Below are 70,918 nucleotides of genomic sequence, written 5' to 3'. Positions count from 1 at the left end.
CTTTGGCAGTTGCCTTGAACCGCGTATGGAATTCGGCAAGAGTATCTCCTCATTTCCTGGAGGCAGCAGTGAAATCCAGAGCTGGTTCATCTCCAAGAGGGATTCTCTCTACTGCTAACACCGTAAGACCCTTTGCTTTTTATTATTGGTGTTTCCTTGATCCCCGTGTAATTCCGGACTGCCTGGTGTATTTCGGTTTCACGCGGCTGAACGCACCGTCAGCGGAAAAGAGGTGAGCCATTTATAGGGCTTTCCCAGAATGAGATTTTAGGGCATAACCAGCGACCCGAAAGGAATTATGCAGATTACAGTGGGACAGTGCCAATTCTGGAGCTCTCAAATTCCTAGGTTTACTTGGATAACCATAAACTTCTTTTTCTCATCCAGGATGTTTAGATAAGCGGTTCCCGGTCTTAACATGGCTCATTGGGAGACACGAGGGATATTCATTCTTGGGGGTTTGAAAATATGGGAGAGGTTGCCATTGGAGGACTGATGAAAGAGCTTGGTGGGGCAAAGAGAATACAGGTTCCCTTCCTCTTGTCTTCTCGCCTTTCTGATCATGGTAGCTTGAGGCTCTGTGTTTCATAGGCTAAGGACAACCGGCTCTTTGATCCTTAGAAGCCACTGTTCTCCAAATGGAAGCCCAAGGGCCAACCCTATATGCCGTCATCCATACTGTCCCCTCCCAAGTGGCCATGCTTCATAATAAAATTGACATTTACTATCTCATAAGTAAGAACAGCACTATTGTGGAACACATGCACTAACGCGGCCATTCTTAATGGGGGGCATATGGCCACCAGGGGGGCCTTGGAACATTTGAAGGGGGGCACAGACCGAAAAATGTGAGGAGGAGGAGAAGAAGGAGAATGAGAAGAAGAAAACGACTATGATGCCTTTGTTCTTATATGCCACTTTTCTTTACCCGAAAGAGTCTCCAAGCGGCTTACATTCGCTTTCCCTTTCCTCTCCCCACAACAGACACTTTGACTTGATGAACATGGTTGCTAGCTTGGTCTAGTGGGAAGATGTATGTAAGATATTACTGAAGAAGAAGAAGAGTTGGTTCTTATATGCTGCTTTTCTCTACCCGAAGGAGTCTCAAAGTGGCTTACATTCACCTTTCCTTTCCTCTCCCCACAACAGAGACCCTGTGAGGGAGGGGAGGTTGAGAGTGCCCTGATATTACTGAAGCAGAAGAGTTGGTTCTTATATGCCGCTTTTCTCTACCCGAAGGAGTCTCAAAGTGGCTTATACTCACCTTCCCTTTCCTCTCCCCACAACAGACACCCTGTGAGGGAGGTGAGGCTGAGAGAGCCCTGATATCACTGCTCGGTCAGAACAGCTTTATCAGTGCTGAGGCGAGCCCAAGGTCACACAGCTGGTTGCATGTGGGGGAGCAGGGAATCAAACCTGGTTCGCCAGCTTAGAAGTCCACACTCCTAACCACTACACCATACTGGGGGAGCCCAAAGATTTATGGGGGGGGAGGGGCTTGTCACCGAACTGATGAAGCACCCTTTTTGTCATGAACGACGTCATTAATTGCTAGAAAGTCTGGCCTTCACCAAGGGGAAGAAAAAAGAAATTATGTAATCCATTCCTTTGTGTGTACTGAAAGAATGCATTTGAGGGGGAAAATTGCTTCGCTCTGTTTAATGTTCAAGGAATCTTTCTCATATATTTGGGAGGGAAAAGGCTTCCCTTTGGTGAATGTTCTGGAAATCTTTCTCACGCATATAACGTTCATTGAGTGACATTAGTTCTCCATTAGCTTAGGCCTTTATAAGACTAGCTCACTGTGCAAGCAGCCAGCCTACCACAGGACGATCTGGGACCTGAGAAGACCTCCCAGAAGGACCTGGGCCAAAAATACAGGTTGCAAACGGCTGTGCTAAAGCATCACAGTGTGGGATATTTCTACTCCTTACAGTTGTTGCAAAGAATTTTACTGTTCACATAAGGAAAACTGTGTGCAAACCTACAAGAGTTGATTAAAGGAGAGACACCAGGGAACAGATTTTTTAAAAAAGTAAAATCAGCCTCCAGATTGAGTTTGAGGTCTAGCAGTTGGTCACCTAGACCTTGCCTAAGGGCTGGTTCCATCATAATCCTTTCCCTGAAACAGAATTCCTGTGTCTGGATATAGGTATGGAAGACTCTCATGGGGCCAATTAATGAAAAGCAACTTGCTTGGCCAGCAAGCCCGAGAGCTGCAGTGGAAGATGTTGGAACACTGACGTCAAGAAGATCACCAAGAGATCAACTGCAGACGGTGGACTGATTGGCACGGTTGGCTGCATGTCTCCACTCACTAGCATTATTCCACCAGTCATCTACCATTACCACTGGCTTGGTGTAGTGGTTAGGAGTGCGGACTTCTAATCTGGCGAGCCGGGTTTGATTCTGCACTCCTCCACATGCAGCCGACTGAGTGACCTTGGGCTCATCATGGCACTAATAAAGCTATTCTGACCGAGCAGGAATATCAGGGCTCTCTCAGCCTCTCCCACCTCACAGAGTGTCTGTTGTGGGCAGAGGAAAGGGACGGCGACTAAGCTGCTTTGAGACTCTTTTGGGTACGGAAAAGCGGCATATAAGAACCAACTCTTCTTCTTCTGTTACCAATTTGCTTACATTCACACAGGGCCCAATAGCAACCCCTGAAACATTCTTCATGCTTTGAGAAACCTCAGAAGTGCTGCTATTGCATAGAATATGGTTGGGATACATAGCTTTGTACATGACTACCAAGGGCCTCTTCCTTTCCCACTCCCTTGAGGCCCATCACTGGCTATTTTTTTTTGGGGGGGGGTCAACATGACCACCTCTATTGACATCCAAAGGAGAAGAGTTGGATTTTATACCTTGCTTTTCACTTCCCAAAGTTATCTCAAAGCAGCTTACGATCTCCTTCCCTCCCACTCTCTACAACAGGCAGCCTGTGAGGTGGGTGAGGCTGAGAGAGCCCTGAGATTCCTGCTCATTCAGAACAGCTTTTTCAGGGCTGTGGCGAGCCCAGGGTCACCCAGCTGGCTGCACATGGAGGAGGAGCGGGGAATCAAACCCGGCTTGCCAGAAGCCGCCGCTCTTAACCACTACGCCACCAGATAAAGGTTTAACAAATTTTCAAATACATTAAAAATAATTAACTCCCACCCATTTGGGAAACCCTTCCAGGGCCATCAAGAAACCCCAGGATTCCACAAAACTCTGGTTGGGAAAGCCTGGTTTAAAACACGGTTGGAAGGCGTCGGATGGTGGCCCTGCTGAAGACGATCTGGTCGCACGTAAGACCTCCTGGAGAACGGATGAAAAGAAAGGATCATATAGCAAAGAGAAAAATCAAAATGAAGCGGTGCAAAAGTGAAGACGGCAAACTCTTGTTCATGCTCATATCCTCATTGGAAATTAATTGGAGAGGCTGGGGATTGAACCACTGTGCCACGCCCCATGCCCGAGTACTGTCTCCTTAGCCTGGCAGCAGCTCTCCAGGGGCTTCAGGCTGGATTCTTTCACATCACCTACTATCTGACCCTTTCCACTGGAGTTGGCGGGGATTAATCATAGAATCCTAGAATCATAGAGTTGGAAGGAGCCATACAGGCCATCTAGTCCAACCCCCTGCTCAACGCAGGATCAGCCCAAAGCATCCTAAAGCATCCAAGAAAAGTGTGTATCCAACCTTTGCTTGAAGACTGCCAGTGAGGGGGAGCTCACCACCTCCTTAGGCAGCCTATTCCACTGCTGAACTACTCTGATTGTGAACATTTTTTTCCTGATATCTAGCCTATATCGTTGTACTTGAAGTTTAAACCCATTACTGCGTGTCCTCTCATCTGCAGCCAGCAGAAACAGCATCCTGCCCTCCTCCAAGTGACAACCTTTCAAATACTTAAAGAGGGCTATCATGTCCCCTCTTAACCTCCTTTTCTCCAGGCTGAACATTCCCAAGTCCCTCAACCTATCTTCATAGGGCTTGGTCCCTTGGCCCCAGATCATCTTCGTCGCTCTCCTCTGTACCCTTTCAATTTTATCTACGTCCTTCTTGAAGTGAGGCCTCCAGAACTGCACACAGTACTCCAGGTTCAGTACTCCCAGATTGAACCTGGGACCTTCTGCATGCCAAACAGAGGCTCTCCCAGTCAGCCACAGCCTCTCCCTTGAGTATTGTGGCCCTCCAGGGCCTCAGGCTCAGGTCCTTCACATCAACTCCTGCCTGGTCCTTTTACCTGGAGGTGGTGGGGATTGAACTTGGGGCCTTCCACATCCCAAGCAGATGCTCTACCACTGAGCCATGGCCTCTTCCTGTTGTGGCGGTAGCAGTTGTTGAGCTGGTTCTCACTCTCCCTTCCCTGCCAGGACCGCTCCTTGACACGCCCAGGCCTCCCCCTCTGGCCGCTTCCGGGTCTCAAAACATTCGGGACCAAGCACTGGCAACCGTCACTGTTATCTTGCACCAACGGCCCCAACCTGACCCCTCCAAGTCCATCCGAGCCCCTCTCGCTTGCAGCTGCAGTGCACCTGGGAATTGGCCGGATTCCGGGGAGGTAAATCATGTCACCACAACATGCCCCCCTCGTTCATTAGAAAAGTGAGTCTCTGATTTGCTGCCAAGGTTTCAATTTTGGTCCTTCTCTCCCTTCCCGCCGCTCAGCTCTGCAGTGTGTCTCCAACTGAGTGATTCCCTGGAGCGGTTTCAAGGCACTCAATGCGGATGGACAAAAAAACCAAGCACCCGTATGGGCCTGCACAATTGCGTGCCTGCGTGTTTGCATGTTGCAAGGGGGCTGATTGCGGCTTCGTTCTCCGGAGGTCCTGGCCAGGAGGGGACCCCTTGCTCTTTTGTAGATCGCGAAGGAGAAGAGGCAGAAAGGTGCCACGCTCCGGGGCCGGCTCCCGGCGAGGAGAGGTCGGTTTATTGGAGAGCACCTGGAATGTATTAGACTCGGGATATGGAGTCAGCTCTTTGCCGCCTGCAGGCAGCTGAAGTATAAATAGCGGCAAAAAGGGGTTTGTTTTGACTGCTTTAAATTGTGCAGGTTTCGTGCCCTGAGAATTGGGAGTTCGAGGCTGCTGTTAACGTAACAACCCCCACCCCCAACCCCTTCCCTTTCGCTGTCAGGAATCTGTGCCTCGTTCTCTTACGTATCCCCGGTCTTTTCTTTGTTTGACTCTTTCCCATCTGTTTATCGCGAGCCTTCTCCTAATGGGAACGGTGAGGCAAGGAGGCCGAGATGTTATTTCAGCTTTGAAAAGGCAGGAGGGGTTGAGACACAGAGCTTGATAAAAGCTGGGAGGAAAGAGCCAGGCTCCCAACGGTTCGGCAGGACCCGGATTTTACTTCCCAGAAGTAATGTAGGCCGGTTCACACATGGACAGCACAAGCTGCTTCTAGCTTGCCTTACTCTTGACTTAGGTAAGCCCATCGTTGAATAATCACCAGACTGGGTGGAAATACACCTTTGGTGGCTAGATGTCCTCTTTTTAGTGGGCATCAACTCTTTTGTTGATGTCCATACTCTTTGGGGCTCTTTTTTGAAAGTAAAGAACTGATGAAAGGGTATTCTGTTACTGCAATACGACATACATGAGTATTTTTGCCTTCAGTTCTGCAAATACCTGCTTGAACAACCATCTCTATTATTGGAAATAAAATCACCCAACCAGTATTCATGTTTATTTATCTATTTATTACATTGATTCCTACACCGCCCCTCTTGGTCACCCATCTCGGGACGGTGAACAACACTCATTCATTCCGTGTGCACAATAAGACCATTTGGCAATACACTCTATGAACTTAAAAATCCCAATTAGCAATCTTAAAATTTTTAAGAACGATCGGAATTATCAGCATGTGCCCCTTCATCATAAGCATACAGGTAGGAGTGCTGCCTGCACAGGAATGCTTAGCAACAGGTAAATTATTTATTGGGGGGTGCGTTCTGCTTGTTGCTTGCTTACTGTGTTGCTTCTTTCCCACTGTGTTGTTTCTTTCAGTGCAAACTTGCCATTTTTGCAGCTATGCAGATACATTTATAAGAACTAGTTTTCCATTTTTGTCTGCTGGTGTAAGCCTACCCCATCCACAACGGCTGGATGGTTTCTGGAGCCCAGTTTCATTTGACAGCAAGAAATTCCTACTTGTCCGGGCAGTCAAGAAAAGAAGTTTGGGAACTGGCCACTAACATTCCGCAGGGCCTGCAAAATGGAGCTCTTCCGCCAGGTGTTTGTCTGAGGCCGGGTGGTGGCCTGGGGGCTAAGATCGGGCCCCCCTCCCCAGTGGAGGGGAGGGCAGTATTAGACTGGCCTGGTTCCCCAGGTTGTTCCATCCTATGCCCGGGTATCCATCTGCTCCCTTCTGCCAATCCAGTTTTATTCAATCGCCGTCATTGTGAATGAGTCACTATGGGGTTTTGAATGGGGAGTTTTAATAGTTTTTAATGTATTGATTTGTATTGAAATGTTGTGAACCGCTGCAATCCGGTTTCTGAGAGCGGCGGTCATACAAATCGAATAAATAATAAATAATAATAATAATCACTCCCATGACATAGCACTTCTGGAGGGGGTGGCCAGCTGACACCACTTTCGAGGCTCCTCCAAGCCTGGAAAATGATTTCAGGTGCTCCTCCATGGTCCAAAGTTTGAAAAGGGCTGCTCCACAATGAGTTTCCAGGGATGAAGCTCTCAGAACATAGAATCATAGAATCCTAGAGTTGGAAGGGGCCATACAAGCCATCTAGTCCAGCCCCCTGCTCAACGCAGGATCAGCCCTAAGCATCCTAAAGCATCCAAGAAAAGTGTGTATCCAACCTTTGCTTGAAGACTGCCAGTGAGGGGGAGCTCACCACCTCCTTAGGCAGCCTATTCCACTGCTGAATTACTCTGACTGTGAACATTTTTTCCTAATATCTAACCTATATCGTTGTAGTTTAAACCTATTACTGCGTGTCCTCTCCTCTGCAGCCAACGGGAACAGCATCCTGCCCTCCTCCAAGTGACAACCTTTCAAATACTTAAAGAGGGCTATCATGTCCCCTCTCAGCCTCCTTTTCTCCAGGCTGAACATTCCCAAGTCCCTCAACCTATCTTCATAGGGCTTGGTCCCATGGTTGATCAGCAGCATTCAGATAGACACGGGAGGGACATAAGGGTGTCGTAAAGCAGGGGTAGTCAACCTGTGGTCCTCCAGATGTTCATGGACTACAATTCCCATGAGCCCCTGCCAGCGTTTGCTGGCAGGGGCTCATGGGAATTGTAGTCCATGAACATCTGGAGGACCACAGGTTGACTACCCCTGTCGTAAAGTGTGGGCATTCAGCCTCGGTTTCCCATCCGCCAAACGCCAGCAACGATCTATCTTAGTGCCGTGGAGAGGGTGAGAACATCGTCATGCCCTCGGTCCGATGCTCTCTCTTAGAAATGCAGAATATATTTCTCCTTAAGACGGAATCAAGTGGGGAACGTGGGAGAGCGTACCTGCCCCCTGCCCCCACATCTCAAACCACAGAAACAAAAGCCACCCTTATTTGTCGATGGCTATCTCCCCTCCCCCTGCCCCTTTCGAAAGAACGGACCGGTTTCCACGACCCACGCAGGGCAACGAGAGCCCCGGGAATAAATCTCGTTTTACGGGGTTTTTTTTTTTTAAAGCCATTTTAATCTGCAGAGTTAGGCGTGCCACGTCGCGGTCGTTTGTCAAGCGGTTTCACGTCAAATGCTGCTTGCGCCGTGGCCTGGCAAACATACAGGTTAAGCAGTTCGACGAGACACGGCAGCTGGAGAACACAGTAAAATAAATAGCCAAAGGCTGTAGAAAATGCAAGTAAATTTTGCGGTGAGTCATAGCTGCGTTGATGGAGGAAAGGCTCAGGTGTGTGTGTGTGTGTGGGGGGGGGGGAACGGGACAGAGCGCATGAGAGAGACAGAGAGACGACCGAACCGGCCAAAGCTGTGGCTGAAAGACACGGCTTTGGTTTTGCTCAGCTGAGCAATGACAATTATTTGCATTGGCCAGAAGAAGAAGAAGAAGAAGAAGAAGAAGAAGAAGAAGAAGAAGAAGAAGAAGAAGAAGAAGAAGAAGAAGAAGAAGAAGAAGAAGAAGAGTGGTTGTGGTTGTGGTTGTGGTTGTGATTGTTGTGGTTGTGTGGTATATCCGGTTGAGCAAAGACCAGAGCGGGGATCTCAGCCCTAGCATCAGGGACGTATAAAGGCCATTGGCTGTCACGCAGGATCCAACCTGCTATTGGCTGTTGTCTTTGTCCAATCAAGGGGCTCCGCTTAGGGCCAATCACAGACTTTGGCAGGAACCCCTAAGCTGCATATAAGTTTGGGTGGTTGGTTGTTTAGCAGTTCAGTTATTGTTGTTGTTGTTGTTATTATTAATCGGATTTTTATACAGCCCTCCCAGATGGCTGAGGGCACTGTACGTCATAGTTAAATAGACAATACCAAAATATAATGTGTACAAAAAATTAATCACATTGGCATTCCAACTTGATGATGATGATGATGATGTCATCCATTCAGTCGTGTCTGACCCTCAGAGATTCTATAGGAAAGTCTTCACCATACGTCCCTGTCTCAGACTGCTTCTTTCAGTTGGTTCATGGTCATCCCTGTATCGGCTTTGATTGTGTCAAGCCAACGGATACTTTGGCGGCCACGTTTCCTTTTGCCGCTGACCATGCCGAGCAGTAATGGTTTTCCTAGCGAGTCTGATCGCATGATGAGTCCAAAGTAAGTGAGCTTTAGCCGCAATATCTTCCCTTCTAATGACATAGTTGGTTTGCTTCTCTTGTTGGTAACTTTGGCTGTCCATGGGATTCGCAGCATTCGTCTCCAACACCATAATTCGAAAGCATCTGTTCTCCTCCTGTCTTCCTTCTTCGGGGTCCAGCTTTCGCATCCGTAGCTTGTTATGGGGAAGCTAGTCATTAAAACATTTAAACCATAATTAGCAGTTGTCTGGACTTTAACACCAGCGCATTCCAGATATTCCCATTGGGCATTTCTGACAGGGGTTCTAGAGGGCCCAATAGATCAGTGAAGAGCGGTTGTTTTGGCGAATGAGCGACTCCATGCCTTTTTGAACCTACTATTTAATCTCAAAGTGGCTTATGATCGCCTTCCCTTCCTCTCCCCACAACAGACACCCTGTATTGTAAGTGGGGCTGAGAGAGCTCTGAGAAAACTAAGACTGGCCCAAGATCACCCAGTAGGCCCCATGTGTCTCAAAGTGACTTTCATGGCCAACCACCTCTGCTTCTCACCTGACTTGAAAGCCCTTGCTGGGGGAAGCTAAGCAGGGTCTGTACTTGAATGGAGACCACCAAGGAGGGCTCTGCAGAGGAAGGCCATGGCCAACCCCCTCTGCTTCTCCATTGCCTTGAAAGCCCCTTGCTGGGGTTGTCAAGAAGTCAGTAGCCATTTGACAGCACATACCTACGTCCATATTTTTCTGGATTAGGTTAGCTTATCTGTCAGAAGGGAAATGGGGAAAGCTGATGGGGCTTTTCCAAGATTGGCATTCCCTTTTCTTGGCTGCCTTCCACCCTCATTGGATAATGCACTTTTAATGTGCTTTTGCAGCTGGATTTTCCTGTGCGGAACTGGAGAATCTACTTCTGAAGTGCATGGGAAGTGCATTATCTAACGTAGACAGAATGGTGGTCTCCCCAGTTTCCCTGAGTGAACACTTTTTAGCCCCTCGTTTGATTGATTTTCTTTAGGATCCTCCCCAGGTCTGCAGAGGAGGTCCGCGGATTTCTCTGTGAGAAGCTGGCCCAAAATCGCATGGATCGTTCTTAATGCTGGAAAGCTTTTCCGGCTAATTGAATGGTTTAATCTGCATTCTTTTTGTTACATCGGATTTCTTTGGCAGCGGCCCCAGGAGCCTGCGGTTGAGAGACAAGGTAGAAATCTTTTAAGTAAATAAATATCGCTGCTAGGAACACGCATTAGTTTTACACCATCTTGTGGCTTTTCCGGCAAAGAATTCCAGGAATTGTAGCTTGGTGAGATGATGTTAGACTTGCTGAGCTCTCAGAGTCAGTCTGGTGCGGGGATTAGCATGTCAAATTAGGATGTGACAGAACCAGGGCTGATTCTGCACTTACTTTGGTTATTCCATTGTGGATCCTGCTGAATTCAGATCGACTTGAATTCGCGTCTTCCTCTATTCCCTCCCCCCCTTTCCATTGAAACAGAAAAATGTCCTGCACTTGATTGGGGAAGCTCAGAGCGGGGAGGGGAACCAAGCGCAGCAGGAATCTCTTTCTTTTTTTGAAGGGGGGGGAGAGGATTGGAGACAGCAGAGGAGGGGGAATAAATCCAAGAGGCAAATCTCTGCTGAGAGAAGTTAGCACTGGAGCTCTACGTCACTGGAGGTCCCTTCCCCTGTCGCTCTACAGGCCTAGTCTCTCTCTCCTCAGTGGAAATATTAAATAATTGATCCATCAATTGGCTGCCTGGCTCCCACACCTGACTTTTTCACCCACTTATCTGAAAGGATATTTCACCACTTCTGGGGTTCCTCCACTGTCAACAAGTCGGAAAAAGGCTGAAATAAATAATTTTCAAAAAAATGGAAAATAAGTAAATGGATAGCCCTAGCCCTAACCCCGCCCCCGCCGTATCCGCAATGCAAGTCATGTTTCCCAGAAAGTAAAGTGTTTTGCAAAAGGAGGCATCCCACACGCTCCCATCACAGAGGTGACACTTCCCTTCCCCCGACCGATCGAAGCTTTCCTTACACACCTTCCTATCGCTACTTCTGGGCTCCGCCAGCCCGCCAAAAGGAAGAGATGCTGTGCAGACCGTCCAGCGTCAAGGCTGTGGGAGGACATAACGATGTGTCACAAACAAGGAGAGAGTTCATACTTGCCAGACTTCTGCGTCCGGGGCAGCATCTCCTTTGAAAGTACATAACCGGCACCCTATGCTTGACGTGAGCAATGTTAATCCCACACCGAAGGAGACGGGCCAGAGTGTGTGAACTGTCAGCTGAGAACACAACTAGAAGCCTGGTGTGTATCTCTTGCGAGGCACGGCTGTGACGTGATCAGGGAAGTTAGTCTTCACAAAGCTGAGAACAGGGAGAGCCAGCGAGATCATGTCAGAGTCGGCAGGGCCATATTTATACAGTTGGCGTTGTTTCAAAAACTACGGGGATCTTTTTTTTCCTACAAAGCATCTAGCCTAAAGGTACATTTACCCACTGTGGCTGTGGCTTTTTGCCCCCTACAGCACGGTGTATGTCACTTTACTACGTCACTTCTAGTAAAAAGCCAGAAGGGTAGCTCTAGGAATAGCTGGGAACTCTATGGTTTACCACAGAGTTTTTGGTGATTCCTAGAGCTACCTATTTCACTTAACAGTTTTTTTACTGGAAGTAATGTGACGCCACAGCTGCCATCACAGCCCTTCCATATTCTCGCCAACAACCCTTTTGCCAGTTGCCAGGCACTGGCATATCTATGCCGCAGTTGTAGGTTAGCAGCTAATCCTTTTGAACCTGTATATCAGAAAGTCAGCCACAAAGACAGTGATGCAAAATGGCTGCTGCAGGAGGCAGAGCCAGACATAAAATGGCTGCTACAGCTTACCTTCAGCCATACAGTACATATCCCTGTGTTGTGGTTGCAGTTGTTGACAATGCCACATTATTAAAAATTCTGCACAGCCAATTACATTTCCAATGGCCAACCAGAAAGCTTGCGGAACAAATGTTCCATCTCTCCCTGCATCGTTTCTAAAAATACTTGGTGGGTACCATGTTGGGAAACCCTGATCTAGCCTTTCTCCAGTCTTTGTGCAATTTTCCATAGAGATTTTGGGGCTTCCTAGAGTGTCACCACTGCATTGTTTCCCTCTGTCCAACTCCACCCTTGCTACTGGGCCTTCCCCCCCACTGCCAACCATCTGGCCAGCAGGTAAACTTACCAGAAGAAAGAGTTAGGCCCCGGTGATGTTGCACAGGAAGTGACATCATCACTCAGGCAACTGCCAGGCAATGGTCTGGTATTTGCTCAAAACCTCTATGGTAAAAGTCATTTTACCATAGAGTTCCTGCACACAGAGTGTTGTGCAGCGATTAAAAGTGGCGGCCTCTAAACTGGAGAACCAGGTTCGAGTTCTCACTCTTCTACATACAGCCCACTCGGTGCTCTCTCAGAGCTATTTTCACAGAGCAGTTCTCTTAGAGCTCTGTCAGCTCAACCTATCGCACAGGGTATCTGCTGTGGGGAGAGGAAAGGAAGGGCGTTTGCTGGTCACTTTGGGACTCCTTCAGATAGTCAAAAGCAGGGTACAAAACACAGCTCTTCTTCTTCGTCTCAGTGTGATGATGTCACTTCCTGTGTAACTTCCCCTGGGCCTTCCACTTCCCCTTGGTAAGTCTCCTCATCCCCTGCCCCTTACCTGGAGGGCCAGGCCACCCTACTCATGGATACTTTTCTTTTGAAACTCCATTCTCCATCGAGGGGGGGTGTGTGTATTTTTGAGCCAAAATGCAACAGGAAGTCTTCTGAAGCACCGCCCACTGAAGCCACCACCCCACTCCCACAGAAAGACGTGAAACAGAGAGCGAGCATGTCACCCGCCCACTGTCGATGAGCAGCCAGACGTAGCGTCGGGAGAAAGCAGCCTGCAGCAAGCTTCAATGCAATGGATGCTATTCATGGCAGCTGCAAATTAAATGGCTGAGAGAGGGAGAGGGAGAGAAAGAGAGAGAGAGAGACTCTCTAGATGACCTGGCATCCGCTCACACCACCAGATGGATCTCGACAGGTCCAATTAAGACACCACATTCACACCGGCTAGGCTTCCTCCTTGGTTTTCAGCCCCGTCCATGTGGATGCCGTCGACCAGCTGCTTCCAAGGGCAAAAGGGGACGGAATACTCCCTGCATGGAGTTTGTCCAGGTGAGGCATCCAAAAGTGCAGAGAGAACTCACGGAGCTGCCTGTTCTGCCGGTTGTTATTACTGGAGCTATCAATAAAAGCCAAGTCTCAGGAAGGAAAGGGAGTCGGGAAGGGCTGTAAATCAGAGGGGGACGGGGCGCGCACGATCCATCTGGAGCAAGGTGGGAAGTTCATCTGCTAACAGCTGGTATGTGTGCGCGGGCGCATGTGTGCATGGAGGAGTCTTGTCAAACCTCCAGGCGCATTCCTGTCTCTCTCTCCTCATCCACACCGCGGCACTTTCCGAAATCCTTCTGTTTTGTCCCGTTTTGCTTCCAGGGCCTGCAGGAAGACCACTTTTCAGAGAGCGGAAAGAAGCTCGCGGCCTGGGGCGCCTCGCTGCAGCTTGGCTCCAGCTTCAACAGGTCAGGCAAGTTGTTTCCAAAACCTGCAGAACCTATTTGGCCAGAAGGAGCAAAAGGGCACATAGGTGTTGTCTGTGGTGCACAACTCTGCCTTCAAAAGAGTCCAGCTTCCTTTGAAATGGAGATCAACCAAGGCTTTCTTTTCAAAAGGGGTGAAATGGAGTTTTGGGACAGCTGGGCAGGACCATCAAGAGAGAGCCAGGAGATGAAAGATGGGGTTGCCAGCCCCCAGGTGGGGGAAATGTGTTTTTTTCTGATGTTTCTCCGGCCACCGAAGAGCCTTCTGTGCATGGCCACCAGACCTTGACTCTCAGCCGCCCTGGCCGCCAACTGGTGAGGGAGAGGAGCCAAGCCAGGCAGTGGGGAGATAAATCTTGTGCTCTTGTTGGCTGCCCTGGACTTTGCTCTTGATTAATGGAGCGCTGAGATTCCTTTTGCATTGCGCTCCCTTTCCTGAACTTGGGTTGAAAAGTGTGTTCTGGTGTTTCCCTTTACGGTGAGTTCATCGTTCGGGAAATTGCATGCAGGTGAGTTTTGACGTAGGCTCTCCAGGGCTGCCTGTGAGGGTCCGTTTGGATTTGAATCGGAGGTCCAAACTGGGTTTGAAGAGGAGTTGGTTTTTATACCCCACTTTTCACTACCTGACAGAGTCTCAAAGTGGCTTACAATTGCCTTTCCCTTCCTCTCCCCGCAACAGACACCCTGTGACTTAGTTGGGCTGAGAGAGCTCTGAGAGAACTGTGATTGACCCAAGGTCACCCAACAGGCCGAATGTGTCTCAAAGCAGCTGAAAATCACCTTCTCTTCCTCTCCCCACAAAAGACACCCTGTGAGGTAGGTGGGGTTGAGAGAGCTCTGAGAGAACTGTGATTGACCCAAGGTCACCCAGCAGGCCATATGTGTCTCAAAACAGCTGAAAAATCACCTTTTCCCTCTCCTCACAATAGACACCCTATGCGGTAGGTGGGGCTGAGAGAGCTCTGAAAGAACTGTGACTGACCCAGAGTTACCCAGCTGGTCACATGTGTCTCAAAGCAGCTGAAAATCACCTTCTCTTCCTCTCCTCACAACAGACACCCTATGAGGTAGGTGGGACTGAGAGAGCTCTGAGAGAACTGACTGGCGCAAAGTCACCCAGCAGGCCCCCTGTGGAGGAGGAGTGGGGAATCCAACCCGGTTCCCCAGATTAGAGTCTTCTGCTCTTAACCATGACACCACACCATTGGTCCCTCAGGGTCAGGATTATCTACTCAGACTCGCAGCGGTTCTCCACAGATCGCAGGCAGAAATCTTTCACATCTCCTACTGTCTGGTGCTTTTAACTGGAGATGTTGGGGTTTGAACCGGGGACCCTCTGCATGCAAAGCAGAGGCTCTACCTCTGTGCTACAGCCTCTCCCTTCATGTCAAACTGAAAATACCTGCATTACTAGCAGAAGACTGCAGAAATGATACTGCCAAGGGCTATGTGTGAAACATCTCCTAAATTTGAAATGGAAACTAGCCAATGGATCACCTCTGCTCCAATCTCCAGGAATTTCTCAACATGGAGTCAACGAACCTGCCCAATGTTTTTATTCCTCTTTGCCATGTTTCAATCCATATTTTCACTTTCATTGTTTTTATGAGTTGTTTCTATGCTTTTGTATAACGTTTTATTGTGACGCTCAGCTGCCTTGGTGGCCCCGCTTGGGCAAACAAGGGGCATACAAATCTTTAAAATAAATAATATGACTTGACAGTTTTGATCTTTATGGCTTTAAATCAGCTTAGGGACGTGGTGATTAATGCACTTGGGAGCATGTTTATGCAGTGATGTTTCTGTGTGTGTGTTCTTTAAAAATAAATTAATACTTCGTAAGCCATTCTGGGAAACTTTATAGAATGGGAGACGAGGATAGAAACATTTTTATACAACAAATAATTGAAAATTGGCAGGCTGGTGCTCAGGAAATGCTGCGGTCTGTTGAAATCTGCTGAATGTTTCCAAATTTCAGAAAATGTGTTCCTAGAAATTTGGGGAGCAGATGGATTTATAGCATTCTAGGGGTTGGTTTGATCCTTTAACTTACTTGGCAGTGCCATGGATTTTAGCAGCTTGCTAAATCTGGAGATTTGGGGGATGTTCAATGAATTATTTTAATAAATAAATGAGAAGAAGAAGAAGAAGAAGAAGAAGAAGAAGAAGAAGAAGAAGAAGAAGAAGAAGAAGAAGAAGAAGAAGAAGAAGAAGAAGAAGAAGAAGAAGAAGAAGAAGAAGAAGAAGAAGAAGAAGAAGAAGAAGAAGAAGAAGAGTTGGTACTTATATGCTGTTTTTCTCTACCCGAAGGAGTCTCAAAGCGGTTTACATTCACCTTCCCTTTCCTCTCCCCACAACAGACATCCTGTGAGGTGGGTGAGGCTGAGAGAGCCCTGAGATTACTGAAGAAGAGTAGGTTCTTATATGCCACTTTTCTCTACTTAAAGGAGTCTCAAAGTGGCTTACATTCATCTTCCCTTTCCTCTCCCCACAACAGACACCCTGTGAGGGAGGTGAGGCTGAGAGAGCCCTGAGATTCCTGCTCGGTCAGAACAGCTTTATCAGTGCTGTGGCGAGCCCAAGGTCACCCAGTTGACTGCATGTGGGGGAGTGCAGAATCAAACCCAGCTCACCAGATTAGAAGTCCGCACTCCTAACCACTACACCAAGCTGGCTTGATATAGTCTGGGGACCAGTTGTAATTCTTCAGACCCTCTCCCCCACCACCTGGAGGTTGGGGACCTGACCACAGTGGACATTCTGCAGCCACCCCAAGAGTAAAGGTCACTTGGTATAGTGATTAAGAGTGGCAGACTCTATTCTGGAGAACTGGGCTTGATTCCCCATTTCTCCATGTGCAGCCAGTTGGGTGACCTTGGGCCAATCACACTTCTCTTAGGACTGTTCTCGCAGAGCAGTTCTCTCAGAGCTCTCTCAGCCCCACCTACTTCACAGGGTGTCTATTGTAGGGAGAGGAAGGTTAAGGTGTTTGGCAGCCATTTTGAGACAGTGAAAAGCGCTGTACAAAACCCCCAGCTCTTCTCCGCTTCTTCACATGTTTCATTGTGTTGTTGTTGTACAACTAAGATATTTGATAATTCTGCTGGGCGGTGAGTCTGCAGTCTTGCCGAGGACCCAGCTTGAGGGCCGAGGCAGGATCGGAATCCTGCACTGTAATAGACCAATGGGCATCTAGATCCCCTCTGCTGGATCCAGTCAGTTCAATGTGAAACTGTCCAATAGCACGCAATGGTGGGAAGATCTATTTAAGGGGGTTGTATTTAAGTTGGGGTTGGTTGTGGGATTCTCTGGTCCGCTTTTGGGTTTTGTACAATCATGCCGGGACCACAATAAAGAGCTGAAATGAACTCCAAGGATCCTCGCCTCTCCGAACCCACAGATTAAACACGAGGGGTGTGAAATGCACCTCTTGGCTGAATGTACCCTCTTGAGTTGTCCTCTGCCTAATGCGGCCTTTAAGCTACGACTTCTCTCCCTCTCTCTCTCCCTTGATATTCTTTAAGAAGCATCTCCAGTGGGGTTTTTTGTGTGTCTCTCACAGTAAACCTTCCCTGACTCTGAGCCCCAGCTGTTCGAATCAGCTCCACAGATCTTAGAAATTAAGCAGGAGGCCTCTTCCACTATTAAAATTATGGAAACTCAAAGTTAATTATTTTATCTTGTTTTTTTGGGGGGGGGATTTTAAAAGGTGATTGGTTTTCTGTGGGATCCATATTGGAAAGACAGACTGTCCTGGCAAGGTAAAAATACCCAACAAGTGGTAGAATCATAGAATCATAGAGTTGGAAGGGACCTCCTGGGTCATCTAGTCCAACCCCCTGCTCTATGCAGGCCACTCACAACCCTCTCACTCATCCACTGTCACCTGCCTCCCCCTTGAGCCTTCACAGAATCAGCCTCTCTGGTAAGGATAACCCTAAGGAAAGGATAACTATAAATATTTATCTCTCATTCATCAAATATTCCGGCCAAAATCAAGAGCAGCAAAACTGGATATGTTCATTAAAGAATGCATTAAGTGCCTACATAGAACGCACTAGGGTAGGATTAAACAAATCAATAGAATGTCATCCCATAAACAGAACATAATCAGTGGAGTTCCCTGTTTCTAATTCCAACAGACAGCCTCAATTCTGACCCTGTAACATGGAGGACATCTGTCTTGGATTGTGACACTGGTGGGCCGAGAGGGTGTGATATCCCAGAATGTTCACAAGTACTCCAGATGGTGTGTTTTGAGTCAGTGTGATGGTGCAAAAATGTTCAGAAACATTCCAGCAGCTCGCAGGACAAGTCTATGAAATGTTTATTTTGTAGGAGGCATGGAAATTGTCACAGAGGCATGAGGGACAGGGTTGGTTGGCTAAGGGATGGGAAGAGGGTCTATGAAGTAGGACAAACCAGAGGCAGGAATCCTAGAAGTAAACCAGAGGAGAGGAACTTTGGGGGGAAATTTTCTTTTTGGCTTTGCCTGCACGCTTGTATGCTTATTCATTGCTCCAGGCAGTTCACTTAAAAAAAAAAAACCCAGGAGAAGGGAGAGGGAGGCGGGTGTGAGGGTGGGAGAGGGAGGCGGGGAGAGGGAAGGGAGAGGGAGGCGGGTGTGAGGGTGGGACATTGGAGGTGGAGATAGCGCTTCTTCACCTCCATACCTTCATTTGGCAGGTGGGCTGCTGGTTGCTCTCCAATAGATAGCACTATATATGTTTGTGAATCCACTTTTGGGGATTCCCCAACTAGCACATTAAAATGAAGGATGTAGCCAGCCAGTTACTCCGCAGACGCTGCATGTTGGCAACGTTATGTGGAAGGGTCAGAATATGATGATTACTTTCGGTAAGCCATTCACTGTTCTTAAAGGGTGAGAAAATCCCCTTGGTTTTTATATCCCACTTTTCACAACCCAAAGGGGTCATAAAATCCCCTTCCCTTCCTCTCCCCACAACAGACACCCTGTGAGGTAGGCAGGGCTGAGGGAGCTCTGACAGGACTGCTCAGTCGGAACAGCACTATCAGGACTGTGACTAGCCCAAGGTCACCCAGCTGGCTGCATGGGGAGGAGCAGGGAATCAAACATGGCTCCCCAGCCACTGCTGTTAACCCCGCACCAAGCTAGCTCTCTGATTCTGCATTGAGCAGAGGGTTGGACTAGGTGGCCTGTACGGCCCCTTTCTGAATCTACAGTTCTATGATTCTATCACTGTATGATTCTACTCAATATTTGGATGGAAAACAGTTAATGAAGTTCAAGGTCTCTCTGCAGAGAAAGGCAGTGGCAAGCCGCTTCTGTTGGTCTCGCCCCTCCAAACTCCGACAGGGTCGCCTGAAGTCGGGTGCGACTGGATGACCTTCCCCACCACTTCCATTAGCGTTCAGCCCTCCACGCCACCGTGGGTGCCAAAGACGGAGAGTTTATTGATTTTTGAAAGCCACAGGGAATTGGACTCAAGGACTCAGCCATTACGCTAGACGAGCTTCCTGGCCTTTGGAGTGAAGGTCGGCTCTAAAAGGCTTCGAGTACTTAGTTCGACGCATAAAACGTAAGTATGAATACAGCGATTATTACCAGCGTCGGAGCAAACGATAAAATGCACCCTTCAAGCGGCACTGAGCATGGATTCTTCAAACGGCGGGGTGCTCATAGGCTGAGCTTGCAAAGCAAACGAGGAATCCCTCTTTCTGTCAAACCACCTGTTGACACCTGTAGCTACCAAGTGCTCCTCTGCCCACCCCGTATCACGTATTAGACAGGCATGCAAGTTCCTAAATCAGTGGTTCTCCACCTTCCTAATGCCGCGACCCAGTTCCTCATGTTGTGGGGACCCCCAGCCATAAAATGATGCAAGGGCTCTTTCACAGAAATTAAACCAAAACTGACCAATGGCATGAAGATCCATTTTTCATAATTGTATATAAATTGGTTTTTTCCCGGGGTTTCTCAGTTCAGTTCTGCCTCTTGTCCCACCATGCCGATCTCGTTCTTTTCCGCTGCTCCAGACAGACAAATGCTCTATGTCAACCTACCCCGCAAGGCTGTTGTGTGGATGGCGCCACCCCCCCCATCAAGCTGCTTGCCCTGCCGCGACCCCTGTGAAAGGGTCGTTTGACCCCCAAAGAGGTCCCCATCCCCAAGTTGAGAATCACGGTCCTAAATCATCGAATTTGCAGCATTTCGAATAAAGAACTGGATGCTTCACGCTATGGTGCTGACCAGATTATTTAGCAGGGCTTCAAATATACCCGGAAAGGTGAAAGGGAGCAGAGTGAGATCGCCGTGGCGACGTCTCGTGTTCAGAGATCTCAGCCGAGGAGGAAATCGGGATCTCTCACACGCATTATCTCAGCTCCTTGTTTTCCGTTCTTAAATCACAAGGGGGGGGGGAGCGGGGGCTGGATTTTCTTCTTCTGGAAAATGTCTCGTATTTATTTTTATTAACGGTTCTGTTTCTTCCTCTGAGCATGCTTAACCTTGAGTTAATTAAGTTTTTGGCCAGGAATTTCCTTCATATTTTAATAAGACACATAAATTACATTAAGAGTATAAATGAGGTTCCTGAAGGTCTCCAGGCCCACAGGGACATTGTGAATGTTGGGCTGCAATACACAGAAGAAGGGGGAGAGAGAGAGAGAAGTCTTTTACCACGAATCAGGGCTTTGCCTTGACGTCCGATTTCCTAATTGTCTTCCAAGAGACAATTATAGCGGCGGGGGGCGGGGGGGCTTCTTATCTGTACTGTGTCTTTTGTTAGGTGGAGTTTGCAAAGGTGCAAGAGTGACAAACAGATGTGGACGGTACGGGATTAGTGATTCCACGGCATGACTCATGACATGGTTTCCCCTCTTTCACCGTCCTGCCAAATTAATTCCCGAGACCTCCCGTGGCTCAGGGACAAAACCGCAGTATCCCCGTGGCATTACTGGATCCTGAAGAGAGCTGCCCTAGAATCAGGGCCCTCTGGCCTCCTAGGCAGGTGGCAAGATGGACTTTTAAGTACACGCTACAGAGGATGGCTCTAGGTTGACTCAGCCTCCCGTCCTTCCGAGGTCGGTAAAATGAGTACCCAGCTTGCTGGGGGGTAAACGGTCATGACTGGGGAAGGCACTGGCAAACCACCCCGTATTGAGTCTGCCATGAAAACGCTAGAAGGGGGTCACCCCCAAAGGTCAGACATGACCCGGTGCTTGCACAGGGGATACCTTTACCTTTACAGAGGATGGAGTGGCACAAACAATGTAAAAGGAACACCCAACCCTAAGCGTGAAGGAGGAGGAGGAAGAGAAGGAGATGGGCTAAAACAGCCTTTCTTTACTTTTTTTATCATTGAGAAAGCTCTGAAACATTCCTCAGGCTTTGAGAAACCCCAGAAAGTGGTGCAATCGTGCAGAATATGGTTGGGAAGGCCAATGGAGAGGGTGAAGAGGTACCTACCTCACCCTCCCATCTCTATGGCACTCTTGACAGGTCCCTATCTCTATGATCAGTACAACAGAGATTGGGAAGGGAGCTTCATAGAGTGTCTCCCCCCATGGCAGCCATTTTTATCTCCCACTGCCTGATCCCTCCAAGTTGGGAAATTGGGGCTATTAGCAGGTAAAATTACCCACCTGGGCACATAAATGGGAGCTTTGACTATCCCCATGGTTAGATTGGTCTGCATTTAAATCAATTTTTATTCCACATTCTTCCCTGCCTTGTGTTCCAATTCGTATGGACAGAAAGGGGAGTTATTGGTATTCTCATTTTTAAAAAACCTCTCATAATTGAACATAGCTACAGAAACAGGAGGGACCAACTCTTCTTCTTCTTCAGTGATATCAGGGCTCTCGCCTCCCCTCCCTCACAGGGTGTCTGTTGTGGGGAGAGGAAAGGGAAGGCGACTGGAAGCCGCTTTGAGCCTCCTTCGGGTAGGGAAAAGTGGCATGTAAGAACCAGCTCATCTTCTTCTGTAATATCAGGGCTCTCTCAGCCCCACCCACCTCACAGGGTGTCTGTTGTGGGGAGAGGAAAGGGAAGGAGATTGTAAGCCGCTTTGAGACTCCTCTGGGTAGAGAAAAGCAGCATATAAGAGCCAACTCTTCTTCTTCTTCTTCAGTAATATCAGGGCTCTCTCGGCCTCACCTCCCTCACAGGGCGTCTTACATTCCTCTTCCTACTACACCAAGCTAGCAACCATGTTCACCAAGTCAAAGTAGCGAGGAACTACCTGCTCCTAGCAAGTCAGTCTCAATCTCCCAGCTGTTCGTCTCTCTTCCTAAATCAAACTGTGCTGTTTCATGGCTCTCTGGAAACCGCCAGGCCAAGAGGGTAAGAGGACGGAGTATCGTATTCCAGGTAGATCCCTCCATGTAGATACGGCAAAAACAGCTTGTGCTTCAGATCGGCTCCCTCTTCCCAGAACACAGAGGTGGTCACGGTAGCTTTTGACAGGACCTGATTCCTTTGGGGGTGGAAAGATCAAGAACCTTAGAGACAAATGTCATGAAAGAAAGCCCTGACATCCCTTTATTTTCTGACGCAAAAGAGCCAAAGTTTTGCACCCGACTCAGTAGACGGAAAAGGATGCCTTCCAAATATTTCCCCCAGCCTGCCTTGACCCTGGCCCTGTTCCAGTCATTCCGAAATGGGTCTGGAATGGATCTGGAACTGTCGACAGGTGGGTAAAACCACAGAATAGGGGGGGTACTTGGGAAATGGTGCCAGTTTGGTGTCGTGGTGAAGAGGGGTGATCTTTAGTCTGGAGAGCCGGGTTGGATCCCCCACTCGTCCGCGTGCAGCCGGCTGGGTGACCTTGAGTTAACCTCAGTTCTCTTAGAGCTCATCTTGCGGAGCAGTTCCATCAGGGCTCTCTCAGCCCCATCTACCTCCTGGGTTGTCTGTTGTGGGGAGAGGAAGGGAAGGTGATCGTAAGCTGCTTTGAGACTCCTTTGGGTTGCGAAAAGTGAGGTATTAAAAAGCTCTTCTTCTTGTGACAGGGAAGGGTTACGGAGTCCTTCACCCTGACTGACTGTTTTCTCTTGCAAAGTGCCTCTTTCATAAGGAATTCAGAGGCCATTGGAAGGCTTTGTGCATCGCTGGAAGTGACCTCTTTGGCCAGTCCTTCTGAAATAATCAGCTTCATTTGCAAATCTGCAGGTCGAAGGAGGCTTTTTAAGAACACAGCAGTCCAAGTTCTACAATAACCTCCATTCAGGTTGTATTATTATTATTATTATTTTATTATTTATTCGATTTGTATGGCCACCGCTCTCGGAAACTGGCTCGCGGCGGTTCACAATACTTCAATACAAATACAGTACATTAAAAACTATTAAAATTCCCCATTAAAACCCCATAAACAATGACTCAGTCACAATGATGGCGATTAAGAAAAACTATTCCCATGCAGGCCTGCTGGATGAGCAGAAGGGAGCGGATGGATAACTGGGCATAGGGTGGAACAATCTGGGGAACCAGGCCAGTAATACTGGCCTCCCCCTCCGGGGAGAGGGGCCCGATCTTAGCCCCCGGGCCACCACCCGGCCTCAGACGAATGCCTGGTGGAAGAGCTCCTTTTTGCAGCCCCTGCGGAACTCAGAGAGCTCCAACAAGGCCCACAGCTCTTCAGGGAGCTCATTCCACCAGGTAGGGGCCAGGACCGAAAAAGCCCTGGCCCTTGTTGAGGCCAGGTGTGCCTCCCAGGATCATCAGCAGATTCTTACCTGCAGGGCGAAGTGCCCTGCGGGGGACATAAGGAGATAGGCGGTCCCTCAAGTATGCAGGACCCAAGCTGTGTATAGCCTTGAAGGTTAATACCAAAACCCTTAACCTAATCCAGAAACAAACTGGCAACCAGAGCAGCTGCTTCAGCAGAGGCTGAACATGGGACCTCCAAGATGATTTAGTGAGGACCCGTGCAGCTTTGTTCTGTACCAGTTGTAGGGTCAAGAGCTCTGAAGTAACACAGGAAAAAGGTGCCCCCTGGCGTTGAACCTGTTCACCACCCGGGACCAAAGAAAACAGTTTTCCTAGGCACTAATTCTGGGCCAAGAATAGCCAGAGTCTGCAGGCTCCCCACAGTAGGCCAAGAAGCCACATGTGTGCGCCTTTGTTTCTTTTCTCACTTTGTTTTGCTTCTGCGTATTGCAGGAGAGGTTCCGTGCAGGGCACCGAAGTCTAGCCTTAAGAACGAGATTACTGTAACTAGGATGTAGCCCGCTCGGTGCTTTTTACCCAGTCCCAGTTCAGATGTATCCCTCCTGTCTCCTCTGAATTTGATTTGCATTTTAATTTGGGGAGCTTGATATTTTCCCTCTGCAAAACGCATGATTGATCTGGAGTATCCCTACCTTTCCCCCACAATATCCAGAAGTGGATATAACCCTCAATATTTGAAGTCTCTTGCTTTTTGTGAATTAACTTCCTTCTCCGTGCCTCTTCCCTGATTGGCCAGGGTGGCAGTTCAAAGACTTCCTGGATCCCGGTTGCAAGGCTTCCCTTAAAGTGACTGCGCTCCAGAGGCCCTAACCTGGCCTCCGTCCACCAGCGGACATCTGGGCCCTGACGGAACTATCAAAGTTCCACGTAGCCTGCAAGTCAGCATTATTCCATCAGGCCTATGGCTGAGACCAGAGCAAGCAAATAAAATCAGTTCCCCTTCCAAACATAGCCCCCAGAGCATTTCAAGATGGATAACGGTGCACTCAGGATTATAATTCAATGGTTTTATTGGAATGTATATTTATATTTATAATGAATTTTAAGATGCCTGAATAAGGGAGGGGCTGTTTTAAATTCAGTTGATCATGATGATGATGATGATGATGATGATGATGATGATGATAGAAGCCTGGATTCGGTGCTGGCATTTATGCAGGTCGGACAGTTGCAGAAACGCACCAGACATGCAGCAGACTTTATCGTCTGCTGACCTTCACATGCATTTGTTCAGTCCAGACTTTCCTGACATATCAGTTTGAGGATGAGGACTGGGTTTTTTGTTGGGGGGGGGAAGGAGGAGACATTCCACATGTCAGGGAGGAAGGGAGCGAGTGCGAGAGAGACCTCCCACTTGGTTACTGCGGGAGGCCCTGCCAAAAGAAGGGGAGTGTGAGCTGAAGAAGAAGAGCTTTGGAGACCTGCCTCAAAATTGGAGGCGGAAATTGCAAGGTGTCGAGGTTGGTCACCCAGGGAGTACTGTGGAGACAGGCCAGGAATGCTCTTCCTTTTCATGAGATGTTTCGTTTCGGTTTAGGTGGGGGAACTTGATGGAAAACTTTGTCGGGGGGGGGGGGGGGCTGTGTTGGGATTGCCAAATCTCCTGCGATGGAAGCACAGGAAGTGACGTTTGTCCTTCCTGGGAATTCCTGGAAACTCTATGCATTTCCCACAGAGTTTTCAATAATCCCTAGAGAGACATGACATCACTCCCAGGTTTTTTGGCCAACCTCCAGGGGGCGGTGGGAGATCTCCCACTGTTACAGATGATGTCCAGGTGACAGAGATCAGGTCCCCCAGAGGAAATGGTTGCTTAGGAGGGTGGTCTCTATGGAATTGTACCCCCCCACACCAAACTCTGCCCTCCTCAGATGCCATCCCTCCCAAACCTCCAGGTATTTCCAAACCAGACCAGGGAACTGCTCCCTGTTGTCTGGAAATCTGGAATTATCCCAGGTCACACCTGGAGGCTGGCACCCCAATCCAGTCACTGCTGATTTAGGGTTTCCGATTCTGGCCTGGGAAATCCCAGGAGTTTGGGGGGGAAACTCTGTGAGGAATCCTCTTTACTCTCTGAGGATTCTTGTCCCTTTTCAGACAATTAGCTTCCTTGGGGAAGGGGCTGCCTGAGCTGCTTCTCCTTCCACTTTCGACGGTCAGCTCCGGGAAGGCCATCTCACAATGGCAGCCTGACCACACAGGTCATCCATACCTTCCCCCTATGTGTCTGCTCCTAGCTAGGGAGGCCACCCTCCAGGTGGGGCCTGGGGATCCCCTGGAATTGCAGCTCCTCTCCAGACTGCAGAGATCAGTTCCCCTGGAGAAAAGGGCTGCTTGGGAGGGGGACTCTGTGGCCTTGTGCCCCACTGAGGTTCAGGGATGCCAGCCTCCAGATGGGGCCTGGAGATCCCCTGGAATGACAGCTCCTCTCCAGACTGCAGAGATCAGTTCCCCTGGAGAAAAGGGCTGCTTGGGAGGGGGGACTCTGTGGCCATGGACCCCACTGAGGTTCTGGGATTCCAGCCTCCAGGCGGGGCATGGGGATCCCCCAGAATCAAAGCTCCTCTTCAGATTGCAGAGCTCAGTTCCCCAGGAGAAAAGGGCCACTTTGGAGGGGGACTCTATGGCATTGAAAACGCTAGAGGGCATCACCCCAAGGGTCAGACATGACTCGGTGCTTGCACAGGGGATACCTTTACCTTTACAATACCTATGGCATTGTGCTTCACTGCAGCCCCTGTCCTTCCCAGGCTGTGTCCCCAAATCTCCTGGAGTTTCCTTCCCTGGATCTGGCAGCCCTCTCCCAATTGGACCCCAGGTGGCATCATGGTTAAGAGCAGCGGCCTGCAATCTGGTTACCTTGGGCTAGTCACACTCCTGTTAGAGCTGTTCTCCCAGAGCAGTTTTGCCAGCGCTCTCTCGGCCCCACTTACCTCACCGGGTGTCTGCTGTGGAGAGAGGAAGGGAAGGCAACTTGTAAGCCGCGTGCCTCCCCCTGAGAAGACACTCTTGCTTTCCTCTCTTGTCCTGCAGCTTTCCTTGTTCCCGGGTCCTCTTTCCCCCGAGCTCGCAGGCCCGGCTTTCTGCTTTTAGCAGCCGTTGTGTCGGCCGAATCCCATTATCCCGAAAGGTTCCCTGCCAATATCAGCAACCTCTGTAGCCGTCCCCGTGTCTTCCGCTGCCACCCCCACCCCCTCCACGTTACCCCTCTTGCCTCTTTCGCTGGGGTCTGTAACACCTCTCCGTTTAATGCCGACGGAACATTTAATTAACGCGCCGCGTGTTCCATCTTCTGGATAATTAATTGGAGGCGTCAGAGAAAACGGGGCCGAACGCCGCACTGTCACGTTCCCAGTCCTCCCTCTCGATATTTATTTGCTACCATTGTTTACGGCCCATGCGCCAGTTTTCAAGCCGTGCCACGGGGCTCTTCGCCAAGGCGGCTCGGGTGCATTTGTCACGTAAATATAGCGGGCGGGCACGCACGCACGCACCCGAGGAACGGCTTTACAAGAAATCAGGGGTGATTATGAGCCATTTGAGCACACGCCATTAATCTATTAATTCTGCTCCCGTCCTGCCTCCGAGCTGTCTGTTTATCTGGCATTAACTTCACTCCCATAAATCAAAGATGCCACATGTAGGATGGCAGAGGGGGACGGGAACGGCGATTTGCAGGAAGGCGTCTGAGCAGAAGGATCGGATTCAGGCTCCGTACCTGGGTTGCCAGGTCCAGGTTTGAAAATTCCTGGAGATTGCTGAGGCAGAATTGGGGAGGGTGGCGTTTGAGCCGGCTTGGTGCCATGGTTAAGGGCAACAGCCTCTAATCTGGAGAGCTGGGTTTGGTTCCACTCTCCTCTTCCACATGCAGCTAGGTGGGGGACCTTGGGCCAGTCACAGTCCCAGTGGAGCTGTTCTCACAGATCAGTTCTCTCAGAGCTCTCTCAGCCCCACCTACCTCATAGAGTGCCTGTTGTGGGGAAAGGAAAGGAAGGCGATGGGGAACTACTCTAAGACTCCTTCGGGCAGTGAAAAACGAGGTATAAAACCCAACTCTTCTTCTTCTTGGGAAGAAATCTTAATGGTTCTTGGCCAGAATAAGAACAGATCTCAAAAGACCCTAAAAGGGGTCTTCCTCAGAGGTCTAATCCTGAAGACACATGTGAAACAGTGGAGAATGCAGGCAGTGAGATTTTTTTAAATTCTGTCTTGTCCACGGCTGCTGAAAATTCTGGTCCGTGTCAGTAGCTCCTGGGCATCCTCTCTTTGAGTTTCCTTGATACCCAGTCCCCACCTGGTGGCGGGCAACCCTAGCGTGATTCTGGGACATCTCTAAGCCCCACCTGGAGGTAAGGCCTCTTATCCCAGAGGCTGGAGCAAAAGGGCGGCCAGCTAGCCAGCCCCTGAGAGCACCTGCCCTTGGGAAGCCTGTCCCCCCCCCTGTGCCCTACTACCTCCTACTGCAAAAGCCGCAATGCCATCCCAGCTTCTTCCTCCAGCTGCTGACTCAGGAAAGGCAAACGATGTGTTATGGGAGCCCTGAAGGGGTTTCCCTTGCCTGCTGCTGATTCAGGCCTTCCTCTTGTCCATATACAGCCTCAGAGATGCCGACTGCCGATCCCATCGGCCTCCAGTTTTCAGGCTGAAAAAAGAGCAATCGTTTGAGAGACGCTGGTGCATTTTGCAAACAGAGGGCGGAATAGCTTCCCCCTTGGGTAGCTTCCCTCCCCTGGAATTTCCCCCCCTGCACTAATCAAGCGATTGTCAAGGCAGATCGTACCTCTGCATCCTTCTTTGCAGCACCCTGTCCTCCTTTTGAATAGGGCGTAAGGTCTCTGAGATCGTGGGTGGGGGTGTAAAGTGCTCTCCAGTCACAGACGGTTTACGGAGACTCCTTGAGGGGTTTCCGAGGCAAGAGATGCTCTGGGGGGGGGGATTTGCCTCAGTGTGCCTCTGCGTAGCAACCCTGGGCTTCCTTGGTGGTCTCTCACCCCGGGACTCACCAGGGCCGACCCTGCTTAGCTTCCGAGATCTGACGAGATCCAGCTACTACTTTCAACCCAGGTCTTCTTTGATAGATCAGAGCCAGAATGAGTTCCGGGTAACCTTTCGTTATCAAAATAACAGTTTTTTTTCCTTGGTGAGGCTTATGAGTCCTTCCTAAACAGGAGGTATTTGTCATTCCAACAAGCCATATTATTTCCCGTATCGAGAATCCTATTGACCCAAATTTCTAGAAGACCAAGTGCACCCCAAAGTAGCTGGGCACACGAGGCCCTCCGCTCCTTGAAACGCAGAAACTTTGGCCGATGGGATTGGGGATATTTGAAATATGTTACTCGTTGGAATTGCAAATGCATATTGTTTAGGAAGGCATCCTGAGCCACTGGTGAAGAATTGTGATTTTGATGACAAGAGGTTATCCCAAGCTTTCCCAACCCGGATTCCATGAAACCCTGAGTTTTCTTAATGACTCTGGAAGGGTTTCCCAAATGAGTGGGTGTTAATTAATTTTTAATATATTTTTAAAAATTTGTTAAACCTTTACCAGGTGATATGAATATATATAGTCATCACCCACGTCCCTAAATGTCCAATGATGGGCCTGGAGGGGGTGGGAAGGGGAGGGGCCCCAGGTGGGCTTGTACGCAGCTGTGCTTCTCAACCATATTCTGCCCGATCGCACCACTTCTGGAGTTTATCAAAGCCTGAAGGTTTCAGGGTTTTCTCAATGGTGAAAAAGTTAGAATCACAGAATCATAGAGTTGGAAGGGGCCATACAGGCCATCTAGTCCAACCCCCTGCTCAACGCAGGATCAGCCCAAAGCAACCTAAAGCATCCGAGAAAGTTGAGAAAGGCTGGGTTATCAGGAACTCCTCCTAATTCTGAGCTATTAAAGATGATTTTGGTTGAAAGTATCATAGACTCATAGAGTTGGAAGGGACCTCCAGGGTCATCTAGTCCAGGTGTAGTCAACCTGTGGTCCTCCAGATGTTCATGGACTACAATTCTCATGAGCCCCATGCCAGCAAATGCATGCCCCATGCCAGCAACATCAGACAAGGGTGGTTTGACATTGCCTGGCGCTTCCTTGGTGGTCTCCCATGTGAGTATAAACCTCTTTTGATCTTGCTAACAGCTTGTTGGCCATGGCCTACCTCTCCATAGCCTTCTGCAGAATCATGGTGTTCTTTCCAGTTCTTGCCAGGCATGACATCTGTGCGCCAGGTTGACTCTGGCATGTGCCCCTTGGCTTCTCCTTCCCAGTGCACCCTCTGTGGTTTCCTCCTACCCTCCTTTTCAGAGCTGATGGGTAAGGAATGGATTTACCAGGAGGTCTGGGGCGGGAGGGACAGAGGGACAGGCCAGAACAAATGGGATGAAATTAATTCAAAAGAAATTCCATCTAAACATCCGGAAGAAGTTCCTGACAGTTAGAGCGGTTCCTCAGTGGAACAGGCTTCCTCGGGAGGTGGTGAGTTCTTCATCTTTGGAGATTTTTAAACAGAGGCTGGAGAGCCATCTGACAGAGAGGCTGATTCTGTGAAAGCAAAGGGGTGGCAGGTTACAGTGGATGAGTGATGGGGTTGTGAGTGTCCTGCAGAGTGCAAGGGGTTAGACTAGATGACCCAGCAGGTCCCTTCCAATGCTATGATTCTATGATCCTATGAGAGACCTGACTTTCCGCCCAGTGAGGAACGGGTGATGTCCCTGCTGCCTTACTTAAACGTAATCCCAATTTACCTGCTCTGTTGTACATGACGCTGTAGCTTAATACAGACTTCGTAGGAGCGAGTCTCCTCATGCCTGGAAATTCATTTAATAAACTTCTACACGTAGTAAATAATAAATGGGCACTAAAGATGCCTGAAGGAGTGAGGAGAAAACGCACGGCTCACTGACGCGTGGGTGGGGGTGGAGGGAACAAGGCTGTGCAAGCAGCCAGTTGGACCAGGAACAGCAGGATTCAGACAGGGGCTCCCAATGCAAGAACAGAGGAGATATCAGCCTCTGGACCCGGTGAAACGGGGACTCCTACAATGAGGTCAGCCTGAAAGAGCCCAGAGAGGAATTGTTGACATTTCAGCACAGCTAATCTCGTGGATGTAAGGATGGCTCATGTGGCTCACGGGAGGCTTCACACGCTGGGTTTGTCGTCCACAGTTTGGTGCCGTGGTTAAGAGAGGCAGGCTGCAGTCGGAGAACCAGGTTGGATTCCCCACTCCTCCTCCCCATGCAGGCAGCTGGGGGAGCTTGGGCCAGTCTCAGTTCTCTCAGAGCTCTCTCAGCCCCACCTACCTCACAAGGTGCCTGTTGCCGGAGAGGAAGGGAAGGCAATTGTAGGCCACTTTGAGACATTTGAGGCTTGCTGGGTGACATTGGGCCAGTCTCAGTTCTCTCAGAGCTCTCTCACCCCCACCTACCTCACAACTTTCCATGTAAGTTATAATGTTCTGTGTAAACCGCCCAGAGCTGCAAAGAAATGGGCGGTATAGAAATCTGAATAAATAAAACAAATAAATAAATAAGGTGCTTGTTGCCGGAGAGGAAGGGAAGGCAATTGTAGGCCACTTCGAGACATTTGAGGCTTGCTGGGTGACATTGGACCAGTCTCAGTTCTCTCAGAGCACTCTCAGCCCAACTCATTCTGGGTCAAGAAAAAGGAGAAGGAGAAGGAAGGAGAAGGAGAAGGAGAAGGAGAAGGAGAAGGAGAAGGAGAAGGAGAAGGAGAAGGAGAAGGAGAAGGAGAAGGAGAAGGAGAAGGAGAAGAGTTGGTCCTTATATGCCACTTTTTTCTACCCAAAAGAGGCTCAAAGCGGCTTACAGTCACCTTCCCTTTCCTTTCCCCACAACAGACCCCCTGTGAGGGAGGGGAGCCTGAGAGAGCCCTGATATTCCTGAAGAAGAAGAAGAGTTGGTTCTTATATGCCGCTTTTCTCTACCTGAAGGAGTCTCAAAGAGGCTTACAGTTGCCTTCCCTTCCTCTCCCCACAACAAACCCCCTGTGAGGGAGGTGAGGCTGAGAGAGCCCAGATATTTCTGCTCAGTCAGAACAGCTTTATCAGTGCTATGGCGAGCCCACGGTCACCCAGCTGGCTGCATGTGGGGGAGTGGGGACGTCCGCACTCCTAACCACTACACCAAGCTGGAATTTGACGTTGGGACATGTTCGGAGAAGGACGAGGAGACATTGAGAGAGCTGGATGTGTGCAGCCTGAAGAAGAGGAGGGCAAGCGGGTGATGGGATAGCTGTGTTGAACTACGTCACTGGCGGACATGTTGAAGAGGGGGCCAACTTGTCTACTGCCGCTTTAGAGAGAAGGACTGGGAGCCAGGGGTTCCAATTCCAGGATCGCAATATGCAAAAGCATTTTCTGATGGTGAAGGCTGTTCGTAGATGGATTGTGCTGCCTCGGAGCGTGGTGGAGTCTCCTTCATTGGAAGTTTCTAGGAGGAGATTGGATGAGCACCTGTCAGGAGCGTGTGCGTGATTTTTAAGTACCCGGATAGGTAAAGGGACGGGACTGGATGGCCCTTGGAGGTCTCTTCCTGCTCTGTGTGAATCTGATTCTGGCCCGAAAATTCTATGATATTTGGTTTAGGCGGCAGCGGCGATCGCAAACTTCTTGAGCTGCTTTGAGACAGTTGGAATCTCTCAGCCTGTCGAAGACACAAAGGACAATAATGGAATTCTCCGTAAGGCTGCATGTAGGATTTGTTCTCCATGCATAAAATGTCGAGGTTTGGTGCCAGGCCTATTCAGTTCACGAGTGAGGAAAGCAGAGCTGCATGACTAGCATAAATTGGGGGAGACGTGCCTCGATTTGTTTATTTTCATTCATTGTGTGGGCTTCTGCTGGAGACTGGAGAAAGCAAGGATAATGAACACTGAACTCCCCAGCTTCTCCCCAGCTTGGAGGTTCTTTCCAGCATATCTTCACAGGACTAGGAGCTGGCTTTCTGGGAAAAATACATTAACAGCCAATTTGGAATCATTTGCGAATGGGTTTAGGAAAATACACCCAGAAGTGATGGGGGGGGGGGGTTGTTCTAGGAATTGCTGAAAACTCTATGGTTTTACAACAGAGTTTCCAGAGATTCCTAGGCTGACATTCCAACACTTCTGAGTATTCCCCGGAAGTGACGCAATGGCAAACATGATGTCACGGTCCTCCCCTGGACTGCCAAGAGAGTCCCCCCAAAGGCCATTTGGGACAGTGGTTAATGACCTCTCAAGACGGGTCTTGAGAGAAGCAGGATATGAATCAAATACATAATCTAGAGAGCTGGGCTTAACTCCCCACTTCTCCTTAGGTGGCTAATAGCAAAACATTGGGTACTAAAATATATGCAGTAATACAATGATGTGTAAATAAAAAACTATGAGTCCTGTTTCTTATCCAGTCCATGGAAGCCAAAGGAAAAATTCCCTATAATGTATGTGGAACATGGAACAACATGAACGATCAGTAGATACAAGAAAAATGCCTTCTGCAGTCACTCAACTAAGAGGCGAGACGTGAGCCATTGTGAGCCAGGTACCATCGAGAGTTACGGCCTGATATTTGGCGAATTTGGCTTCGCTGTACCGGAATCCTGTTCAGCATGCATGATAGAGAATTTCTCCTTTGGCTTCCAAGGAAAAAAATGCATTATTGTGTATATTTTGTACACATAAACTGTTTCTTTGCTGTTATCTTCTTCCTGTTGTTTAAGGAGCCTCCAGGTGGGACCTGGGGATCCCCTGAAATTATACCTTTTGGAGGGAGGTCCCTTCCCGCTCAAATCCAACCCACTCCCAGCTCCGCCCCTAAAGTCTTGAGGTATCTCCTAACCCAGAGCTGGCATCCCTATCCTGGAATTCCAGCTCATCCCCAAACTCCAGCTCATCCCCAAACGACAGAACTCAGTTTCCCTGGGGGAAATGGCTCATTTGGAGAGTAGACTCCATAGCATTATATTCCGCTGAGGTCCCTCCCTGCCCCAAACCCCGCCCACTACTGGCCCCTCCCCCAAAGTCTCCAGGTATTTCCCAACCCAGAGCTGGCAACCCTACCCCTGGCTACTACCAGGGAATGGTATCCTACCAGGCAGGGGTAGGATTCCTGGAGATTTGGGGATGAAACCTGAGGAGGTCAGGGACCTGAGGGGGGTACAACACCCCGGAGTCCACCCAGCCATTTTCTGATCTCTGGAATCTGGAGAAGTAGTCTGGAGACGAGCTGTAATTCCAGTAGATCCCCAGACCCTACCTAGAGACTGGCGGGCCTAATGAATCAGAACCACGCAGAGCTGGAAGAGGCCTCAGAGGGCCAGTGAGTCAAGCCCCCCATCTTTGGGTCTTTGGGTCAGCTTTGCCTATACTGGCCCCTTGTTTGCAGCCAAGACGGCGGTAGATCAGAGAGGAGACGAGGCTCACCCAACTGAGCACCAATCCACATCCGCGGCTGCTGCCATATCCCTCCAATCCACTCCTGCCTTAGTTAACACGTCTTAGTTAACACTCCCTCCCTCCCCAGGGCATACCTGGCTCCCTTTGTACTTTCAAATTGGGCCTTCGCTTGAGAACCCAGGGTGCCCTGCTGTCTCCGTTTGGTACCATTCAGAGGACGAGGCAGTTAATTAGGAAGTTAATTTACCCATGAAATGCATTAGGGTTCAGGAAACTTCCTTGGAAGGGATGAGAGAGTTAATTACTCAGCTAAATTAGCCATAGCCCCCGGTGGCACATGCTTGCATGCACAAATGCACATTTGTCTCTCTGCACGCAGAATGTGTTCGGTCTTTTGTGTGATGCTTTCTTTGGGATCTGCATGTGTTTCTACCTTGCTTTTTTTGCCAGAACGCCAAACAGCTAGATGAGGCTGGCTTCGGTTCCCAGTTCCCTTATCTGCATTTCCCGGTTCTTCATGCACAGTCCCTAGGCCAGTGGTTCTCACCTTCCTTTTAATCCAGTTCCTCATGTTGGGTCACCCCCAACCATAAAATTATGTTCATTCACGGAAATTAAACCGAAACTGACCAATATTGGGAAGATCCATTGCTCATGATTGTATGTAAATTGTTTTTTTCCTGGGGATTCTTAGTTCAGCTCTGCCTCTTGTCCCACCATGCCGATCTTGCTCTTTTCCACTGCTCCAGACAGACGAACGCTCTATCTCGTCTACCCCGCAAGGCTGTTGTGTGGATGAAATGGAAGAGGAGCGATGTCGGCCACCTTGAGGGACCCCCTTGAGGAGAAGGGCTGCTCGCCCTGCCGCGACCCCGGTGAAAGGGTCGTTCGACCCCCAAAGGGGTTCCGACCCCCAAAGGTAGTTTTGGGGGAGCTGAGAATTCTGACAAAAAACTGGAAGATGGCCCCCGTCTGGAAAACATCCTAGTTATTTATTGCTTTATTGATTTTGAGATTTCTATTGATTTATTCATGAATCCAATGGCAAATAGTGAGGACAATCTGAAAGCTCTTAACACCCAAATAAGATCTGGACCACCCCATATCATACATCCCCGCCTTCAGGGATGCATTGGTCAGATCGCATTAGTCAGGACACTCCTGAGCCACACGGATGACCATGGGCCTGGAGACCAAGCCCTGCAAGAAAAGGGGGAGGGACTCTGCTTTTATTTATTTATGATTGGATTGATAGGACAGCCCCCTCTCGGTTTGGCCGTCTCATCGACACAGTTAAAACAGCTCTAAAAAATGTCTAAAATTAGCGTCCCGTGCTTTCTATTTCACCCACATTGCCAGAACTAGATGATACACAAGAGAGTGTTTTGAGGGGGGGGGGTGCTTGGATGTTCCTGGCCTCAACCAATTGCCTCGTGGAAAAGCTCTGGTTTACAGGCCTTGCAGAACTGACTTGAGAATAGATTCAAATGAGTAGCCGTGTTGGTCTGAAGTAGCACAATAAAATCAGAGTCCAGTGGCACCTTTGAAACCAACAAAGAATTATTCAGGGCGTGAGCTTTCGAGTGCAAGCACCCTTCATCAGACTATGATCTTCTTGCACTTGAAAGCTTACGCCTTGAATAAATCTTTGTTGACTTGAGAATGTTCAGTCTGGAAGAGAAGGAGAGAAGTTTATTGGTGTGGAAGAAGTTGGGCATTTTGTACCCTGCTTTTCACTCCCCAAAGTTGTCTCACAGAGGCTTACTTTCCTCTCCCCGCAACAAACACCCTGTGAGGCAGGTTAGGCTGAAAGAGCTCTGAGAGAACTGTGATTTATCCAAGGCAACCCATCCGCCTGCATGTGGAGGAGGAGTGGGGGATCCAATCCGGTTCTCCAGATTAGAGGTCACCGCTTTTAACAACAACACCATTCTGGTCCTTGATGTCGTGAAGAGGAGGTTGAGGGGGGACATACATGATGGCTCTCGTGAAGATGACCCCTTCTCGGTTGTCTCTTTTCCCGTGTTTGAGTATTCTCTCACGGGCTTTCCCGCCCAGTTTTCCCCCGAATTCCTCTACCTGACTTGCATCAGGTACACAGCTCACAACAGCTTGTTTCCTTCGACGGTGTGTTTTCAGGCTAGCTGCGCACATTGCAGAAATGTATTTGCAAATGGTACCCAGGGATATGCTAGAATCTGCTCTTGAGTGTGAATGAAGGAACGGTCAGGAAGGTGGTGACTGGCTCCTGGTTTTGGGCTTCCCCACAGGACTGGACTTTTGTTTCAGAGCATAAACTTTCCAATCCGGAAATGGTGAAATACTGGCATGCAACCCTCCCCCCCTGAAAAAAAGCCGTCCAAACTCACCCTTTCTGAGACATTTGGTTGCATGAGGCAGAAAAAATTGTCCCACTTTGAAACAAGAGGCTATCTCATGATTGGCTTCTCCCTGTACGCCCCAACACCCCAATAAAAGTTCTAAGATCCAGAGAGCAAAATTTGCTCAGGTTTCCCGATCCCAAAGAGATTAGGTTGGCCTCAAAAAGATCCTGGCCTGATGGAACCTTCTTCCAAATGAGATCAGGGCCCTGCAGTTCCCCACAGGGCTTGTAAAATGTGAGGGAGATGAGGCTGAGAGAGCCCTGATATTACTGAAGAAGAAGAGGAGTTGGTTCTTTTCTCTACCCGAAGGGGTCTCAAAGCGGCTTACAATTGCCTTCCCTTTCCTCTCCCCACAACAGACACCCTGTGAGGGAGGGGAGGCTGAGAAAGCCCTGAGATTACTGAAGAAGAAGAAGAGTTGGTTCTTATATGCCACTTTTCTCTACCCAAAGGAGGCTCAAAGTGGTTTACATTCGCTTTCCCTTTCCTCTCCCACAACAGAGGAAGGTGAGGCTGAAAAAGCCCTGATATTACTGAAGAAGAAGAAGAAGAGTTTGTTCTTATATGCTGCTTTTCTCTACCCGAAGGAGTCTCAAAGTGGCTTACAGTCGCCTTCCCATTCCTCTCCCCACAACAGACACCCTGTGAGGTGGGAGAGGCTGAGAGAGCCCTGGTATTCCTGCTTGGTCAGAACAGTGTTATCAGTGCCGTGGCGAGCCCAAGCATGGCTGCATGTGGGGGAGCGGGGAATCAAACCCAGCTCTCCAGATTAGAAGCCACCACTCCTAACCATTACACCAAGCTGGCTCTCTACCAAACTGGCTTTCTAGAGTTCAGCAATCCTCTTGAGAAAATGGATGCTTTAGAGGTGGGTGGGGGGCTCAGTGGCATTGTACCCACCTTTATATTTTCCAGTTAAGAAAACTTTCCATAAAGGGTAAAATAAACCACTAAGGGGACGGTTAATGCCAGCTGTTTTGCTAAGATCTAGACACCCGTCTTCAAGACAACAGAAAGATTTGTAGTTTTTAGAACGAGAGATGGATCTGCAAATGGGCAATTAATAAGATCTCTGTCTGGAGAGGCATTCTCCGCCCAAGCCACCTTGGTCTCCTCCGGCGCCAGGGCTGTTGGCATTTCGCAGACCGCTGAGGAAGACAAATGGCATATAAATGCGTTCGGTTCCTATTGCTCGTCTCTTTCTAGTGGGACGCCATTCATAAAACACCCAGGTTGTCTGCTTTTCTCTGAAAGATGAAAGAACGGTGGAGAGAGCCTTCAAACCAACAGCATTCGCTTGCCATTAACTGTCCCACTTTAGAAGACAGGCTAAATTCTCCACCCCCGTCCCCCCTATAGACAAATATCCCTTCACAGTAAAAAGGGAAACAGTTTCTAATCCAGCTTTTCTTGTTTTCTCTACGGACCGATCCCGCTGGGTTGCCAACAGCCTGGGCTTACAACCGATCTCCAGGCGACAGAGATTGGTTCCCCCGGAGAAAATGGCTGCTTGGGAGCGGGGGGACACTCTGTGGCATATTACCCTGCTGGTACCCTTCTTCATTTCAAACCTTAAATGGCCTAAACTTCATTCCCTCAACATTGCAACGTTGGCACTCTGAAAAGAGCTGCTTCCATCTGGTCGTCTGGTTCAGAGCTGCTTCCATCTGGCCGTCTGCATCCAGTGTTAGCTGGCAGGGGCTCATGGGAATTGTAGTCCATGGACATCTGGAGGGACGCAGTTTGACTACCCCTGGTTCTTATTCTGCCAGAATATTATAATGTGCGTTAAACGGAGGCTAAGACTAGAGATATGCCTGTTGGGAGAGAGAAGATACCCAGCCAACACATTTCCTGAAATTTTGTTCTCCCCCCTAACCTTCATGATGTAGCAGTTAAAAAGCAGCAGACTCTAATGTGGAGAACCAGGTTTGATTCCCCGCTCCTGCTCCCTGTGCAGCCAGCTGGGTGACCTTGGGCCACTCACAGGTCTCTGAGAGCTGTTCTCACAGAGCAGTTCTTGCCGAGCTCTCTCAGCTCCACCTGCCTCACAGGGTGTCTCTTGTGGGGAGAGGAAGGCAAGAAGAAGAGCTGGGTTTTGTACTCTGCTTTTCACTGCTGAAGGAGTCTCAAAGCGGCTTACAATTGCCTTTCCTTCCTCTTCCTGCAATGGACATCCTGTGAGATAGGTGGGGCTGAGAGAGCTCTGAGAGGACTGTGACTGAACCAAGGTCACCCAGCTGGCTACATGTGGCGGAGCAGAGAATCAAACCCAGATAAGACACCACGCTGGCTCTATTTTAGGGGAAAGCATGGAAGCAGCCAAAAATTATGCAGTTGAGTTCCCTACATTTAGGGAAATCACAGGGGTCAGCGCACCAGGGGTCAGCACACCTGGAGAGAGCCTCCCCCTGGAAAAGCCTCCTTTTCATGATCCAGGTGTCTCCCCTGCCAGGTAGGAAGGAAAAGGTGTTTGCAAGCCCTTTGGGACACCTTTGTGTAGTGAAAAGTGGGGTATAAAAAGGCAGCTGCTATTATTCTTGTTGTTGTTGTTGTTGTTGTTGTTGTTGTTGTTGTTATTCCAGGACATGCAGGCACTCTCAAGAGCCAATTGCCAAAGGGCCCTTATGCTGACGTCATTTTTCGACACCGCATGGGAACGGAGAACATTTCCGTGGCCGCCACCTCACACGAACGTCGGCCCTCCCCTCGCCAAACGCTGTCTCTTTCCGACATCTTCCCTTCCAGGTGCCGCACGCCCCCGATGCTCCCCCCTGCCTCCTAATTGAGGGGCTTCCACTGCCTTTTATCTGATTGCCTCTATTCACTTTAGAGGGGAGCCCACCACAGTGGTGGCATCAGGAACGCTGGCCCCCAAGAGAGGGGGGGAGGAGGAGGAGGAGGAGGGGAAGAGCTAAACGCCCCTCTTCTCTCTGCCGCTTGACGGGAAGTGGCCTCTCAGAGCCAGCCGAGGCTCTCTCGGAGCAGTGGCTGAATTCATTACCGAGCTTCACTGTCAACAGTTCTGGAAAGAAAAGCATTTGCGATGAGGAGAAGGTCCAGGCCCAACAGACGCCCAAGGTGCCCCCCTCCTCCGGCCACCTCCGGGATCTTCTTTCCCGACTCAGAGCTTGGTGGCGGCAGGGATTCTGGGCCCTCCCGGCCTGGGAAGCTGGCAGCTGGGAAATCGAAGGCCCACCATCGCCCCAAAGGACCACCCACGGGCCTTCCTCTCCTCCCTCTTTGTTCTCCAAGCATGCCCCTTTCGTTCTGGGGATTTGAGTTTCCATTAGCGTCTGTTGGGTGGCTCCATCTTGCTTCACACTGCCCTGACCACGGTGGCTTAATTGGGCCGCCTGGCGTCCGCTCCCGATTGCTTGATACGAGTGTCACCGGAGAGGCACGAATGGTTTTAGGGGTGCTAAGGCTGGGTTGGCAAATTCAGGAAGGTGGTTCCCAAGGAAGACAGAGAGGGAGCACAGAGGGGGGGGGATGAGGCCACAGGGTTCACCCTCTACAGCAGGGGTAGTCAAACTGCGGTCCTCCAGATGTCCATGGACTACAATTCCCAGGAGCCCCTGCCAGCGAATGCTGGCAGGGGCTCCTGGGAATTGTAGTCCATGGACATCTGGAGCCGCAGTTTGACTACCCCTGCTCTAGAGCATCCATTTTCTCCAGGGGAACTCTGAGTGTCATCTGGAGAGCTGTTATAATTCTGGGAGGGCCTCCAGGCCTCACCTGGAAGTTGGCAACCCCAATTGCAACTCTCTTTTCCTCATCTTTGCCAGTCCATGTTGTGTTATGGGTGGGTCAAGGGATCCCCCCTCCGCCCGGCCACTCAGACTTTCCCTTCTGACAGCTCAGGGGGGATTGAAGTTTCTGATCCGTTATCGTTTTAATCCTACATAAACATACCCTCGCCCCACATGCCTCCGTGTGATTGACATGGATTACATCATTAATTGCCAAAATTCTATCTATATCTCCCGTCAAGTCCCCTCCGGCATATGCCGATCACCAAGGGCGGGCTGGGGGGAGAAAGCAAAACACATCCCAACGCTTCTTTCTGAATTTAACGTTTCAGATCCTTAGGGTTCCAGAACGGACCCAGAAGGGGGAACACGTTTGGGCAGTGTTTTCTTGAGATCGCCGTTTCTTCTCCTACGTGTATATTTTAAGGCTGTCAACTTCTCCACGTTTATTTTCACCACTTCCAAAAAGACCTCTCAGGCAGTCTTTCACGTCACCTACTGCCAGAGCCTTTCACATCAGATATGGAAGGGATTATACCTGGGACATTGTCCATAATGCTGTCAGGTCCTATTGGCCTTCTGGGACCATTTCCGCATTTGAGAGATACCTTGTTTCGGTTTCACGTTGCATTTCCTTTGGATGCTGCGAGTCAATGCTAGGCTTTCTGCTTTTGGACTTTCTTCCTCTCCTTTCCCAGACTGGAAATTCACCCATGACTTCCCATCATGCTTTGCTCCTGTGCCCTCAATCGCCTCCCCCTTCCCCCAAGTAGATGTTTAAAAAACAATTGTAGGTTATTTCATTACAATGCTGCTGCAGAGCAATGAACAAGAGTGCTGCTATTTTTTAAATACTCTTAGAGAAAGCTTTGTAATACAATAACCCCCCCCCCTTTAAAAGTCAAATTTTTCGAGGAGGGGGGGTTGGCGATGAAGGGGATTACTCAAATTATTCAAAATGGTGGAAGGGGGAAATGAAGGTATTTCCCAGCCATGAGCAGGCAACCGTAGAGTGTACCCAGCAGGTAACATGTATTGGGGCAGGGTTGACCAAACTCTAGCTCTCCAGATACCCGTGGACTACAATTACCATGAGTCCCTGCCCTGGAGAACCACTGTTTGCCCCCTGCCCCGAGATAAGGCATCTTCCAGGCTGGGGATAGAGTCCCCAGCAGGCAGCTTCTCTGAAGGTGGTAGGGGGCGCTCTTTCCATAAGACTGTAGTTGGCCATTGGCCCCTTTCCAAGTAATGGCGCTCCTGGGCATCAGAGATCTGGCATGATCAGGCTAAAGCTTTCCCTCCAGGAGTGATTTAAGGATTTGTGGGGCCCGTAGCACCAGGGCCAGTTAAGGATTCGTGGACTAGCAGACTACAGTTGCAGTGGGATCAGCCAGACTGGGGGCAGAAGGGACCCCCCACAATGGAAAGGGGTATCACTCCGAGGGTCCTTAAAGGGGGAAAGGGGGGAAGAGAGATGCTACAGCCTTGTTCTATGAGGGGCAGAGCACCTTCTGGGACCACTAGAAGGGCGGGGCCTGTAGCATGCGCTGCATTTGCTGCTTGGATGAACCAGCCCTGCTTCTCGCCCGAAGACTCAGAAATAAGCAGCTTCATAGTTTTACATGTAGATGTTTCTGAATGCAGGCATTTCATTGTGGACGGGGGGGAGGGGAAGAAGGCTCAAAGTATAGAATTTCACAAGTCAATAATTAACATGATTGCCTCGAAATTCATCTGCGGGACCCGCGATTTACAAGTTTGCAATGCACAAGTGAAACGTTTCACCGTATACTTTCGTTTATAGACATTTCATCATGTCTCTGGTATGCTCGCATTTATGCAGATTTCTTCTCTCGCGCAAACGGCCCAAGGAGCCGAACCGAGAAAATACCCTCGCAGCTTACAAAACGAGCTGTTTCTACACAACGGCCTCCACGTCAGGTTGATGAGATCCCTTGACTCGCCAAAGCGCGGCGCTCAGAAACGGCAAAAAGTCGGGCCTCCAAAGGACAAGATGTACAAATCCACAAATCGATATTTAGATTTTTTTTTTTTGAGGGGGAGTCAATAGCATTTGTGGAAGGATGCCCGATTCAGGTCAGAATTGTGGCCTAGGGGAGGATTAAGGCAGGGGTAGTCAAACTGCGGCCCTCCAGATGTCCATGGACTACAATTCCCAGGAGCCCCTGCCAGCATTCGCTGGCAGGGGCTCATGGGAATTGTAGTCCATGGACATCTGGAGGGCCGCAGTTTGACTACCCCTGGATTAAGGAATCTAGGTCCAATTTCCCAACCTTAAATAGCAACCCTAAGAGACTTTCTACTCTCAGCGGAAATATTCTGGGCCCTATTTGCCTATGGGACCTCCTCTCCGAATATGTCCCCAGAAGAATCTCGTGTTTAGCCAATATTGACAGGCTAGTAGTCCTTGGCCCCTGGCTGGTCTCGACCAGAGCCAGGGTCTTCTCATCCTTGGCTCCTGCCTGACGGAATGAGCTCTCAGAAAACAGCAGGGCCCCGTCGGAACTCGCTGAGTTCCACCAGGTCTTCAAAACAGGTTTTCCGCCAGGCCTATGGTTGAGGCTAGTAAAGCCTTCCTCCTGTAACACGCCCCCACCCTGAGTTCGGGTTCTACCTCTATGGACGGAGTTTTTAGAAATGTTGAACTGTGATTGTATTGTTTCTGGAGTTCCATTCAGATCAGGGCCACAGACTGGGGGGGGCAGGGGCATTTCCCTCCCCCGCGCTTTCTTTTCCACTATCAAATGGATAGTCAAGGCACACACACACACACACACACTAAGGTAGTAGCCCTCCGTTCTTTAAGACTAGGGAACGGGTGGTGGAGGAGGGGAAGGATGACCCAGAAGAGGCAAGGCCTGACACCAAGATGTCCGACACTGAGTCATGTCTACCAGTGGCTGGGAAGAGAGAGATCTGTGGACTGCCTTTGTACGATTTGCGCTAATCATAGCAAAATTATTTTCGCTGCCCTCAACATTCCTGCTTAGCTGCCTGGGTGGGAGCAGAGACTGGGAAAAACCCTTGTCTTGATTCAGAAAGGGCCTGGAGGTATCCAAGTGATGACGGAGGATCGGCCAGAGAGAAAGCTTCAGATTTAGCTAAGCAGACCAGTAGGAAACTGTTGGAGGGACCAATTCATTATATATGGACATTGGGGAAGCACTGCACCACTGTAAGTGTGCATAGATGTTCTTTCTTTGAAAGGGATGACTCTTTTTGTCTTAACCTGAGAACTTCCTTCTGATCCCCTCCTCTCTCTCCCTTTGTCCTCTCCCTGTCTGCACATGGCCCTCTCTGGAAATGCAGGTCTCTGCAGGTGTCTCTCATAGATACAATGCTCCTAATACACATGATGTCCTGTATGGTCCCTTCCAACTCTATGGCCCCTTCACAATTCCTTTGGGTGGTGAAAAGTTTGGAATAAACCTCCCAGTTCTTCGTTTTCCTTGTGCAGGCAGGAGGAGTTCCTCACTCCAACCAATCCCAAGAAATAGTCAAGCCACACTTGGAGGCTGGCAGTGTGATGAACCCAGGGTAAATGACCCATGCTGGCCACTGATTCCCAGTCAAGCCTACCTCACTGGGTTGTTGTCAGGATAAAACGAGGACATGAAGACCATACAGACTACACTGAACTCCTTGCAGGCAGGGTGGGATAAAAACATACTAGAAGGAAATGTGTGTTGCCTTGGCCCCAGCTTGGTGGAATGAGTTCCCAAGTGAAATCAGGGCCCTATCGGAACTGCAGCAGTTCCACTGGGCCCATCATATGGAGTTCTTCCGCCAATTCTTTGGTTGAGGCCTGTGCAACCACTGCCTTCTACTGTAGCACAGATATCGACAGGCCTCCCCCTATACATACACAACTTGGGTACACTCACACTCAAGGCCGATACGGTGGAAGTCTTGCCAGTTCTACTGTTACTGGACATTTACTATTTTCATGACATTTATATATTATTTTATCATTATATTGTTTGCCACCCCAAGACACAAATAATGGGTGGGATATAAATTTAATCAATAATTATTCATTCGTTCACTCATTCGCTCGTTCATTTGCTCGTTCATTGATTCATTCATTCGATTTATATTTTGCCCCTCACTGTGGCATCTCGGGGCAGTGTACAGCGAACCTATGAGGAGCAGAAAGGTACATTTCAACATTTGGATATGTGAACGACATAATAGTTATAACAGTAGTAACACTGAGAAGGTACAACTGTTAGAGAACAGATCATTTCTGTTACGGACATTATTGGATATCCAGAGTTGCCTGGCAAGGGATCAGGTTGTAAGCAGGTCCTCGTTGCTGGCCTTGAAAGCCTGGCAGAAGAGATTGGTTTTGCAAGCTTTACAGAATTCTTCAAGTCCTAGTAGGGCCTTGATTTCATTGGGGAGTTTGTTCCACCAGGTTGGGACCACAAACAAAAAAGCTCTGGTTCCAGTCGATGCTGGGTAGACCTCTTTGGGTCCAGGGATTACCAGATTGTTGGAATGGGTAGAGCATGTCACTCTTTGAGGGGTATAGGCAAACATGGTACCTAGGTCCCTGACCACGTATGGCCTCAAAGGTGAGTATTACCTCCTTAAACCTGATCTGGTATTTGAACCGATAATAATAGAAGATAGCTTTCTAATTTTTGTGTGTGTCTTTTGGAGGGTTTTGCAGTCCCCACTTGAAAAAGTTGACGACTCTACCAAGTGAGGAGGAACTCTTGCTTCCGTCTCTGGAAGTTGCAACGCTGAAATACCAACCCCGAGTCCCTCTGAGCAAAACCAGATTAGAGATGATGGAGATAAATGAAACCCGGGCCATTTGCGAGGGGTTAGCGCATCTGCTCTTCGGTAAGGCCGCCTTGGACTCGGGCAGCTACGGCGCCAGCTCCACCATCTGCTTCCTCTTCAACCCCCCCACCCACCCCATACACACTTCTTCTTCTTCTTCCCCTTCCCCTTTGTCAAACTTGAACGAGGCCAAGGTGGGCAATTCGGACAAGCCGGAGGGGGGGGAGAAGTCCAGAAAAGAGTTAACTTGGAGGGGCCGTGGCATTCAGGCGGCAAAGCGGAGAAGGCTCTTTGGCCACGGATCTTCGCAGACAATGACGAAGCCTCGGACAACCGGAGGGTCTGTTTTGCATCACAGCTTTGAAAAGCCCTCGGAGAGCATTGTGATTTATGTGAGGTCTCTCGTCGGGAGGGAAATAAACCATCCGCCAGACCTGAATGAAATCTACACCGCTTCAGGGTCTTTCTTTCTTTCTTTTTCTTTTTTTGTTGGGGGGGGGGGGAGATCAGGATTTTACCCCTATCTGAGGGTTTGCGCTCGGTTCCAAGAAAAACAAGGTGTCTCTTTCCTCACAGACACTTCTTCCTCCGTTTCTGGAGGAGAGCTGCTGAGAAGGGGGGTCGCGGAGCTTCCCCCCCCTCTCTTTCCAGAACCGTGTGGCTTTTGGTCGGCAAGTGGCAGGATCTTCGGCCCCGTTTGGAAGCCAGAACAGCTGCAACAGGGGTAGTCAAACTGCGGCCTTCCAGATGTCCATGGACTACAATTCCCATGAGCCCCTGCCAGCATTCGCTGGCAGGGGCTCATGGGAATTGTAGTCCATGGACATCTGGAGGGCCGCAGTTTGACTACCCCTGAGCTGCAGGGAAAGCCAATGGCAAATCATTAGCAGGAGAGAAAGAGCCCCCCCACCTTCCGTTAATGAGAATAGAAAAAAAGAAACATCCTTGCTTTTTGTGTAAAGGAATGCAAAAAAAAAATCCCCCCTGACACTTCAGGGTTTTTCTTCTTTCTTTCTTTTGGTAATTTGATAAAGAGGAAGGAATTTTAAGCAGAAATGTCCGGCGGAATCTGCAGAACCCACATTTGCCAACTCCTGGTGGGAAAATTCCTCGGGTACACCTGGGGAAGGGTGGGATTTGAGGAAGGTGAAGCAATAGTTTTCTTTATGGAGAGAAACTTTATGTACAGAGAAAGAGACCTATGTAGCTAGCTGTTGTCCGATGTCGTTCTTCTGTCGTTCAACAACTGTTCTGGAGGCAAACAGGGAGGAAGTCGCTTAGGCTAAACCTCCATTGAGCAGGGGGTTGGACCAGATGGCCTCTATGGCCCCGTCCAACTGTAGGATTCTACGAAAAAGCTATTTCCGAGCAGGGGAAAGCGCCCTAAAATCTACCCTCCAAAGCAGCCGTTTCCTCCAGGGGGAAATTTCCCAGTAGCCTGGAGATCCCTTGTAATTCGAGGAGATCTCCAGGTCCCACCTTCTCATGTGCTGGCGCTGGCTTTGAGTGGATGACTGTCCATGCACACAGCGCTGCCACGGGGAATTCTAACACCTGCTGCAGAGGGGGATCATGAAAGGGGGGTGGCATCATTCTCCAGGCCATTGGGCTGCTGTGGGGTGCTGCGACCAATCTCAAAAACGTGGGAAGTTGAAAGCCCAGCAGATACCTGGCCACTGTAAAGATGGGATGCTGGATTAGATGGACCTCTGGTCTTATCCAGCAGGGCTCTTCTGATGTCCTTATAAAGACCTCAACCTCTCTGCCCTGTTGTTGGCCCTCCAGAGGAACTGGCTGGCCACTCTGTGAGACAGGATGCTGGTCTAGATGGACCTCTGGTCTGATCCAGGAGGGCTCTTCTGATGTTCTTATGACGGCCTCATCCCCCTATGCCCTCAAGCTGTTGGCCCTCCAGAGGAACGGGTTGGCCACTGTGTGAGACAGGATGCTGGACTAGATGGACGATTGGTCTAATCCAGCAGGGATCTTACATTTTTCAGTGCAAAAAAAAAAAAAGTTCTCATGATTGATAGCTGATGGGATGCACATTAATAAACCGAGTCGAAGAAAGATTCGGTCATATGGTGCAGCGAGATGGAACAGAAAGACGGCAGACTTTGTACGTAATAGCCAAACCATGTGGAAAGAGACAGCCCGGTATTAGGAGGGAAACCGTAGAGTGTTTTTAAAAAGTCCTACGTTGGAGAAAGGTCCTTGATTGGTGGAAGGAAGGGCAAGGTTGAAATGAGAACCAGCAAAGGGACCAAAGTCTGGAGTTGGAGGTGGACCACTCGACTGGAGATCTTGGCAGGCAGAAGGAAAGCAAAACGAGGAGCCAAAGGCCAGACGGAGTGAAGTGAAACAGAACTGAGGAAATCTTGACACCGGGAGAAACTAAATCCACAAAGTGGACAGGCCAGTTTTAACAGCGAGGCCCTTAGGAGGCGAGGATGCCAGAGCAGGGAACTGAGCTGCATGCATTCCATTTCCCTCCTGTGCACATTTCCTAATTGCTGGGGGTGCCAATCATACTCTGTCCGGGTGGGATCCCAAAAGAAGGGAGGGGGGGGACTTTAAGTACTCGTGTTCTTTTGAGGAGAGTGTGCTGGAATGTACTAGCCAATCACGTTTGACATGCCGCGGGGCGACATCATCGCATCATTGAAGTGCTTTGTATCTTAGGACATCCCTTCGGATGGTGGGCCACAAGCCTGCCCCTGCATCACCAGGTGACCCGAGGTGGGTAGCTCAAACCAGCGTGCCGTTATCCTTTGGGGAAGGAAGGAAGGAAGGAAGGAAGGAAGGAAGGAAGGAAGGAAGAAAGGAAGAAAGGAAGAAAGGAAGAAAGGAAGAAAGAAAGAAAGAAAGAAAGAAAGAAAGAAAGAAAGAAAGAAAGAAAGAAGAGGAGGTTTCCTTTAATTTTAAAATCTGACCTAAGATTCGTACATATAATGGCACACAGCAGCTCACTGGAAAAATGCTCACATCTGCAAAGATCTGTATTTCATTGATGCTCTTCAGGGTCCCTTTGGGCCTTCTGTAGACTAAGCTAGCCCTATGAGGAAAGGCTGAAGGACTTGGGCATCGTCAGCCTGGAGAAAAGGGGGTTCAGTGGAGAAAGGATGGCTCTTTTTATTTGAAAGGTTGTCACTTGGAGGAGGACGTTTCTGTTGGCAGCAGAGGCGAGGACCCACAATAATGATTTTAAACTACGTGGAGAATGATGTTGGCTAGATATTGGGGGAGGAGGAATATTCCACAGTCAGAGTAGTTCAGCAGTGGAAGGGGCTGCCTAAGGAGGAGCTCCCCCTCATTGGCAGTCTTCAAGCAGAGGCTGGACAGATCCTTCTCCTGGATGCTTGAAGCTGATCCTGCACTGAGCAAAGGGTGGGACTAGATGGCCTGTATGAGCCCCTTCCAACTTCCTGGTTCTAGGAGCCTTCTCATCCAATCAGAACAGTGCACTTCCTGATTCATGAGGTGATGTGTGCATGACTATGTGGGACATATGCTGCAAATGATCAATATTCATTGCACAGAGTAAAGTTTTCTTTAAAAATAAATAAATAAATAGAAACACCATTGAGCCAAGTGAAAAGGAAGAGTGAGAAATCCAGGATGGTGTAGTGGTTAAGAACAGTGGCTTCGAATCTGGCGAGACGGGTTCGATTCCCTGCTTCTCCTCATGCAGCCAGCTGGGTGACCTTGGGCTAGTCGCAGCCCTGATAAAACTGTTCTGACAGTGATATCAGGGCTCTCTCAGCCTCACCTCCCTCCCCCACCTCCCTGTTCTGGGGAGAGGAAAGGGAAGGGGATTGTAAGCCACTTTGAGACTTCTTCAGGTAGAGAAAAGCGGCATATAAGAACCAACTCTTCTTATTCAGTAATATCAGGGCTCTCTCATCCTCACCTCCCTCACAGGGTGTCTGTTCTGGGGAGAGGAAAGGGAAGGGGATTGTAGGCTGCTTTGAGACTCCTTCTGGTAGAGAAAAGCAGGGTATAAAAAACACTTCTTCAAAGGAGGAGGGAGAAAAAGACACTATGAAAAGTATAGCAAAGAAAAAACACAAATGTTCTTTTCAGGAGCATGGAAAACTGCCCCCGAATGGGAGGCACATATAGATGTAGAAACGAGCATGTTCTGTTTGTCTCGGCCGGAGCAAAGTAATAAATACATTAAAATATGTATTTTACTGTATTCGGTCCCACGTTGTGAGGCGTAGTTAAAGATCAGCCTGGGAAATTGAAAGGCCCTTGCTGACAAAAGTGGCAATGATTTAGTCCAGGATTTGTCACCCAGAGCTTTGTGAAAATCTGGGGTTTCCTGACAGCCCTGGAAGAGTTTCCTGAATGGGTGGGAGCGAATTAATTAAAAAACTATTTTTAAAATTTTCCAAACATTTATTGGGTGATATGGCGTTACATAGTCATGCTGACCCCCCTCCCAAAATGGCCAGTGATGGGCCTGGAGGTGGGCGTGTCCACAGTTGTGCTTCCCAACCATATTCTGCACGATCGTGCCACTTCTGGGATTGCTCAAAGCCTGAAGAATGTTTCAGGGGCTTCTCAACCATTAAAAAAAAATCAAGAAAGACTGATTTAGACCCTGGTGAAATGAGTGAAATGGTCAGTGTTGATTTCCTTAAACAGCAAAAACAAACCCAGAGACAGAAACGAAACCGTTTTGCTTCGATGCCAAAAAGTCTCCCCTTCCATGCTTGGAATCAGTGTTGGCACATTTCTGTCTTGGGGCAGAAGCGTGTCCCTGAGTGCGCTACCAACGGCGCATACCTTATGAAGGTGACTCACCTTCCCATTGGGGAGCTCTGCCTGTAGCGGCTTCCTAACAAGACGACAGGAATCAGCAAATTGTCGAGGTAAATAAAGCGAAACGACACCTCCGCGACTCCTGAATGACTTGGGCGCCGATGGAAAGGAGCATTTCCATTTGGGGCTGCGCCAGCAAATGCGCTGGCTTCCAACCTGGAGCCCCTGGTGAGCGTTCGCATAGGTTCTAATCCCTCCGCACTTCGTGAGTAAATCCTACATGGGTTTCCTGGACTTTCCGATGTTCTTGGGCCTCCCCGCCCCCGCCTTCCCCCTTTCCTTGCAGCATTCGGAGATGCTGATCCCGATTCAAAAAGAACGGAGAGGAGGGGATTACCTGGCTCCTTCCCCCTGCACACGAGGGAAATGATATAATTGGGACTGTTTGGATTTAGAAATTAAAATAATTTGGGTTTGTTCGGCGAGGTTCACACAACGTCAGCTTCCATCACAACGACGAGAAACAGAGGCGCCCTGGGAGCGAAGCCTTTTGACAGGTCTCCCAAATAACGCTGGAGAAAGCGGCTTTTATTTCCCGTTTTCCCCCTCCTCCCTGTTTATTGTTTAATCGGAGGCTGTTTCCGTGGGCGCTAAACAAATCTGTTTGCACTTTCCCTGAGAGGTGGTGGAAGGCCAGAACGAAGCATCACCCGTGCTTGGAAGCTTGGCTACAGATGTTAGGATCCTGGCGGTGCCAGAGCCGGCCTGCCATCGGCTAAATGGGACCTAAGACATGGGAAGCATCTCGTCCACACAATGGCCGGCCAGCTCTCCCGTAGGAAAACAGGGCATAAGGGCCGAGGCCTTAATAAGGACATAAGAGGAGCCCTGCTAGAGCGTGGGGGTGGGAAAAGTAAGCAGAGAAGTGCCCAGGCTGGAAGGACATGTGGCTGCAGGGGTGTGTTGTGGGGGTTGTGGGGGCATGGCTGGGAACGAGGGTGTGGGAGTGGAGAGATGTGCGGCAAGGATGTGTACATCTCAGTCTTAGTGGAGTGTGGAAGAGGACTGACCTGTGGGAAGTGTGGATGGATGGATGGATGGATGGATGGAAGGAAGGAAGGAAGGAAGGAAGGAAGGAAGGAAGGAAGGAAGGAAGGAAGGAAGGAAGGAAGGAAGGAAGGAAGGAAGGATGGATGGATGGATGGATGGATGGATGGATGGATGGATGGTTGGATGGATGGATGGATGGATGGATGGATGGATGGATGGATGGATGGATGGATGGATGGAAACCTGCCTTTCCATGAAGGTTCACCCTGAAGGTGGGTATATAAGAACACTGGTAGAATAACAATTACTGATAAAATATGCTGTAAAACGTTAGTCCAGACTGCCACTAATTTCCCCGTGGGAGTGGTACGGATGTCAAGTATAGTGAATGCTTGGCTGATGTTTTGGGCAGAGAGGCCAGGCGTTCAGTGTCATTCCTGGCCTCAGCGGTATGCCTGGCGGAAGAGCTCTGTTTTACAGGCCCGGCGGAACTGTCCTGGTCCTGCAGGGCCCTGATCTCTCCAGGGAGAATGTTCCACCAGACTCAGTCCAGGATGGAAAATGCCCTGGGCCTGGTCAAAGCCAATTTGACATCCTTAAAGCTGGGGATCTTGAGCAGGTTCTGTTGGCTCGATCTTAAGCTCCTTTTGGGAGACGTAAGGGGGGAGGCGGTCCCATCGGTACGGAGGCCTCACCACCAGGGCTGAAGTTCACACTGCATCTGGAGAGCGAATTACATTAGGACCTCCACAGAGCCAGTGTGGTGCAGTGGTTCAGAGTGGCAGCTTCTAATACAGTGAGCCGGATTTGATTTCCCGCTCCTCCGTGTGCAGCCAGTTGGGTGATCTTGGGCCAGTCACAGCCCTGATAGTGCTGTTCTCACAGAGTAGTAATATCAGGGCTCTCTCAGCTTCACCTACCTCGCAGGGTGTCTGTTGTGGAGAGAGGAAAGGGAAAGTGACTGTAAGCCGCTTTGAGACTCCTTCGGGCCATGAAAAGCGTGGTATAAAAACCAACTCTTCTTCTTTCTATATAGCCAAACACGGACTGGAACTCCCCACGAAAAGGAAACACTAAAGAATATACATAAAATGGACACGTATTGGAGGCTGAATGCAGACTAAAGAACCATCACGGGGTTAATCTAGGATTCATGCCAGGCTACTTGTGGTTAGTTCCTGATTAAAAATACTGTTGCTTTTCTAAAAGGAAGGGGGAAAAGCAGCAACCCAAGATCTGCTTTCAGTTTTCTGCGAAAGATATTACGTTCGATGCATTTTCCGTTTTCGCCAGCGTATATTAATGCCTGAGCCACGGAAGGCCGTCCACAACTGGTAGATTTTGAGACGCCTCCTGCACAGTTCGCCTGAGCAAGGGTCAGCTTCCCTACGGATGGATTTGCGCTGTGTTCGCTCGGGATGACTTGCTTTTTCTTTCCCTCCTTCCTGGCAAGCTGAGCGGCAGGGAGCTAAAAACTGTTTTCGCTGTTAGCCGCTAAACTGTGAACTTCAAATGCCAGACTTAACAATCCGCCTATTGTTAAATCTAATTCGAGGAGAAACGAGGATGTTTTTCAGTTAACCGAGAGGAAAACGCTTTCCTTGCAGGCAGCGCGGCTAAACTGGTCACCGGCTTCTGGGGGGGGGGGAGTCCAGGGGAGGGCAACGGAGAGGATTTAGGGGGTCGGAGACCCTTCCCTGGAAGGAAAGCCTTTTCAGGTTAGAAAAAACTGCGACTTTTCAGGTTAGAAAAAAGATGGCTGAGGGGGGGAGGGGGTGGAACATGAGAGAAATTTATCAATGCATGGGGTGGAAAGAGTGGGCAAAGAGAAGAAAACCCCATTCTTCACTGCCAAAAGGAGTCCCAAAGTGCCTTAAAGGTAAAGGTATCCCCTGTGCAAGCACCAGGTCATGTCTGACCCTTGGGGTGACGCCCTCTAGCGTTTTCATGGCAGACTCAATACGGGGTGGTTTGCCAGTGCCTTCCCCAGTCATTACCGTTTACCCCCGGCAAGCTGGGTCCTCATTTTACCGACCTCGGAAGGATGGAGGGCTGAGTCAACCTTGAGCTGGCTGCTGGGATCGAACTCCCAGCCTCATGGGCAGAGCTTTCCGACTGCATGTCTGCTGCCTTACCACTCTGTGCCACAAGAGGCTCATAAAAGTGCCTTACAAACACCTTTTCCCTTCTTCTCCCCACAAAAGATGCCTTGTGAGGTAGGTCAAGCTGAGAGAGCTCTGAGAGAACTGCTCTGCAAGAACAGTTGTAAGAGAATTATGACTCGCCCAAGGTCACCCAGGTGGCTGCACATGTTGGAGGGAGTGGGAAATCAAAGCCGGTCCTCCAGATTAAGCAGATTCATGGAGGGTTGGGTCTGACAGGGGCAACTAGCCATGGTGGCTGAGATAAACCTCCATATTGAGAGGCACTAAACCTCTGAATCCCACAGCTAGGAGGCAACAGCAAGGGAAGGCCCCTTTGGGCTGTGTGAGTCATAGAATCATAGAGTTGGAAGGGGTCATACAGGACATCTAGTCCAACCCCCTGCTCAACACAGGATCAGCCCAAAGTCAGGAGGCTGGACTAGAGGAACCACTGGTCTAATCCAGCAGGACCCATCTGATGTCCTTAGGAAGGCCTCAGCCCCTTTGCCTTGTTATTGGCCCTCCAGGGGAAACCGGCTGGCCACTGTGTGAAACAGGATGCTGGACTAGAGGGACCCCCGGTCTGATCCAGCTCTTCGCCCTGATCATAAAACCAAGCTGATTTGGGTGAAGCTTTCCTGGAGCATTGCACATTTCATCCCCCAAAGGCCCACAATCCCTAGGAGCTGAATCCCACAAGTAAAGAGCGAGGGACTCTCTAGAGAAGAGAACAGCTCCCACAGCTTCCTCCCGTAAAAGGGAGGGCATATTTACTTTGGGCTTGCCACGAGGCGTGAGTCATGGTTCCTTCCCCTCCTTCCCTCCTAGGCATCATCCCAACCTGCCCGGTGATGGATTCCTTGAATGGAAGATGAAATCCTGGGCTGAAAAAGGATCCATCTTATGCTTCCAGAGGCAACAATGGCCTTCTGCCCCATGCTTCAAACACCTCTGTGTTTTGGACCTCCAGCCAGCAGCTCTATTGTCACAAAATCCGGTTTGCCGTTGGATCCACGGACTGCTCCTGATGCTGCTTCTTTAGGGAATGACACCGACGTGCCATTTGTCCCCTGCTTGAATCGTTCGGACGTCCTCCGCGTAAAATTGGACCCGATAGCGATCCCCCCTTTCCCTGCCCCCCCCAAAAAATCACCAGGGCCATCGCCTCCCCTTTTCCCCTCCTTTCATTCCACCCGCGCTGCTATTTCTCCGCCGTCCTCAATTCAGCCGGGGTGACAATGTCACCTCCAAGCCAATTAACTTTTCAAAAGCAGGCTTTGAAAGATGCTGATACAAATTCTTCTTTTCGAGAATCAAGCAATCTTTAATCTGTCCATTTCCTTCTTCCGGAGAGTGTGTGATAATACACAAAACAGCAATTACATTGGATTTGTGTGGGTACCTCTGAATGTATCCTTTTTGGGGGGGGGGCGGGCACTTACAGTTCCTCAATCTTCAGAGGCCCTTGATGCTACAAGATTTCCTTTGCCCAATCTCAGGTCATTGTACGTGTGGGTTTTGTTTCCGCCTTCCCCGAGCAGCCTGAATCTAATTTACAGGCTATTAATTTTCAAAACCATTCTTCCCTTTATGATCCCCCTCCTTCCCCTTTCTCCAAGGCGTAGGATGGTCCACGGGGCGAGAAAGTAGTTCACCGACACCCCTTGAACCCTTGAGCTGTTACGTTCCGGATGGAGACAAAATGGGAGTGAGACAATTGCATTTCTTTTTCGGAACGTTTCGAGAATGCCGGGGCTCGGGTTCTGCTCCTGCACCCTTCCCCAGGGAACCTGCCTTTGCTTTTGTTTTGTCTTCCTCGCCTCGATCCGTTTCCTCACAAATTGGGGGGATGACATCATGTGACGTGATCGTATCAAACCCGGGCGAATTTGTATTTCAAAACATGTTTGGTTCAATCATCCATTCGCCCACTCAGCTGTTTTCTCTGGCCGTTTCCTCCCCCCCCCCTTTCTAATTAAATGCCCCCGGGGATTCCACTCATGAAGCCTGCAAAGATCGGAGAGGGTTTCATCGCTTTAAATTACCAGTCATTGAAATTTCAGATTAGCTCTCATTCCAGGAGGTCACGCCAGCTGCTCACCACCCCTGAACTCCGGTCCTGGACATTTTCTTAATTAAAAGCCCAGGGGAATTTCATTTGTCAACACTCACCCAATCAGGAGGAAATTCATCCCAAAACTGGAACAACTGACACTCCTGCTGAATTCTCGTTTTAGGATAGAATCCCTCATTGAAATTCGGGGATGGACCAGCTTGTTTCCTGACCTGCTGCCCAAGGACTTCTTAAAAACTGGTGTTGGTTGGTGAATGGCTCCAGGACCTGGTACTGGATCTGAATCATATTTCCTTCCCCATGGCTGCTTTATGTAGTTCTTTTAAATGTGCATGACCTGACCCCTGAGCTCCAAGAATCCTGGCCGCTTTGATCCATAGAAGGATTTCAGAGTAGATAACACAAATTCTTGGAAGTTATAATCTCCTAACACCTGTTGAATCATAGTAGGTAAATGAACCTCCATATTCAAAGGTAGTGCAGCTCTGAATACTGGTAGGGCTGTTTCTTTTGTGCATGGATCATCAGAATGATAATTGGATCATTTCTGGAGTTTAGGCTGACCCTGCTTTGAGCAGGGGGTTGGACTGGATGCCCTGTATGGCCCCTTCTAGGATCATACGACTCTGTGATCTTCATGGCCTCCATTGGGAACAAGTTACCGATGGTCTAGATCAGGGGTCCCCAACCTGAAGCACCATCCTGCCCATCTGTACCTTCCCAGGCACCTGGCAACTCCTTTTAGAAAGTGGGTGGGTCTAGATTGCCCAGCAGGGCTTCTGACTGGCTGTGCAGCTTAAAAAGCATCCTGTTAAACAAAACCTCTGCCTGAAATGTTGAAGAGTTCTGTGTAGCCTCTCTCCCTGTTACTATGTGGCCAGCTCCGCCTCCTTTGGCGCTTGGCTCCGCCTCCTGCACCGGCCATTTTGTGGTTGTGCTCACTGCACCGTATCAGAATTCGAAAGCGGTTCGCAGGACTCAAAGATTCGTGGTCTACATCAGGGGTAGTCAACCTGTGGGCCTCCAGATGTCCATGGACTACAATTCCCATGAGCCCCTGCCAGCAAATGCTGGCAGGGGCTCATGGGAATTGTAGTCCATGGACATCTGGAGGCCTACAGGTTGACTACCCCTGGTCTAGATGGACTCTTAGTCCTGTTTAACAGGACACCTTCTAAGTGCCGTCATTTGAAAAGTGTTAGACAGGAGGTTTTGGAGCCTCCATGGCTGGAAGTCTCTTCTGTTCTCGGGCTGGCCCAAAGACCCAACTGCAGATCGATGACAGTTCTGCAATTCCCACCGTACACATTGCTGGAGGCTCTTCTTCGCCCTCTGGATGCAGAACGCCTTTCTTCTGAACCGGCTAGGGTTGTGAAGCTCCCCCACTGGCCCCTGGCAGGGGATGGGGAGGGGGAGGCTTGCTAGGCTGGGAAACTTTTGGAAATTTGGGAATGGAGCCCAGGGAGGACAGGGACCTCAGGACTTTCCAATATCACAGAGTCCCCCCTCCAAGGTAGCCATTGTTCTTATGTAAACCGCCCTGAGCCCCCGGGGAGAGCGGTATATAAATATAATGAATCAATTTCTTCCAGGTGAACTGATTTCTATAGTCTGGAGATGAGTTGTGATTCCGTGGGAACCCCAGGTCTCACCTGGAGGCTGGCATCCCTAGCAACAGCCTGTCCTGCATCCGTTTACAAGCACAGGCTGTTTCCTCACTGGGCTAAAGTGCGACATGGAAAATGCATTCTGTGGCTCCACCCTCCCAAGCAGCCATGTTCTCCAAGGGAGCTGATCTCTATGGCCTGAGCCTCAGTTGCAATCCCACACACTGAACAGGAGTCAGCAGAGTGACTTGGTGGCTAAAAAGGCAAATGGGATTCTGGGCTGTATCAAACAGAGTGTCATGTCCAGATCATGGGAGGTGATGGTACCATTTTTCTCTGCTCTGGTTCGGACTGCTCCTGTGTTCAGTTTTGGGCACCGCAGTTGAAGAGGGATGTAGACAAGCTGGAATGTGTCCAGAGGAGGGCAACAAAGATGGTGAGGGGTTTGGAGACCAAGACATAGGAAGAAAGGCTGGGGGAGCTTGGTCTGTTTAGCCTAGAGAGGAGATGACTGAGAGGGGATCTGATAGCCAACTTCAAGTATTTAAAAGGCTGCCATGTAGAGGCTGGAGCAGAGCTGTTCTCTCTTGCCCTGGAGGGATGGACCAGAACCAATGGGAAGAAATTAATACAAAAGAAATTCCATCTAAACCTCCGGAAGAAGTTCCTGACAGTTAGAGCGGTTTCTCAGTGGAACAGGCTTCCTCGGGAGGTGGTGGGTTCTCCATCTTTGGAGATTTTTAAACAGAGGCTGGATAGCCCTAGACAGAGAGGCTGATTCTGGGAAGGTTCAAGGGGGTGGCAGGTTACCGTGGATGAACGATAGGGTTGTGAGTGTCCTGCATAGTGCAGGGGGTTGGACTAGATGACCGAGGAGGTCCCTTCCAACTCTATGATTCTATGAGATCTCCAGCCACCACCTGGGGGTGGCAGCCCAAGCCATGTGAGACTACACAACTCAGCCAAACCCCTCCCTTGCAGTCCCCAAAACCGGCAAAGGCACACCCGGATCTCCCCAGCAACACATTCAGCCGGCTGCAACACAGAGCTTCAGCCGTGGTTTTCCACGTCAGATCCGTTAACAATTCCGGCCGCATCCGTCCTAGGCCAGGCGCCGACAGGTATACGTGGAATTTACCGAGCCTTCCCCGACGTGCTTTTTATCAGGAAGTGTATTTACATGGTCTTCATTACTTCTTAATTGTCCTCTGCCTACCCTCTTTAGTTATCTTCTTAAAGAGCAACTGGGGGAAATAAAAGGGAAGCCATTTGACAACAGCCCTTTTTTAAAGCGTTCACCCGCTCTCCCGTGCCTCGTTTGTTAATACCCCGCTGCCACCAAAGTCCTTTTTCTTCTCCTTGATGGCCGTAAAACCCCTCCCACCCCCTCTAACCTTTTTATTAACGCTAACTCATCCTTCCTCTTCCGTTGCCCTCCTCTAATCTTTCCCCCTGTAGCTTTGCGTAAACTCTGGGCACGTTTGCTCTTTCCTCTCCTTTGTGTTTCCTTTAAGTCTTTTTGCCCCCCCCCCCTTTCCCCTCTTAGATCATGGCTCTTTGGAACAAACCCATCAAAAGCACTCTGCCTCCGCTGCGGCAAAGCCCCAAGGATGGCGGTTTACGAGGAACGATCCTCATGTAAATGCTAATAAAAAATATGTATTTATTCTCCGACTGTCTTATGCAAATGAATCCCATCCCAATGGCTTATTCACAAGGTCCGCTAATCTATTCATTATAGTCACGGTTTGCGATTCGTCGCAGGGGGGGGTCACGTGGCCGGCCGTCTGCGCCGGGATTGGACGCCTGAGCAATTTTATTCATAACTGGGTAATAATGAATGATGGATGAATTTCTTTCCCAATAAATCCTTTATCTTGTTGGCAGAAGTCAGGCTTTCTGGGTTTGTAAATGTTTCTGACACATATCTATAGACAAAGACTGATTTGGGATCGTGGCCGCGCGGTCACTGATACAGACGCATGCGTACGCAACAATGGATGCCAGAGCATGTTATTTTACCCGTACGCAGAAATGAGCTCGCTCTTACTCTTCTGGTGGGTGGTCGTCTCCCTACCCCTCATGCTTCAGATCCCCCCCCCCAATTATTATTTCTGTCCTTCATTGTTCCTGCATTAAGCAGGGGGTTGGACTAGAGCAGGGGTAGTCAAACTGCGGCCCTCCAGATGTCAATGGACTACAATTCCCAGGAGCCCCTGCCAGCGAACGCTGGCAGGGGCTCCTGGGAATTGTAGTCCATGGACATCTGGAGGGCCGCAGTTTGACTACCCCTGGACTAGATGGCCTGTCTTGGTTGGATTCTACGATTCATGACTCTGTGATTCTTGTGCCACTGAGCGCTTCCAAGTTACGGCAACCGTATGAATGAATGACCCCACAAGACCCTGTCATTGACTGTGTCGCTTGGGGCTTGCACACCGAGGGCCATGGCTTCTTTGAGTGAGTTAAGCCTGAAATAAACCAGGATCCAACGTTAGACATCCATGGCCCTGATGTGAATTCACTGCCATGCAGGGTTGAATGTGGATCTGGTTGAATGTGGATCTGGTCTTGGTCAACGCCATGCCATGGTCAGACCACTATGCCCTGAAGGCCCAGCCAAGACTGCCACCACCTTAGTTGGGGGTCGAGCAGATTTCAGCTTGCCCGCAAAGGCTTAGGGATCCGATTGGATTCCTGAATGCTCTGTGGGACCCGGTGTCTCCCAGAACTTCTCTAAATGGTCTGGTCAGTGAGTGGCATGACAGAATGCTGGCCACCATTGATGAGATATCTCCCCGACGTCCTTTCCAACCCCGTCTCCAGCGGGCCCACTGGTAAACCAAGGAGCTCTGTGAGAAGAACCCGGAACTGAAATGACTAGAGTGAGTCATTGGATCATTTCTGGAGCTTAGGTTGACCTGAACCAACTACCTCCCATTGGCCCCCGAGCCTCCCTCCCATGAAAACCCCCGCCGATTTGTCCAACCCACGGGGCTGTCAGTAGGCTATAGTTGAATTAATGTTCTCCCCAATGCTCTACTGTTCTATTATATTGTTCTGTTTGTTATCATAGAATTATAGAACCGTAGAGTTGGAAGGGGCCCTACAGGCCATCTAGTCCAACCCCCTGCTCAACGCAGGATCAGCCCTAAGCATCCTAAAGCATCCAAGAAAAGTGTGTATCCAACCTTTGCTTGAAGACTGCCAGTGAGGGGGAGCTCACCACCTCCTTAGGCAGCCTATTCCACTGCTGAAGTACTCTGACTGTGAATTTTTTTCCCTAATATCTAGTCTATATTGTTGTACTTGAAGTTTAAACCCATTACTGCGTGTCCTCTCCTCTGCAGCCAACAGAAACAGCATCCTGCCCTCCTCCAAGTGACAACCTTTCAAATACTTAAAGAGGGCTATCATGTCCCCTCTCAACCTCCTTTTCTCCAGGCTGAACATTCCCAAGTCCCTCAACTTATCTGTATCTGAGTTATCTGTATTGTTCCCGTTTCATGTGAGCTGCCCTGAACCTCAAGGGAGGGCCGTATATAATGATAATAAATAAATATAAATAAATAAAGAATGAATGTTCTCCGTCTTCCTCTTTGCAGTGGTGGGAGAGTGAGAGTCATCTTTGCTCCACCTCCACCTCTGAGGCCTGTAGGCCTTGTCCAGCACTTGTGCCCACTCATAGATGCTCCGGGACCTTGGAGAAAGCAGAATATCGATTTCTCTTAGGGATGCTGTGAATGGATTCGGCAGCCAAAGTTTACTGCGTTCGAAGGTATTGACCAGAGGCGAGTCTATCAGTGCCTGTCAACTGGGACAGGGGAGGGGAGGGGAGGATTGGGGGATGTGCAACATCAAAGCCAGCCTTGTACACTAGAGCAAGTTCTTACTGGAATCTGTGGGCATTACTTCAGAGGATGGAGTCTAATGTATTATATCTCACAATGTCATTCCCCGCTAGGGATGTCAGCCTGCAAGTGGGACCCGGGGATCCCCTGGAATCATCTCCAGATTGCCGAGACCAGGTCCCCTGGAGAAAATGCATCCTTGGAAGGGAGTACCCTACTGATTCTAAGTATAATAATTATTATTGAAATTGTCTTCCGTCTTGTTTCGGCTGACTCGAGGCAGATCACAACATTTTCAAATGGCGTGCAAACTGGAAATGCAATCTAAAACCTGACATAGATCAAATTCAGAGTCATCATTTCCAATATTGCCCATAAGGCCTGCTTTGAGATCGAGCAGGACATGATGTCATTTCCCTAGGAGATCGGATTGGTTGATGCCGAGGCAGGAGGAGAGGTCTCGGAGATTGGATCGTCCAGTCCTCCTTGGGCTCCATCACAAAATCTCCAGGAATTTCCCAACCTGGATCTGACAACCCTATGCCCCGCATTCCTTGTCAGTTGTCAGTTGTCAGGGGGAACCAGTGGAACTGTATGCCTAAGGAGTGATCTCCCCATCACTGGCAGCCTTCAAGCCGCGGCTGGACCCTTCCTACCCCGGGCTCCATCCCCCAATTTCCTGGCATTTCCCAACCCAGTGGTGCCACTCCTGATTAATGCCAAAAACTCTTTCTCTTTCCATTCCTTGATCATTGATCTGTTCCCTTCCCCCCTCACTTCTCCCCCTCCCCCACTGTGGAACTCGTCCAGCAATCACTAACCCAAATGGGCATTTTTTTTTTGAGGTTATAAAAAAAACATGTTAGGCCCCCTCGGTTGGCGCAGTTAAGTCTCGGGGCACTAGCTGGTTATTATTAATGCTCCCACTTCGCTTCGTCTAGTGCTTATAAGGTCCCATACATTTCCCAACCTGTCCTTAAACTATTGTTTAGAAAGATTCATTAGGACATTGCCTGGAAATTATAGTGACAGATAGAGCCGGGTAATTTATGGCTTTTCTTGAAGGTTGCACAATATTCAATAAGTGCCCTTCCTTTCCGTTCCTTCTGTCCCCCTCGTCTCTCCCCCCCCCCGCCTCTCCCCGGCCACTTGTTGGAAATAAACATTGAATGCCCTCGTTGCAAAACTAGCTATCGAAGACTTTGAATGTCCAAAATAAATCCTGAAGTGGGCCCTTCAAGAGTCTTTACTCATCGCCTTGAACAGGCCTTCTCTGTGATTGCAAGAGATTTCCTCTTTGGAAGCACGGTTAACTCCTGCTTGGCCTTCCTCCTTTTCCCAAGGAGGCCGTTGGGATCTACGTGGACAGAGTCCCAGTTCAAAGCTGAAAGTTGAGTTTGACCAGTGAGGAGCAAGAGATGGGCTGGAACTGATACCCGCAAGCCAATCAGCTCCTGTTAGCTGCCCCTTGCTGATGGCAAAGGAGCCAACCAGATGCCACGGATGAAGGGTGAAATTTGAACCAGGAAGAGTTGGGTTTAAAGGCCCTTATCTCTGTTAAAATACACAAGGTCTGTAGTGTGCATGATGAAACATAATACGAGGAACATCCTGCAGGGGGCATCGGAGGAGATGTGCATTTAGCATAGTTAGATAGGAACTTCCTGATATTTTTCAAATAACCTCCTCTGTACCAGTTGGCTCAACTGGAGACTTCCTCTCCTCTGAGCACCCTTCCTCCCTGTTTTGCCTTCAAATGAAGAACAGCTAGACAGACAGGTAGGACTCTCTTTCTCCTCTCTCTTTGGACAACTGTTTTTCTTCTGAATAAGACTATTTATACTTTAAGCAGCCCGTGCTTAGTTCCTCTGCATAAACTCTGCCAGTATTCCCTGGGTGACCTTGGACGAGTCAGTGGCTTATATCCAGCCACCCAGAACTATAGACAGAGGCAGGGAGGGGGACACAAGGAAAGTATCTGCAATAAAGCAGGATGTATTTGCAACCCGGGTTAGAACACCTGATACAACTGAACTTTCCCAGCTTTACAAGTTAGGCAAGGAAAATATGGGGCAGGAGAGAAATGTCATGTTACTCCCTCCCCGGAATGCCAGTTGTCAAGTAGAATAGACACATTTCCTATCAAGTCCGTGCTCCTAACCACTACACCAAGCTGGGTGAAGGGGGACTGGAGGCTAGTGTTGCTTTTCTCTCTCCCGGCAGAGATGTCTGAGCTCAAACTGACCCTTCTTTCACCATAGCAATGCCACAGAGGGGTCGAAAACTCAGCACAAACAGAAATCCTCCCCTCCACCGAGTCCTCACATGCCCAGGAAATGGCATACGGACGTTCCTAATCAGTAGATTAATCAGATATGCTGTTGTGTTTCCTGAGCTATCCGCTTAATGATTCCGTAAATTAGCTACTGAGCAGCGGGTAAGTTTGAGAAGGGCACAGGTTGCTGTTCTGTCCCTGCTGATTCCTGTACTGCTAGGTAGGGTGGCCAGACCCTGTTCCTCCACCCCTGGTCAAGGCAGGGGTCTTGTGCTTTCAGAATGCACCTCCCCTGTTCACCCCTCCCAAAGGGAAGAACGCCAGAAATTTATGCATTGAGCCTATGTGACCCAGATGTTATTTGGGCATATAGGGGACCTTGGGGGACACTCTGTTTTTTGGGGGAACTCTATGATTAGAAGCTAATTCTACCATAGAGTTTTTGCCAGAGCGTCACTTCCTTAGTCCCTGATGTGCCTACAGAATCACAGAGTTGGGAGGGGCCGTTTAAACCATCTAGTCCAGGGGTAGTCAACCTGTGGTCCTCCAGATGTCCATGGACTACCATTCCCATGAGCCCCTGCCAGCATTTGCTGGCAGGGGCTCATGGGAATGGTAGTCCATGGACATCTGGAGGACCACAGGTTGACTACCCCTGATCTAGTCCAACCCTCTGCTTGATGCAGGATCAACCCAAGATAAGTGCTTGAAGACCACCAGTGGGGAGGAGCTCACCACCTCCTTAGGCAATCGATTCAACAGCTGAACTACTCTGATTCTCCTCCAGTCTTCTGGCAGCTCTCCAGTCCTCCAAGAGGTCCTCAAGATGTCGGACAAAAGTTCCCTTCTGGGTCACATAGGCACATCAGGTTAATTTCTGGCATTCCTCCCTGCTCCCAGTAAGTGGACCCCTGTTCCCACTCTGGCAGCTCTGAAGGACCTTACAAGCCTTTTGCTAGGGTTGCTGGTTTCCAGATGGGGCCTGAGGGACTCCTAGGTTCATCTCTAACCAGATGAGATCCTGGAGAAAACAGCTGCTTCGGAGGTTGGCTGCATGGCATTTCACCCCCGATGATGAACCTCCATTCTCCACATCACAGGCCGCCACGCTTAACCACGCTGGCCACACTGCGGCTCTCCAGATGTCCACGGACTACAATTCCCAGCTGGCAGGGGCTCCTGGGAACTGAACTCCATGGACATCTGGAGAGCCACAATATGGCCCCCACACCATTCTTGATACAATGGGTAGGGGTGACGTTGGGCCTCTTTCTCTCCTCCCTCCCTCCTCCTTCTCCCAGCCTAACCTATCACAATGGGTTGTTGTGTGAGGATGAAACAGATGTGCTAAATAAATAAATAAGCGCAGCTGAAGAACCGAAGCAGAAAGCCTCAGCCAAGAGGGATTAGAAAAGGCCCTTTGCCTGCAGGGCAAACAGAAGTGAGTCCACAAACGCTGCCAATCTTGCTGGCCCTTCAGACCTGTTCCTTTAATTACCAATCAGGGGGGCTCTGCCAGACCGGAAGCTGCTCCAGATCTCTGGGTTAGCCCGGACCCTCTGCTCACACCAGAGTCCTGGATCAGAAACGGGAGGCCCAATTGAGCCAGTTTGGTGTAGTGGTTAGGAGTGCGGACTTCTAATCTGGCATGCCAGGTTCAATTCCCCGTTCCCTTACATGCAGCCAGCTGGGTGACCTTGGGCTCGCCACGGCACTGATAAAACTGTTCTGACCGGGCAGTGATATCAGCGCTCTCTCAGCCTCACCCACCCCACAGGGTGTCTGTTGTGGGGAGAGGAATGGGAAGGCGACTGTAAGCCGCTTTGAGCCTCCTTCGGGTAGGGAAAAGCGGCATATAAGAACCATCTCTTCTTCTTCTTCTTCTTCTTCTTCTTCTTCTTCTTCTTCTTCTTCTTCTTCTTCTTCTTCTTCTTCTTCTTCTTCTTCTTCAATTGGGCATGCCCTGAAACCCGTAGGCGACCACGGGGCAGAAGAGGGAGGGCAAGCTCACCTCGGCATGTCAAAGGCTGCAGATGGAATTAGAGCCACCTCGGGCAACGAGGAAACGAGAGACTTGCATGTGTGTGTGGTTGTGTGTCTCTGTGTGTGTCTGTGTGTCTGTGTGTGTGTGTGTGTATCCCCCTTCCCACCCCAACGGTGCCTTTGTGCCAAGTTCTCAACTCTGAAGATGACAGTGTTATGGAAACGAGGCCAGCAACGAGCTGTAAATACAGAGCGGGATCAGATGCCCGTGTCACGTTGCGACGCTCCCCGTGCGCGCATGCACGGCCGAGGGAGCGCGCATGAGGCTTTCGGGAGACAAAGCCGAGTCGGGCGTCCGCGTCCCGCTCCTCGGACGCCTCCCTCCTTCTCCGTGTTGCTCAGACGTGTTTACATATTTCCCCTCTTCAGTATCCTTCCCACCCAAATTCCCTCTTCCCACCCTTCCCCGTCTGCTCCTCTGAAAGGCCTGACTGTTTACTCTGGATTGGCTTGTGGTATTTCAGTTGGCTTTTTGCAGTTATTCCTCTCCCCCCCCCCCTCCTCCTCCTCCTCCCCAGGTTGTAAGAGAGAATTCCCCAAAGCCATCTCCGCGGGCTCCGTTTTTTCGGTCCAGGTTTCAAGGCCCGGGCCTGGTATCTTTCATGTGTCAACTTGGCTTAACAGGCAGCGTTGCCAAGTCAACCCGCTTCCCAGAATGCCACGCTGGGAGGTGACAAGTTGTGAACGGTTCCTCGGCCAGGTTTTTGCAACGGCGCTTCTCTTGGTCCTCTCGAGCAAGAATCAGTCAGGCCGGGAGCTCAAAAGGCCTTCCATGGTTGCCGCCGTGTTTCCCTGCAAGGGAAATGTCCACACTGGCTTGCAACGTGGTTCGGGGTGAATTTTCGGTAGCAATGCCGAGGCTTTGCGAAAAGGAAAGCTAGGAGAGCCATTTTGTCACTGCCGTTGCTCAGAGAACAGCAACTGTGTTCACACTTCTCTTGCAGACTACGCTGGAGTGATTGTGCTGCTCTCAGGCTCAGAGAGATAGTCGTGTCTCGACATCCGGAAGAAGTTCCTGACAGTCAGAGCGGTTCCTCAGTGGAAGAGGCTTCCTCGGGAGGTGGTGGGTTCTCCACCTTTGGAAATGTTTAAAAAGAGGTTGGAGAGCCATCTGATGGGGAGGCTAATTCTGTGAAGGTTCAAGGGGGTGGCAGGTGACAGTGGATGAGCTATAGGGTTGTGTCTTGCATAGTGCAGGGGGTTGGACTAGATGACCCAGGAGGTCCCTTCCAACTCTATGATTCTATGTTTGATTTTTAGGCTTGCTAGATTCCAGGTGCAACCTGAAGACACCCCCCCCCCCCCATGATCACAGCTCTTCTCTGGGCAACAAATATTAGTTCTCCCTGAGAAAATGGCTTCTTGGGAGGGCGTACTCTATGGCAGGGGTAATCAACCTGTGGTCCTCCAGATGTTCATGGACTACAATTCCCATGAGTCCCTGCCAGCAAACGTTGGCAGGGGCTCATGGGAATTGTAGTCCATGAACATTTGGAGGACCACAGGTTGACTACCCCTGCTCTCAAGGCCTTCCTCGTTGTAGAATCTATGCAGAAAGCAGCTCCCCACCACTCATTAAATGGGCTTAGAACAAGCGTGAGGAGTTGATCAAATCAATGGGCAATCCATTCTGCTCTTTCTTCCATTTCAGTCCACTCCGGAGAGTGATTGGATTTCCCACCCCCGCTGTTTCAAGCCGGGAAATATTCGGATTTGTTTGTTTGTTTCTCCTGCATGTGAATTGAACCCACGTCGGTTCCATTGAACCCACGCCGTTTCCCATTTCTGTAAGAAAATGTGCACACCCAATTGCTGTTTGTGGGTCAATAAGCCGGCATTAAACACACACGCAAGGTTTGTGGTCCATATAAAACTGCAGTCCAAGTAGCAGAACGTGCCGATCATCGCCAAAAATAAAAACAAGCATTTAAAAGAAAAAAGTCACAAGGAAAATGTGCCCATCCATAATTCCTACAGCGCGGGTTACCCTGATCTCGTCACCTCTCGGAAATTAAGCAGGGTCAGCCCTGAGTAGTATTTGGATGGGAGGCCTTCAAGGAATACTAGGGTCATGACAGGGAGGCAGGCAATGGCCAAACATCTCCGAACATCTCTTGCCTCGGAAACCCTGCAGCATCCGTGAGAAGTATCTCACCAGCTGCTGCTTGAAGACTGACAGTGAGGGGGAGCTCCAGGACCCTTCCTTCCCTCCTGCCCTCATCACCAGGACCCTTGCTCATAGCTCTCTTCCTACCCCACCCCCCTAGCCCCACCTGGACTGCCAGGTGGAGCTTGAGGAAGAAGGTCCTCAAAGGCACGGGCCTTTGGTTGCTTCCTCCCCTCCCCGTGAAGCCTGCACGAAGAACACCATGCTGTAACACGAACGCTATCATATAAGCCCCAGCCTAGGAAAAAGTCTTTGCCCCAACGAATAAATTAGTATTGAAGGTTTCTGCAAAACTCTCCGGAGCGTCCAGCAGACGTCCATCTCGGGGGCCTTGCCTACCATTTGCAAATCGATTCCAGCCATCTTGCTGGCAAGACCAGGCTGGTCCTGACTTGCACGGTGCTCCAAAATCCCTTCGCCCTCTCAAAATAGAAAGGCATTTGGATCGGGTTGAAACATCTGAGTCAACCCGCATAAACACAAGCAGACGGGTGGGCTGGCAAGGGAAAAGAAGCCACGGCCTGTTACGGGGAGTTCTTCTCTATATTATGTACACATCCACGGAACGCTAACAACTCCTTCCTTTTGGTCGGGCTCGTCCTTCGAGCCAAGACTCTGGAAGAACAGCGTATACCCAATTTGTTTCGTTATGCCATAAGTGTACCTTATTTCTGCATTTGTGCAATGCGGTGAAGGTTGCCAGTTTGGCAAGGCAGGAATCCTGAATAGAAACAATTGCATAGTGCATCTGGAAGAGCGTAGTAAAGCCAAAGTATCTCTGTTGCTGCCGGTGAGAGGTGAAGGAATGAGGGCCTGGGAGCCATGGAGATGTTCTACCAGGCCCTCTGTTGGAATATGCAAGATCTTCAATGTGCATGATTGAACAGAGTGCCCTGCAGGGGGCATCGGAGGCAACATGTATTTGTCATAGTTAAGGTTTGAACTTCCTGGTATTTTTTTCAGATAATATTCTCCAGTGTCCTGGGCCGATTCTGCACTTACTTTGCTTATTCCATTGTGGATCCTGCTGAATTCATATAGATTTGAACTTTGGTCTTCATCTATCTCCCCACTCCCCCCGGGTGCTTATGCTCCTCCACATGCACCCAGCTGGGTGACCTTGAGCTAGTCACAGTCCAGACAGGGCTGTTCTCACCGAGCACTCTCTGTCAGAGCTCTCTCAGCCCCACCCGAGCAGCATATAAGAACAAACTCTTCTTCTTCAGTAATCTCAGGGCTCTCTCAGCCTCACCTCCCTCACAGGGCGTCTGTTGTGGGGAGAGGAAGGGGAAGGCGACTGTAAGCCGCTTTGAGATTTCTTTGGGTAGACAGATGTGGCATATCAGAACCAACTCTTCTTCTTCTTCTTCTTCTTCTTCTTCTTCTTCTTCTTCCTTCTTTCTTTCTTCTTTCTTCTTTCTTCTTCCTTCTTCCTTCTTTCTTCTTTCTTCTTTCTTCTTTCTTCTTTCTTCTTTCTTCTTTCTTCTTCTGGTAGTGAAAAGCAGGGTATAAAAACCAATTCTTCTTCTTCTACAGCAGCAGGGTTGGCAAACTGTAGCTCTCCAGACGTCCATGGACTACATATGCTGGCAGGGGCTCATAGGAATTGTAGTCCACGAACATCCAGCGAGCCAGTTTGCCCACCCCTGTTCTGCAGAGTTCCCCTGGGAAAAGGATGCCTTCATCCTCTCAGACATGTGATGCCAGATTAGCTGGCTGTTTGTGACAGGGAAAGTGCTCTTCAGATTAAGCTGCTCTCTCTTCTTTCGACTGCAACCTGCATGTGAACTGCATCAATTTGAACAAATGTAAGCTCTGGTGTTTTGTAACATTCTTCTTGGGAGACTTGTTTCCTACACTCAGTATCACCCTTCTCTGATTGGGCACTCTCTGCCAGAGTAACCAAATATCTCAGCAGCCCACACCTGGGGTGACAGTTTCACCTTTAGGATTCTCTGTTTTGCATAATCTCCCCTCATTGCTGAGGTATCCACAGTGGCAATAAACTAGCATCCACACAGGAGTTCTTGGCATGTTTCCCTTTATCAGCTGCTATTTCCCTGGCCTTTCTCCCCTCTGCAGTGTATCACTGTAGGGTTTTACTGAAAACTCCCCAAAACAACAAAAACCCTTACAAAGTCACAGTAGGGAAGATGGTGATGGGAGGGCCTGGTGGAAGGAAAACGGTGTTACTCCCCATTCCATCTTCCCTTCCCTCTTCCTTTGTCTCTTTCTCTGTCTCTTTCTCTCACTTTCATCCTGTATTTCTCTCTTTCGCCTTCCTGAAGGTTTCCAGGACCCCACTTGGAATTTGGCAACCCAGCTGGGTGCATCTGGAGGTGGAGTCAGGAATCAAACCCAGCTCTTGAGATTAGAGTCTGCTATTCTTTAAACACTTCACCAAGATTGAGCGGGGAGCAGGGGGAGGAGGGCCAGAACCTGGGAAGGTCACAGTGCAGGGGTATGTGGTAGTGCCCATTGTATTTCTGGGTGCAACGGGCTTTGCCCCTAGTAATACAATAATGATAATAATAATAATAATAATAATAATAATAATAACCTTTATTTTTGTATCCTGTCTTCCTAGACAGCGCAATGCAGGGGACAACATAAGTTAAAACAACCATGCTGGCTCTCTCAGCTTTTTGACGGCTCCGGAGTGAGGCATTTAAAGGGACTTGGGTCTCTTTAAATGCCTTGGAGAACTGAAAAATTCAGAACCCCAATAATAAATCTGGGATTTGGGTGATTCGGTTCGGGTTGATTTTGCCCAAAATGGGCAAAAAACCTTTTTTGCACATCCCTAATTACAACCCGTTGTTGAACAAGCAACTTACCATGAGCCCACTTCATAGGAGGGCTCAGTTGGATATGGGAATGCCAAATTTCTCTGGAATCTCTCTGACACATTAGGGGGCGGGGGGATGAATGCAAAGAGGGAGACAGTAAACCCAACACCCTTAATCCCAAAACTGCTCAGGGCCCGGTTTATTCCATCCCATCTGAATTAATACCACATCGGTGCCATGAATCATTTGCAGCCCTTGTGTACATTTTACACCCCCCTGAAAAGCCGGGCTGTATTTCTGCTGCTTTTGTAAAACCGCCGCACAATTTATACCCGGCACTGTGCATTAAAACATTTGCGCTCCTCATTCAGCACTCTAAGATTTATACCCGTCGGTCGGACGCGGCAGGCAACCGCGCCTCCGATCCTGAAGCGATCCGAGGCCCAAAGAGACGTATTTATTGTTATCAATCGTGATTTGCACATTGTGATTTCTGACCAGAGGAGAGTTCCCCCCCCCCCCCACAAATAAAAGGTTCAAAATACATTTCTCCACCAGCTCCGCTATCAATGAATCTTTAAACAGGAGGAATAATTTCGGAGAACTGAGGATGCCTGTGAAGACGTTTAACTTTAAGAACTTCTGACAGCTTGTGAAATGAAGAAATGGAACGGTTCCCCCTTCCCCCTTTTCTCCCCGCTTCTTCCGCTGAAGATGGAGAGAACGCAAAGCCGTCTGGTGGAGGGGAGAGCCGGCCCCTCGGGGAAGAGGCGTTCGGGAGAGACCCTTGTAGGGTGGAGCTGATAATGAGAACAAGGCGAACCAGCCCTGCGCTCGCCTCCGCGGGGGCCTGGCTGGTTTCGGGCGGCAAAAAGAACTCATTCCCTCTTCTTAGCCTCTCCAGAGAGGCAGAGGGAAAGTTTGTTTATTATTTCTCTGACAGGCAAGGAGATTTTTCTTTTCTTTTCTTTTTTTACCTCAACAACACCGGGTGAGCTCCTTTGCTCAAACTGCATATCCGTCTTGGAAAATTGTGCTCGGTGCTCATTGGTGCAATGGGAGGTGGTCCAACTGTTTGTGATGGGGTAAGGGCTGGCCTGCTCCAGTCTCCATTTAGAGCAGAGGAATGAGCCGAGATGACTCAGGGGCGTGCAGGCACAGAGGCGCATATAGGCGCATATAGGCAAGATGCTGAGCGCTGCTGGACCATGCTAGCCCAACCTCATAAATAATAATAAGTAAACTTTGTAGCTGGATAGCTCAGGGCTATCGGTCAATCACGCAATAGCCAGCGGGGTGTAGTGGTTAAGATTACGCAGCCTGTAATCTGAAAGCTGGGTTCGATTCCCCACTCCTCCTCCACATGCAACCAGCAAGCTGACCTTGGGCTAGTCGCAGTCCTGTTAGAGCTGTTCTCACAGAGCAGTCCTGTCAGAGCTCTCTGAGCGCCAACTAAATCCCAGGGTGTCTGTTGTGGGGAGAGGAAACGGAAGGCGATCGTCAGCTGCTTGGACGCTCCTTTGGGCAGTGAAAAGCAGGGTATAAAAAACGTTGTTCTTCATAATATACCATCACAATCAGGATGGCTGTTTCGCTCCTGAGTGCCTCCTCCTACAACCAGCTTGCGTGTCTGTCCAGCAGCCAGCCAATCGCCTTCCACCTCCCACCCTGACCACCCCCTCCTCCTTCCACTTCCCTCCGAGGCTCGGAGGCTGTGCAGATCCCTGCTGGGGGAGAGCT

General features: G+C 49.6%; 1 protein-coding gene across 2 annotated transcripts; it reads left to right on the top strand.

Moving 5' to 3' along the window:
• Positions 1–12,732: 12,732 nt before the first annotated feature.
• On the top strand, positions 12,733–38,661 carry LOC143842569 (uncharacterized). 2 transcript variants are annotated; one of them, XM_077347819.1, is made up of 4 exons: positions 12,733–12,932; positions 13,251–13,336; positions 22,509–22,566; positions 38,433–38,661. In XM_077347819.1, exons 1-4 carry the CDS (start codon positions 12,860–12,862, stop codon positions 38,630–38,632), a joined length of 417 nt encoding a protein of 138 aa, XP_077203934.1. In that variant the 5' UTR covers positions 12,733–12,859; the 3' UTR covers positions 38,633–38,661. The 2 variants fall into 2 exon arrangements, 1 of the variants encoding a protein (XP_077203934.1); XR_013233184.1 differs by lacking the exons at positions 22,509–22,566; positions 38,433–38,661 and adding an exon at positions 14,284–15,305 and having other exon boundaries at positions 13,251–14,170.
• Positions 38,662–70,918: the final 32,257 nt, after the last annotated feature.

This window comes from Paroedura picta, chromosome 8 (genome assembly GCF_049243985.1).
Source record: "Paroedura picta isolate Pp20150507F chromosome 8, Ppicta_v3.0, whole genome shotgun sequence".
NCBI classification, from domain to species: Eukaryota; Metazoa; Chordata; class Lepidosauria; order Squamata; family Gekkonidae; genus Paroedura; species Paroedura picta.
The sequence above is the reverse complement of the archived record's forward strand: the minus strand, read 5'-3'. Positions and strand labels throughout refer to the sequence as shown.

Coding starts and splice junctions, on each gene's coding strand:
- LOC143842569 (XM_077347819.1), top strand. CDS start 12,860: ATGTGGATGCCGTCGACCAGCTGCTTCCAAGGGCAAAAGGGGACGGAA. Junction 12,933..13,250: donor CCTGCATGGAGTTTGTCCAG/GTGAGGCATCCA, acceptor TTTTGCTTCCAG/GGCCTGCAGGAAGACCACTT. Junction 22,567..38,432: donor CTACAATAACCTCCATTCAG/GTTGTATTATTA, acceptor TTGTTATTCCAG/GACATGCAGGCACTCTCAAG.